At 64.0% G+C, this 60,532-nt stretch overlaps 3 protein-coding genes across 5 annotated transcripts; all 3 read right to left on the bottom strand.

Moving 5' to 3' along the window:
* Positions 1 to 2,274: 2,274 nt before the first annotated feature.
* Positions 2,275 to 23,396, bottom strand: AP1G2 (adaptor related protein complex 1 subunit gamma 2). Its single transcript, XM_039498300.1, is given in 15 exon segments — positions 2,275 to 2,397; positions 8,070 to 8,123; positions 8,199 to 8,339; positions 9,216 to 9,258; positions 9,261 to 9,328; positions 10,441 to 10,496; positions 10,978 to 11,076; positions 11,151 to 11,231; positions 11,305 to 11,400; positions 15,350 to 15,426; positions 15,935 to 16,031; positions 17,125 to 17,266; positions 19,040 to 19,164; positions 22,767 to 22,971; positions 23,285 to 23,396. Coding segments are annotated over 13 exon segments (1,278 nt in total). The 5' UTR covers position 22,971; positions 23,285 to 23,396; the 3' UTR covers positions 2,275 to 2,397; positions 8,070 to 8,074.
* Positions 23,397 to 26,354: 2,958 nt separating this feature from the next.
* Positions 26,355 to 39,862, bottom strand: JPH4 (junctophilin 4). Of its 3 annotated transcripts, none has more exons than XM_039498284.1 (7): positions 39,732 to 39,862; positions 39,108 to 39,244; positions 36,511 to 38,497; positions 34,022 to 34,814; positions 31,537 to 31,655; positions 30,667 to 31,214; positions 26,355 to 27,887 (listed from the first exon to the last, which is right to left on the bottom strand). In XM_039498284.1, exons 3-7 carry the CDS (start codon positions 36,887 to 36,889, stop codon positions 27,807 to 27,809), a joined length of 1,920 nt encoding a protein of 639 aa, XP_039354218.1. In that variant the 5' UTR covers positions 36,890 to 38,497; positions 39,108 to 39,244; positions 39,732 to 39,862; the 3' UTR covers positions 26,355 to 27,806. The 3 variants fall into 3 exon arrangements, with proteins under 3 accessions (XP_039354218.1, XP_039354220.1, XP_039354221.1); XM_039498286.1 differs by having other exon boundaries at positions 39,104 to 39,244; XM_039498287.1 differs by lacking the exon at positions 39,732 to 39,862 and having other exon boundaries at positions 39,108 to 39,256.
* Positions 39,863 to 47,240: 7,378 nt separating this feature from the next.
* LOC120380538 (dehydrogenase/reductase SDR family member 4-like) lies at positions 47,241 to 52,053 on the bottom strand. The gene is given in 8 exon segments (XM_039498315.1): positions 47,241 to 47,535; positions 47,892 to 47,947; positions 48,041 to 48,178; positions 48,490 to 48,541; positions 48,778 to 48,848; positions 49,100 to 49,201; positions 49,964 to 50,141; positions 51,879 to 52,053. Coding segments are annotated over 8 exon segments (783 nt in total). The 5' UTR covers positions 51,950 to 52,053; the 3' UTR covers positions 47,241 to 47,420.
* Positions 52,054 to 60,532: the final 8,479 nt, after the last annotated feature.

Genomic DNA, 60,532 nt, shown 5'->3' on the forward strand with positions numbered 1-60,532 from the left:
GAGCTTGCCCAGGGATGTGGGGATGCTGAGGGGGGTTTCAGGGTGCAGGGAGCATGCCCAGGGATTTGGGGGTGCTGAGGAGGTTTCAGGATGCAGGGGGCATGCCCAGGGATGTGGGGGTGCTGAGGGCGATGTGGGGTGCAGGGAGCATGCACAGAGATTTGGGGTCACTGAGGCTGATTTGGAGTGCAGGGGGCATGCCCAGGGATTTGGGGTGCTGAGGGGGTTTCAGGGTGCAGGGAGCATGCACAGGGATTTGGGGGTGCTGAGGGGGGTTTCAGGGTGCAGGGAGTATACACAGGGATTTGGGGGTGCTGAGGGTTTTTTTGGGTGCAGGGGGCATGCCCAGGGATGTGGGGGTGCTGAGGGGGATGTGGGGTGCAGGGAGCATGCACAGGGATTTGGGGGTGATGAGGGAGGTTTCAGGGTGCAGGGAGCATGCACAGAGATTTGGGGGCACTGAGGCTGATTTGGAATGCAGGGGGCATGCCCAGGGATGTGGGGTGCTGAGGAGGTTTCAGGGTGCAGGGAGCATGCCCGGGGATGTGGGATGCTGAGGGGGGTTTCAGGGTGCAGGGCGCATGCCCGGGGATGTGGGGTGCTGAGGGGGGGTTCAGGGTGCAGGAAGCATGCACAGGGATTTTGGGGTGCTGAGGCTGATTCGGGGTGCAGGGGGCATGCCCAGGGATTTGGGGTGCTGAGGCTGATTCGGAGTGCAGGGCGCATGCCCAGGGATGTGGGGTGCTGAGGGGGGTTTCAGGGTGCAGGGAGCATGCACAGGGATTTCGGGGTGCTGAGGCTGATTCGTGGTGCAGGGGGCATGCCCAGGGATTTGGGGTGCTGAGGCTGATTCGGGGTGCAGGGCGCATGCCCAGGGATGTGGGGTGCTGAGAAGGTTTCAGGGAGCATGCACAGGGATTTCGGGGTGCTGAGGCTGATTTGGAGTGCAGGGGGCATGCCCAGGGATGTGGGGTGCTGAGGGGGGTTTCAGGGTGCAGGGAGCATGCACAGGGATTTCGGGGTGCTGAGGCTGATTCGGGGTGCAGGGGCCATGCCCAGGGATTTGGGGTGCTGAGGAGGTTTCAGGGTGCAGGGAGCATGCACAGGGATTTCGGGGTGCTGAGGCTGATTTGGGGTGCAGGGAGCATGCACAGGGATTTGGGGGTGCTGAGGGGGGTTTCAGGGTGCAGGGAGCATGCACAGGGATTTTGGGGTGCTGAGGCTGATTCGGGGTGCTGGGGGCATGCCCTGGGCTTTGGGGTGCTGAGGAGGTTTCAGGGTGCAGGGAGCATGCACAGGGATTTCGGGGTGCTGAGGCTGATTTGGGGTGCAGGGAGCATGCACAGGGATTTGGGGGTGCTGAGGGGGGTTTCAGGGTGCAGGGAGCATGCACAGGGATTTTGGGGTGCTGAGGCTGATTCGGGGTGCAGGGGGCATGCCCAGGGATTTGGGGTGCTGAGGAGGTTTCAGGGTGCAGGGAGCATGCACAGGGATTTTGGGGTGCTGAGGCTGATTTGGGGTGCAGGGCGCATGCACAGGGATTTGGGGGTGCTGAGGTTTCTGGGTGCAGGGAGCATGCACAGGGATTTCGGGGTGCTGAGGCTGATTTGGGGTGCAGGGCGCATGCACAGGGATTTGGGGGTGCTGAGGGGGGTTTCAGGGTGCAGGGAGCATGCCCAGGGATTTCGGGGTGCTGAGGCTGATTCGGGGTGCAGGGCGCATGCCCAGGGATTTGGGGGTGCTGAGGCTGATTCGGGGTGCAGGGCGCATGCACAGGGATTTGGGGTGCTGAGGCTGATTCGGGGTGCAGGGCGCATGCCCGGGGATGTGGGGTGCCTCACTCAATGTCCCCCCGCAGGCGGGTGCTGAGTTTCATGAGGGCCGTCAGGGCGAGGGCACGCGTAGGGGGCAGCGAGAGGTGTGACTGCAGCACCCGCTCCAGCAGCGCCAGCACCTGCCCCTCCTCCACCTGTGGGGGCGACATGGGGCAGGGGTGAGCTGGGACCCAGCCCCCCGGGGTCCTGCCCCCTCTGCCCCCCAACCAGCCCCGCCCCCTGACCTGCACAGGCTCCGCCTCCTCGCAGCTCTCAACTAGGAGGTCACCATATTCGCCGATGCACCAGGTGGCCACCTGCACCAGGGGTTGCTGGGAAAAAAGCGGGGTGGGGGGCGACCCCCGAAATGAGAGAGTGTGGATTAGCCCCGCCCCAAAACTGCCTGGCCCCGCCCCCCGCTGGGACCACCCCTCCCCCTCCCGCACCGAGACCCCCTCACCGGGGAGATGTCGCAGGCCAGTGCCCCATAGAGACGTCTCACGATGTAGGGGTGCAGCTCCCCGGCCCCCCCAATCAGCTGGATCAGGCGGGAGACCCCATCGTCTGGCACCGAGGAGCCGGCCTGGGGGGGGGGGAGACCTGGTTACCTGCTGCCCCCCCGGACCCCCGTCTGCCCCTCCTCCCCGTCACTTACCCCGATCTGCACCTGCACCCCAGATCTCTCTGCATGCTCTCTGCACCCCCAATCTGCCAGCTGCACCCCCAGATCCCTCTGCGTTCTCCCCGTATCCAGATCTCCCCATACCCCCATCTCCCCCTGCACCCCCATCTTCCCCTGCACCCCCAGATCTCTCTGCATTCTCCCCGTACCCCCAACTCCCCTGCACCCCAGATCTCTCTGCGTTCTCCCGCACCCCCATCTCCCCTGCACCCCCAGATCTCTCTGCGTTCTCCCCACACCATCTCCCCTGCACCCCAGATCTCTCTGCATTCTCCCGCACCCCCATCTCCCCTGCACCCCAGATCTCTCGTTCTCCCGCACCCCATCTCCCCTGCACCCCAGATCTCTCTGCGTTCTCCCGCACCCCATCTCCCCTGCACCCCAGATCTCTCTGCGTTCTCCCGCACCGCCATCTCCCCTGCACCCCAGATCTCTCTGCGTTCTCCCGCACCCCCATCTCCCCTGCACCCCCAGATCTCTCTGCGTTCTCCCCGCACCCCATCTCCCCTGCACCCCCAGATCTCTCTGCGTTCTCCCGCACTCCCCATCTCCCCTGCACCCCAGATCTCTCTGCGTTCTCCCCGCACCCCATCTCCCCTGCACCCCCAGATCTCTCTGCGTTCTCCCGCACTCCCATCTCCCTGCACCCCCAGATCTCTCTGCGTTCTCCCGCACCCCATCTCCCCTGCACCCCCAGATCTCTCTGCGTTCTCCCGCACTCCCATCTCCCCTGCACCCCAGATCTCTCTGCGTTCTCCCGCACTCCCATCTCCCTGCACCCCCAGATCTCTCTGCATTCTCCCCGCACCCCCATCTCCCCCTGCACCCCCAGATCTCTGTGCGTTCTCCCGCACCCCCATCTCCCCTGCACCCCCAGATTTCTCTGCGTTCTCCCGCACTCCCATCTCCCCTGCACCCCAGATCTCTCTGCGTTCTCCCCGCACCCCCATCTCCCCTGCACCCCCAGATCTCTCTGCGTTCTCCCCACACCGCCATCTCCTCCTGCACCCCAGATCTCTCTGTGTTCTCCTGCACTCCCATCTCCCCAGATCTCTCTGCGTTCTCCCCGCACCGCCATCTCCCCCTGCACCCCCAGATCTCTCTCATGCTCTCCCGCACTCCCCATCTCCCCTGCACCCCAGATCTCTCTGCGTTCTCCCCACACCGCCATCTCCCCTGCACCCCAGATCTCTCTGTGTTCTCCCTGCACTCCCATCTCCCCTGCACCCCAGATCTCTCTGCGTTCTCCTGCACCCCCATCTCCCCTGCACCCCCAGATCTCTCTGCGTTCTCCCCGCACCCCCATCTCCCCTGCACCCCAGATTTCTCTGCATTCTCCCCATACCCCATCTTCCCCTGCACCCCAGATCTCTCTGCGTTCTCCCGCACTCCCCATCTCCCCTGCACCCCAGATCTCTCTGCGTTCTCCTGCACTCCCATCTCCCCTGCACCCCAGATCTCTGCGTTCTCCCGCACCCCCATCTCCCCTGCACCCCCAGATCTCTCTGCGTTCTCCCGCACCCCCATCTCCCCTGCACCCCAGATCTCTCTGCGTTCTCCCGCACCCCCATCTCCCCTGCACCCCCAGATCTCTCTGCGTTCTCCCGCACTCCCATCTCCCCTGCACCCCAGATCTCTCTGCGTTCTCCCGCACCCCATCTCCCCCATCTCCCCCAGATCTCGCTGCGTTCTCCCCGCACCCCCATCTCCCCTGCACCCCCAGATCTCTCTGCGTTCTCCCCGCACCCCCATCTCCCCCTGCACCCCCAGATCTCTCTGCGTTCTCCCCACACCGCCATCTCCCCCTGCACCCCCAGATCTCTCTGTGTTCTCCCGCACCCCCATCTCCCCCAGATCTCTCTGCGTTCTCCTGCACCCCATCTCCCCTGCACCCCCAGATCTCTCTGCGTTCTCCCTGCACTCCCATCTCCCCTGCACCCCCAGATTTCTCTGCATTCTCCCGCACCCCCATCTTCCCCTGCACCCCAGATCTCTCTGCGTTCTCCCGCACCCCCATCTCCCCTGCACCCCAGATCTCTGCGTTCTCCCGCACTCCCATCTCCCCTGCACCCCAGATCTCTCTCGTTCTCCCGCACCCCCATCTCCCCTGCACCCCCAGATCTCTGCGTTCTCCCCGCACCCCATCTCCCCTGCACCCCAGATCTCTCTGCGTTCTCCCCGCACTCCCCATCTCCCCTGCACCCCCAGATCTCTCTGCGTTCTCCCGCACCCCCATCTCCCCTGCACCCCAGATCTCTCTGCGTTCTCCCGCACTCCCATCTCCCCTGCACCCCCAGATCTCTCTGCTCTCCCGCACTCCCATCTCCCCTGCACCCCCAGATCTCTCTGCGTTCTCCCACACCCCCATCTCCCCTGCACCCCAGATCTCTCTGCGTTCTCCCGCACCCCATCTCCCCTGCACCCCCAGATCTCTCTGCGTTCTCCCTGCACTCCCATCTCCCCTGCACCCCAGATCTCTCTGCGTTCTCCCCACACCCCATCTCCCCTGCACCCCAGATCTCTCTGCATTCTCCCTGCACTCCCATCTCCCCTGCACCCCAGATCTCTCTGCGTTCTCCCGCACCCCCATCTCCCCTGCACCCCAGATCTCTCTGCGTTCTCCCGCACTCCCATCTCCCCTGCACCCCAGATCTCTCTGCGTTCTCCCGCACTCCCCATCTCCCCTGCACCCCAGATCTCTCTGCGTTCTCCCGCACCCCATCTCCCCTGCACCCCAGATCTTTCTGCGTTCTCCCCACACCGCCATCTCCCCTGCACCCCAGATCTCTCTGCGTTCTCCCGCACTCCCCATCTCCCTGCACCCCAGATCTCTCTGCGTTCTCCCCACACCGCCATCTCCCCTGCACCCCCAGATCTCTCTGCATTCTCCCCGCACTCCCCATCTCCCCTGCACCCCAGATCTCTCTGCGTTCTCCCACACCGCCATCTCCCCTGCACCCCCAGATCTCTCTGTGTTCTCCCCACACCGCCATCTCCCCCTGCACCCCCAGATCTCTCTGCGGTCTCCCCACCCCCATCTCCCCTGCACCCCAGATCTCTCTGCGTTCTCCCGCACCCCCATCTCCCTGCACCCCAGATCTCTCTGCGTTCTCCCACACCGCCATCTCCCCTGCACCCCAGATCTCTCTGCGTTCTCCCGCACCCCCATCTCCCCTGCACCCCAGATCTCTCTGCGTTCTCCCCACACCGCCATCTCCTCCTGCACCCCCTGATCTCTCTGAGTTCTCCCCGCACCCCCATCTCCCCCTGCACCCCAGATCTCTCTGCGTTCTCCCGCACCCCCATCTCCCCCTGCACCCCCAGATCTCTCTGCGTTGTCCCCGCACGCCCATCTCCCCCTGCACCCCCAGATCTCTCTGCGTTCTCCCCACACCGCCATCTCCCCCTGCACCCCCAGATCTCTCTGCGTTCTCCCGCACCCCCATCTCCCCTGCACCCCAGATCTCTCTGCGTTCTCCCGCACCCCCATCTCCCCTGCACCCCAGATCTCTCTGCGTTCTCCCCACACCGCCATCTCCCCTGCACCCCAGATCTCTCTGCGTTCTCCCGCACCCCCATCTCCCCTGCACCCCAGATCTCTCTGCGTTCTCCCCACACCGCCATCTCCCCTGCACCCCAGATCTCTCTGCATTCTCCTGCACTCCCCATCTCCCCCTGCACCCCCAGATCTCTCTGCGTTCTCCCCACACCGCCATCTCCCCTGCACCCCAGATCTCTGTGTTCTCCCCACACCGCCATCTCCCCTGCACCCCAGATCTCTCTGCGTTCTCCCCACACCCCCATCTCCCCTGCACCCCAGATCTCTCTGTGTTCTCCCGCACTCCCCATCTCCCCCTGCACCCCCAGATCTCTCTGCGTTCTCCCCACACCGCCATCTCCACCTGCACCCCCAGATCTCTCTGCGTTCTCCCGCACCCCCATCTCCCCCTGCACCCCCAGATCTCTCTGCGTTCTCCCCGCACCCCCATCTCCCCCTGCACCCCAGATCTCTCTCGTTCTCCTGCACTCCCCCATCTCCCCCTGCACCCCCAGATCTCTCGGCGTTCTCCCCATACCCCATCTCCCCTGCACCCCAGATCTCTCTGCGTTCTCCCCCTACCCCCATCTCCCCCTGCACCCCCAGATCTCTCTGCGTTCTCCCGCACTCCCCATCTCCCCTGCACCCCAGATCTCTCTGTGTTCTCCCCACACCATCTCCCCTGCACCCCAGATCTCTCTGCGTTCTCCCCACACCCCATCTCCCCTGCACCCCAGATCTCTCTGCGTTCTCCCTGCACCCCCATCTCCCCCTGCACCCCCAGATCTCTCTGCGTTCTCCCCGCACCCCAATCTCCCCTGCACCCCAGATCTCTCTCGTTCTCCCCGCACCCCCATCTCCCCTGCACCCCAGATCTCTCTGCGTTCTCCCGCACTCCCCATCTCCCCTGCACCCCAGATCTCTCTGCGTTCTCCCGCACTCCCATCTCCCCTGCACCCCCAGATCTCTCTGCGTTCTCCCCGCACTCCCCATCTCCCCTGCACCCCCAGATCTCTCTGCGTTCTCCCGCACCCCATCTCCCCTGCACCCCAGATCTCTCTGCGTTCTCCCCGCACTCCCATCTCCCCTGCACCCCCAGATCTCTCTGCGTTCTCCCGCACTCCCATCTCCCCTGCACCCCAGATCTCTCTGCGTTCTCCCGCACTCCCCATCTCCCCTGCACCCCAGATCTCTCTGCGTTCTCCCCACACCCCCATCTCCCCTGCACCCCCAGATCTCTCTGCGTTCTCCCGCACTCCCCATCTCCCCTGCACCCCAGATCTCTCTGCGTTCTCCCGCACCCCCATCTCCCCTGCACCCCAGATCTCTCTGCGTTCTCCCTGCACCCCCATCTCCCCTGCACCCCAGATCTCTCTGCGTTCTCCCCGCACCCCCATCTCCCCTGCACCCCCAGATCTCTCTGCGTTCTCCCTGCATCCCCATCTCCCCTGCACCCCCAGATCTCTCTGCGTTCTCCCCGCACCCCCATCTCCCCTGCACCCCAGATCTCTCTGCGTTCTCCCGCACCCCCATCTCCCCTGCACCCCAGATCTCTCTGCGTTCTCCCGCACTCCCCATCTCCCCTGCACCCCCAGATCTCTCTGCGTTCTCCCCGCACCCCATCTCCCCTGCACCCCAGATCTCTCTGCTCTCTCCTGCACCCCATCTCCCCTGCACCCCAGATCTCTCTGCGTTCTCCCCGCACCCCCATCTCCCCTGCACCCCAGATCTCTCTGCTTCTCCCGCACTCCCCATCTCCCCTGCACCCCAGATCTCTCTGCGTTCTCCCGCACCCCCATCTCCCCTGCACCCCCAGATCTCTGCGTTCTCCCGCACACCCCATCTCCCCTGCACCCCAGATCTCTCTGCGTTCTCCCTGCACCCCATCTCCCCTGCACCCCAGATCTCTCTGCGTTCTCCCCGCACCCCCATCTCCCCTGCACCCCAGATCTCTCTGCGTTCTCCCCGCACCCCCATCTCCCTGCACCCCAGATCTCTCTGCGTTCTCCCCTGCCCCCAGGGCCCCGCCTCTCACCAGGGTCAGCACTGCAGGACGGTGTCTATGTGCCAGCGTTTGTTCGGAGCGAATCTGGGGAGGAGCAGAGAGAAGGGGGTGGGGGGCTGCAGGCTGAGCCCCGCCCTCACACGCCCCCGCCGCACTCACCTCTCGGCCGCGAGGAGCAGCCCGGAGGCGCAGGGGCGCTGCATGGGCGGGGGGCAGGTCGCCAGGAAACCCAGCAGCTCCTGGGCCATGGGCCCGATGTTGGCGGCCGACAGCAGAGCCAGGCTGAGATCCAGGGCGCGGCTGGGGAGGGGTCAGGCGCCGGGCCCCAAGTCTCACCGCTGGAGGGCGGGGTGGGGTGGGGCGGGGTGTCTCACCGCCGCAGGGCCGGGTCGGGGGCAGGGGTCTCACTGCCGCAGGGCGGGGGCGGGGCGGGGGCAGGGGGTCTCACCGCCGCAGGGCGGGGCGGGCCGGGGTGGGGCGGGGGGCAGGGGTCTCACCGCCGCAGGGCGGGGCGGGGGCGGGTGGGGGCTGGGGCGGGGGCAGGGGTCTCACCGCCGCAGGGCCGGGGCGGGGTCGGGGTGGGGGCGGGGTCTCACCGCCGCAGGGCGGGGTCCGGGGTGGGGGCAGGGGTCTCACCGCCGCAGGGCGGGTCCGGGGCAGGGGGTCTCACCCGCAGGGCGGGGTCGGGGTGGGGCTGTGGGCGGTCGGGGTGGGGGCAGGGGCGGGGCAGGGGTCTCACCGCCGCAGGGCGGGGTCGGGGTGGGGGCTGTGGGCGGGTCGGGGTGGGGCAGGGGCGGGGCAGGGGTCTCACCGCCGCAGGGCGGGGCGGGGCCGGGTCGGGGTGGGGCGGGGTCTCACCGCCGCAGGGCGGGGTCGGGGTGGGGGCTGTGGGCGGGGTCGGGGTGGGGGCAGGGCGGGGGGGCAGGGGGTCTCACCGCCGCAGGGTGGGGCGGGGTCTCACCGCCGCAGGGCCGGGTCGGGGTGGGGCAGGGGCCAGGGGTCTCACCGCCGCAGGGCCGGGGCGGGGGCAGGGGTTTCACCGCCGCAGGGCCGGGTCGGGGTGGGGCTGGGGGGGTCTCACCGCCGCAGGGCCGGGTCGGGGGCAGGGGCAGGGTCGGGTGGGGCTGGGGCCGGGGCGAGGTGGGGCGGGGTTCGGGCTGGGGGCGGGGGTCTCACCGCCGCAGGGCCGGGTCGGGGTCCTGCAGGCAGCCCAGCACGGGGCCCGGTGCCTCTGGAGGGCGCTGGGCTCCGCCTGCACCAGCCGCAGCAGCGACGCCAGCGCCACGGACCTGGGGAACGGCCCCCCCGGTGAGCCCCACGCGGCCTCCCGGACGCCTGGGTCCCTCCCCGGCTCTCCACTGACCCCGGCACCACCCGCCCCGGGCCTCAAACTCAGACCCCCACCCGGCCCCTCCCGCCCCGGGCCCCAAACTCAGACCCCACCGGCCCCCTCCCGCCGGGCCCCAAACTCAGACCCCACCCGGCCCCTCCCGCCCGGGCCCCAAACTCAGAGCCCCCACCCGGCCCCTCCCGCCCTGGGCCCCAAACTCAGACCCCACCCGGCCCTCCCGCCCCGGGCCCCAGCTCAGACCCCACCCGGCCCCTCCCACCCCGGGCCCAAACTCAGATCCCCACCCGCCCCGTGCCCCAAACTCAGACCCCCTCCCGGCCCCTCCCGCCCCGGGCCCCAAGCGCAGAGCCCCCCCCCCGGCCCCTCCCGCCCCGGGCCCCAAACTCAGACCCCCTCCCGGCCCCTCCCGCCCGGGCCCCAGCTCAGACCCCCACCCGGCCCCTCCCGCCCGGGCCGCCAAACTCAGACCCCCTCCCGGCCCCTCCCGCCCCGTGCCCCCAAACTCAGAGCCCCCTCCCGGCCCCTCCGCCCCGTGCCCCAAACTCAGAGCCCCACCCGGCCCCTCCCGCCCGTGCCCCAAACTCAGACCCCCACCCGGCCCCTCCGCCCCGTGCCCCCAAACTCAGAGCTCCCCACCCGGCCCATCTCCGCCCGTGCCCCAAACTCACATCCCCACCCGGCCCTCCCTGCCCCGTGCCCCAAACTCACATCCCCACCCGGCCCCTCCCGCCCGGTGCCCTCAAACTCACACCCCTCCCGGCCCCTCCCGCCCCGTGCCCTCAAACTCACACCCCTCCCGGCCCCTCCCGCCCCGTGCCCTCAAACTCACACCCCCTCCCAAGCCCTCAAAACAGCTCCTCCCCATCCTCTCTGACCCCCAATCTAGCCCCACCCCTCTCCCTGTCTCACCCCAAACCCAGCCCCCTCCCCCTCCTCCTCTCTGACCCCTCCACCCCAAACCTACCCCCTCCCCGGGGCTAATGGCCAAGACACCTGGTCTCTTCCCGCCCCTTTCTTACGAGGAGAGTCCCGGACACCTGGGTCCTTTACCTGATGTTCCGATCCCTGCTGAGGAGGAATCGTCCCAGAATATTGACAGCCAGGACCTGGGGAGAGGCCGAAGCTGGAGATTTGCCCGCTGGTCCCAGCCCGGCCTGCGGGAGGCGGGAAGGAGGGGGATCGGGGGCATTGACCGGGGGAACTACCCGCCACTGGATTCTGGCCCGAGTGGGGGAGGGCGGGGGCTGGGAATGAGGGAAAGGGGCAGGGAGATTAGAGGATGAGCGGCGTGGGGGGGGGGCAATGGGGCAGGGCCGCCAGGGAATGAGGGGGGGATTGGGGGCACTGACCTGGGGAACTACCCGCCACTGGATTCTGGCCCGACTGGGGGGGGAACGAATGAGTGGGGAGGAAGGAGGGGATGGGGCAGAGCAGACGGGGGGGGGGGGAATCAGGCCCCAGAGTTAAATTATGCCTGGGAGGCGGCTGGGGGCGTTGACCTGGGGAACTACCCGCCACTGGATTCTGGCCCGACTGGGGGGGAGGAAGGGGGGAGCTGGCAGAGGCCCGGGCTGGGCCCCCCCGTACCCGCAGGCCGGGCGCCGAGCGCACCGCCGTGATGGTCAGCACCGCCTCGTACAGCACCGCGCTGCCCGCGTTGTGTGAGGTCTCCGTGTTCGTGGCCACCTGGTGGAGGGGGAGACGGGGGGGGTCAGCGCCGGCTCGGTGCTTCCCCCCCCCCCGCCCCAGGCCCCACCCACCTGGGCCAGGGTGTCGTTCATGGCCTCGCTGGCCTCCTCGCTGCCCTGTCCCAGGAGTCGCAGCAGCCGCAGGGCGCGCACCTGGAGGGGAGATTGGGGGGTCAGAGGGGGGTGAGGGGCCCCGAGGGGCAGGAGGGGCAGGGAAGGGGGGTACCTGCAGGAAGGGGTCGCTGACCCCCATGATGCTGTGCTCCTGTGAGTACCCCGACACCTCCAAGTTGCGCAGCATCTCCACCACGTGGGGCACGGCCTGGAGCGGGAACGGGGGTGAGTTCATCGCCCCCCAGAGCACCCCCATCACCCCCTCCCCCTCCCCGTCCACCTCTGGGAACACCTACCGCAGCTGTGTGGGGCACTGGGGGCCCGGACTCCTGGGTTCTCTCCCGGCTCGGGGAGGGGAGTGGGGTCTAGTGGTTAGAGGGGGGGCTGGGGGCCCGGACTCCTGGGTTCTCTCCCGGCTCTGGGAGGGGAGTGGGGTCTAGTGGTTAGAGGGGGGGGGCTGGGGGCCCGGACTCCTGGGTTCTCTCCCAGCTCTGGGAGGGGAGGGGGGGCTAGTGGTTAGAGGGGGCTGGGGGCCCGGACTCCTGGGTTTCTCTCCTGGCTCTGGGAGGAGGAGTCTAGTGGTTAGAGCAGGGGCACTGGGGCCCGGACTCCTGGTTCTCTCCTGGCTCTGGGAGGAGTGGGGTCTAGTGGTTAGAGGGGGCTGGGGCCCGGACTCCTGGGTTCTCTCCCAGCTCTGGGAGGAGTGGGGTCTAGTGGTTAGAGGGGGCTGGGGCCCGGACTCCTGGGTTCTCTCCTGGCTCTGGGAGGAGGGAGTCTAGTGGTTAGAGCAGGGGCACTGGGCCCGGACTCCTGGGTTCTCTCCTGGCTCTGGGAGGAGTGGGGTCCAGTGGTTAGAGGGGGCTGGGGGCCAGGACTCCTGGGTTCTCCTGGCTCTGGGAGGAGTGGGGTCTAGTGGTTAGAGGGGGCTGGGGCCAGGACACCTGGGTTCTCTCCTGGCTCTGGGAGGAGTGGGGTCCAGTGGTTAGAGGGGGCTGGGGGCCCAGACTCCTGGGTTCTCTCCCGGCTCTGGGAGGGGAGTGGGGTCTCGGGGTTAGAGGGGGCTGGGGCCCGGACTCCTGGGTTCTCTCCCAGCTCTGGGAGGAGTGGGGTCTAGTGGTTAGAGGGGGCTGGGGCCCGGACTCCTGGGTTCTCTCCTGGATCTGGGAGGGGAGGGGCGTCGAGTGGTTAGAGCAGGGGGCACTGGGGGCCCGGACTCCTGGGTTCTCTCCTGGCTCTGGGAGGGGAGTGGGGTCTAGTGGTTAGAGGGGGGGGGCAGGGGGCCAGGACTCCTGGGTTCTCTCCTGGCTCGGGGAGGGGAGTGGGGTCGAGTGGTTAGATGGGGCTGGGGCCAGGACACCTGGGTTCTCTCCTGGCTCTGGGAGGGGAGTGGGGTCTAGTGGTTAGAGGGGGGGGCTGGGGGCCCAGACTCCTGGGTTCTCTCCTGGCTCTGGGAGGGGAGTGGGGTCTAGTGGTTAGAACAGGGGGCACTGGGGCCAGGACTCCTGGGTTCTCTCCTGGCTCTGGGAGGAGTGGGGTCTAGTGGTTAGAGGGGGAGCTGGGGCCAGGACTCCTGGGTTCTCTCCTGGCTCTGGGAGGAGTGGGGTCTAGTGGTTAGAGGGGGCTGGGGCCAGGACACCTGGGTTCTCTCCTGGCTCTGGGAGGAGTGGGGTCTAGTGGTTAGAGGGGGCTGGGGCTCAGACTCCTGGGTTCTCTCCTGGCTCTGGGAGGAGTGGGGCCCAGTGGTTAGGGGCTGGGGCCCAGGACTCCTGGGTTCTCTCCTGGCTCTGGGAGGAGTGGGGTCCAGTGGTTAGAGGGGGCTGGGGCCAGGACACCTGGGTTCTCTCCTGGCTCTGGGAGGAGTGGGGTCTAGTGGTTAGAGGGGCACTGGGGCCAGGACTCCTGGGTTCTCTCCTGGCTCTGGGAGGGGAGTGGGGTCTAGTGGTTAGAGGGGGCTGGGGCCAGGACTCCTGGGTTCTCTCCTGGCTCTGGGAGGAGTGGGGTCCAGTGGTTAGAGGGGGCTGGGGCCAGGACACCTGGGTTCTCTCCTGGCTCTGGGAGTGGGGTCCAGTGGTTAGAGGGGGCTGGGGCCCAGACTCCTGGGTTCTCTCCCGGCTCTGGGAGGGGAGTGGGGTCTAGTGGTTAGAGGGGGGGCTGGGGGCCCGGACTCCTGGGTTCTCTCCTGGCTCTGGGAGGGGAGGGGAGTCTAGTGGTTAGAGCAGGGGGCACTGGGGGCCCGGACTCCTGGGTTCTCTCCTGGCTCTGGGAGGAGGCCCAGTGGTTAGAGGGGGCTGGGGCCAGGACTCCTGGGTTCTCTCCTGGCTCTGGGAGGAGTGGGGTCTAGTGGTTAGAGGGGGCTGGGGCCCAGGACACCTGGGTTCTCTCCTGGCTCTGGGAGGAGTGGGGTCTAGTGGTTAGAGGGGGGGCTGGGGCCCAGACTCCTGGGTTCTCTCCTGGCTCTGGGAGGAGTGGGGTCCAGTGGTTAGAACAGGGGCACTGGGGCCAGGACTCCTGGGTTCTCTCCTGGCTCTGGGAGGAGTGGGGTCCAGTGGTTAGAGGGGGAGCTGGGGCCAGGACTCCTGGGTTCTCTCCTGGCTCTGGGAGGAGTGGGGTCTAGTGGTTAGAGGGGGCTGGGGCCAGGACACCTGGGTTCTCTCCTGGCTCTGGGAGGAGTGGGGTCCAGTGGTTAGAGGGGGCTGGGGCCAGGACTCCTGGGTTCTCTCCTGGCTCTGGGAGGAGTGGGGTCTAGTGGTTAGAGGGGGCTGGGGCCAGGACACCTGGGTTCTCTCCTGGCTCTGGGAGGAGTGGGGTCTAGTGGTTAGAGGGGGCTGGGGCCCAGACTCCTGGGTTCTCTCCTGGCTCTGGGAGGAGTGGGGTCTAGTGGTTGGGGGCTGGGGCCAGGACTCCTGGGTTCTCTCCTGGCTCTGGGAGGAGTGGGGTCTAGTGGTTAGAGGGGGCTGGGGCCCAGACTCCTGGGTTCTCTCCTGGCTCTGGGAGGAGGTCTAGTGGTTAGGGGCTGGGGCCAGGACTCCTGGGTTCTCTCCTGGCTCTGGGAGGAGTGGGGTCTAGTGGTTAGAGGGGGCTGGGGCCAGGACACCTGGGTTCTCTCCTGGCTCTGGGAGGAGTGGGGTCTAGTGGTTAGAGGGGCACTGGGGCCCGGACTCCTGGGTTCTCTCCTGGCTCTGGGAGGAGTGGGGTCTAGTGGTTAGAGGGGGCTGGGGCCCGGACTCCTGGGTTCTCTCCTGGCTCTGGGAGGGGAGGGGAGTCTAGTGGTTAGAGCAGGGGGCACGGGGGGCCCGGACTCCTGGGTTCTCTCCTGGCTCTGGGAGGGGAGTGGGGTCTAGTGGTTAGAGGGGGGGGCGGGGGGCCAGGACTCCTGGGTTCTCTCCTGGCTCTGGGAGGGGAGTGGGGTCTAGTGGTTAGAGGGGGGGCTGGGGGCCAGGACACCTGGGTTCTCTCCTGGCTCTGGGAGGGGAGTGGGGTCTAGTGGTTAGAGGGGGCTGGGGCCCAGACTCCTGGGTTCTCTCCTGGCTCTGGGAGGAGTGGGGTCTAGTGGTTAGAACAGGGGCACTGGGGCCAGGACTCCTGGGTTCTCTCCTGGCTCTGGGAGGAGTGGGGTCTAGTGGTTAGAGGGGAGCTGGGGCCAGGACTCCTGGGTTCTCTCCTGGCTCTGGGAGGAGTGGGGTCCCAGTGGTTAGAGGGGGCTGGGGCCCGGACACCTGGGTTCTCTCCTGGCTCTGGGAGGGGAGTGGGGTCCAGTGGTTAGAGGGGGCTGGGGGCCCAGACTCCTGGGTTCTCTCCCGGCTCTGGGAGGAGTGGGGTCTAGTGGTTAGGGGGCTGGGGCCAGGACTCCTGGGTTCTCTCCTGGCTCTGGGTGGGGTGTGGGGTCTTGTGGTTAGTGGGGGGGAGCTGGGAGCCAGGACTCCTGGGTTCTCTCCTGGCTCTGGGAGGGGAGTGGGGTCTAGTGGTTAGAACAGGGGGCACTGGGGGCCAGGACACCTGGGTTCTCTCCTGGCTCTGGGAGGGGAGTGGGGTCTAGTGGTTAGAGGGGGGGAGCTGGGGGCCAGGACTCCTGGGTTCTCTCCTGGCTCTGGGAGGGGAGTGGGGTCTAGTGGTTAGAGCAGGGGGCACTGGGGGCCAGGACTCCTGGGTTCTCTCACCTTGCGGAAGTGACTCAAGACATCTGGGCTTCGCTCGCACATTTCCGTGATCAACAGCAGGGTGCCGTGAAGGAGGCCTGACAAGAGGCCGACGGGTGTCAGTCAACTCCCCGCCTCCCCCCGCCCCCCGCTCTCTGGGCTGCAGCCCCTCACCGTGGCATCCGGACAATCCTTGGCAGGGGCCAGCACCTCTGCGGTTGGGGGGTCTGGGCCAATGAGGGTATTTTGCTAAGAGGGGTGTGGCCCCTGGGCGTGCCTCAGTTTACCCACGGACTCTCTAGCCGCTGGGGGGGGTGGGGTGTAATGGATCAGCGAGGCCTGGGCAGACTCAGCGCAGGTGGGGAGACCCAACCGCTGGACCCCGGAGGGTCGACCCCTCGTGTCCAGCGTCCACAGCCAGAGGAGGGGCTGGAGCCAGAAGGGCCCCTCTACGGGTCCCCCTCCCCCCCCCCCCGAAAGGCCAGGGTGGAAGGACCTCGGGATCGGCCGTGTGGGATCACAGCGTGGGATGGGGCAGAGGTTCCCGGCGACCGGGGGGGCAGCACTGAGGATTGGGGGGGACGGGGCGTTTCGGGGGTCCCTCACCATGGCGGCGCCCCTGGAGGAGCCGGTCGCAGACGGGGACGAAGACGTCTGAGAGCTCCGGGACTTTGCGGACGATGTGGACGGCGCAGGCCATAGCCTGGGGGGGCAGAGGGGGTTAGGAGTTGGGGGCAGAGGGGGTTGGGAGTTGGGGGCAGAGGGGTTAGGAGTTGCGTGGGGCAGGTGGGGTTAGGAGTTGGGGCAGGCGGGTTGGGGGCCGGGTACAGGCAGGAGAAGGCCTTAGGGAAGGGGCTGGGGAACAGGAGAGGCTCTGGGGCAGAGGGGTTGGGAGTTGGGGGCAGGCAGGTTGGGAGTTGGGGGCAGGCAGGTTAGGAGTTGCAGGGGCAGAGGGGTTGGGAGTTGCGGGGGCAGGCGGGTTGGGAGTTGGGGGCAGAGGGGGTTGGGAGTTGGGAGCTGGGGCAGGCGGGTTGGGGGCCGGGTACAGACAAGAGAAGGCCTAGGGGGAAGGGGGCTGGGGAACAGGAGAGGCTCTGGGGCAGAGGGGGTTGGGAGTTGTGGGGGCAGGCAGGGGTCGGGAGTTGGGGGCAGAGGGGGTTGGGAGCTGGGGGCAGGCGGGTTGGGGGCCGGGTACCGGCAGGAGAAGGCCTTAGGGAAGGGGGCTGGGGAACAGGAGAGGCTCGGGGGCAGAGGGGTTGGGAGTTGGGGCAGGCGGGTTAGGAGTTGCAGGGGCAGAGGGGTTGGGAGTTGCGTGGGGCAGGTGGGGGTTGGGAGTTGGGGGCAGAGGGGAGTTGGGAGCTGGGGCAGGCGGGTTGGGGGGCCGGGTACAGGCAGGAGAAGGCCTTAGGGGAAGGGGGCTGGGGGAACAGGAGAGGCTCTGGGGGCAGAGGGGGGTTGGGAGTTGGGGGGCAGGCAGGTTGGGAGTTGTGGGGGCAGGCAGGGTCGGGAGTTGGGGCAGAGGGGTTGGGAGCTGGGGGCAGGCGGGTTGGGGGCCGGGTACAGGCAGGAGAAGGCCTTAGGGAAGGGGGCTGGGGAACAGGAGAGGCTCGGGGCAGAGGGGGTTGGGAGTTGGGGGCAGAGGGGTTGGGAGTTGGGGGCAGGCGGGTTGGGGGGCCGGGTACCGGCAGGAGAAGGCCTTAGGGGAAGGGGGCTGGGGGAACAGGAGAGGCTCGGGGGGCAGAGGGATCGTAGGGGGTGGGGTCACGGCGAGGAGGGGTCGGGGGGTCCCCACTCACCTTCCTGCGCACGGGGGCCGGGGCGTCCCCCGCCAGCCGCTGCACCTCCCCCGCCAGGTCGCGGCACATCCCCGCCGAGCCCAGGCAGCCGAGGCAGCCGAGCGCCAGGCCCTGCACGCAGGGGGAGGGGTGCGCCAGGTCGCTGCGGGGACAGGGGGGTGAACCGGATCCCAGCCCCCCAAACCCCAGCCTCATCCTCTGAACCCCAAATTCCTGTCTTCACCATCCAGGTTCAACCCTGGCCCCCCAAACCTCCGGTGCCCTGTAGCCAGAAGCTCCCTGAGTTCCTGAACCCCCATATCCCAGCCTGATCCCCCAGAACCATCAGCCTCCTTGGGGTCCCCCCGAACCCCCCACACCTCAGCCTGATCCCCCAGAACCATCAGCCTCCTTGGGGTCCCCCAAACCCCAATACCCCAGCCTGATCCCCCAGAACTATCAGCCTCCTTGGGGTCCCCCCAAACCCCCCACACCTCAGCCTGATCCCCCAGAACCTTCAGCCTCCTTGGGGTCCCCCTGAACCCCCCACACCTCAGCCTGATCCCCCAGAACCATCAGCCTCCTTGGGGTCCCCCCAAACCCCCACACCTCAGCCTGATCCCCCAGAACCATCAGCCTCCTTGGGGTCCCCCTGAACCCCCATACCCCAGCCTGATCCCCCAGAAACATCAGCCTCCTTGGGGTCCCCCCAAACCCCCATATCCCAGCCTGATCCCCCAGAACCATCAGCCTCCTTGGGGTCCCCCTGAACCCCCACACCTCAGCCTGATCCCCCAGAACCATCAGCCTCCTTGGGGTCCCCCCGAACCTCCCACACCTGAGCCTGATCCCCCCAGAACCATCAGCCTCCTTGGGGTCCCCCAAACCCCCATACCTCAGCCTGATCCCCCAGAACCATCAGCCTCCTTGGGGTCCCCCCAAACCCCCCACACCTCAGCCTGATCCCCCAGAACCATCAGCCTCCTTGGGGTCCCCCCAAACCCCCATACCCCAGCCTGATCCCCCAGAACCATCAGCCTCCTTGGGGTCCCCCCGAACCCCATACCCCAGCCTGATCCCCCAGAACCATCAGCCTCCTTGGGGTCTCCCAAACCCCATATCCTCAGCCTGATCCCCAGAACCATCAGCCTCCTTGGGGTCCCCAAACCCCCATACCCAGCCTGATCCCCAGAACCATCAGCCCCTTGGGGTCCCCCAAACCCCATACCCCAGCCTGATCCCCCAGAACCATCAGCCTCCTTGGGGTCCCTGAACCCCATATCCCAGCCTTATCCCCCAGAACCATCAGCCCCTTGGGGTCCCCCCAAACCCCCATATCCCAGCCTGATCCCCCAGAACCATCAGCCCCCTTGGGGTCCCCCCGAACCCCCATATCCCAGCCTGATCCCCCAGAACCATCAGCCCTTGGGGTCCCAAACCCCATATCCCAGCCTTATCCCCAGAACCATCAGCCTCTTGGGGTCCCGAACCCCCATATCCCAGCCTTATCCCCCAGAACCATCAGCCTTTGTCTCTCCCAAACCCCCATATCCCAGCCAGATCCCCCCGAACCATCAGCCTCCGTGGGGTCCCCAAACCCCCATATCCCAGCCTGATCCTCCAGAACCACCAGCCTCCTTGGGGTTCCCAAACCCCCACACTCAGCCTGAGCCCCCCAGAACCAGCAACCTCCTTGGGGTCCCCCAAACCCCCATACCCCAGCCTGAGCCCCCCCAGAACCATCAGCCCCCTTGGGGTCCCCCCGAACCCCCATACCCCAGCCTGAGCCCCCCCAGAACCATCAACCTCTTTGGGGTTCCCCCAAACCCCCATATCCCAGCCTGATCCCCCAGAACCATCAGCCCCCTTGGGGTCCCCCCAAATCGCCAATCCTCAGCCCCCCCAAACCCCAGCCCTCTTGGGGTCTCCCCCTCACTTCTTGATGCTATTGGTCAGGAGCAGGTGGGCGTCCTGCCTCTCGTCCAATAGGAGCGCAGCGCCCAGGTAGCCAATCCGCTTCTTGTGGAATTGGGGTGAGGCCAAGAGCTTCAGACACTCCATCTGGGGGGACAAGGGGGGGCAGGGGATCAGTGGGGGAGGGGCGATTGGAGGAAGGGGATGCAGGGGGTGCAGGGTGGGAGATGGGGGTGCAGGCAGTTCAGGGGCCCCGTGTTACCCTGCTGGGGTCCCCCTTGGGGGAGCAGACGGGGGTTAGGGGTGCAGTGGGGTGATACTGGGGTCCCACCAGGGCAGGGTTTGGCGGTCCCGGGGAAGGAGGGAAGATATTGAGATCTCAGGGGAACTAAAGGTGCAAGGGGGGTTCCTGTGGTGCGGGGGTGCAGGGCGGGGAATCAGGAGTGCGGAGGGAGGGGCAGTAGGAGGTCTGGAGTGCTGTGGGGATATTGGGGCATGGGGTGCAGCAGGGATATCGGGGTGCAGAGAAGAAGTGGGGTTCTGGGGGTACAGTGGGGCATATGGAGGTGCAGTGGGGATATCAGGTGTGGCGGTGCAGTGGGGTTCTGGGGTGCAGTGGGGATATAGGGTGTGGGGGTGCAGTGGGGTATATGGGGGCATGGGGGTGCAGTGGGGAATATCAGGGTGTGGCGGTGCAGTGGGGTTCTGAGGGTACAGTGGAGGATATGGGGGCGTGGGGGTGCAGTGGGGATATCAGGTGGCAGTGCAGTGGGGTTCTGGGATACAGTGGGGATATAGGGCATGGGGTGCAGTGGGGATCTGGGGGCATGGGGGTGCAGTGGGGGATATCAAGGTGTGGCGGTGCAGTGAGGTTCTGGGGGTACAGTGGAGGATATGGGGGCGTGGGGGTGCAGTGGAGTTATCGGGGTGCAGTAGGGAATGCGGGGGTGCAGTGGGGTTCTGGGGTACAGTGGGGATAGCAGGGCACGGGGGTGCAGTGGGGGATATCAGGGTGTGGCGGTGCAGTGGGGTTCTGAGGGTGCAGTGGGGGAGATGGGGGGGGGGTGGTGCAGTGGGGGAGATCAAGGTGTGGCGGTGCAGTGAGGTTCTGGGGTACAGTGGGGATATAGGGTGGCGGTACAGTGGGGATATCAAGGGTGTGGCAGTGCAGTGGGGATATGGGGGCATGGGGGTGCAGTGGGGTTCTGGGGTGCAGTGGGGATATCAGGTGTGATGGTGCAGTGGGGGATATCAGGGCATGGCGGTGCAGTGCGGGATATGGGGGCACGGGGGTGCAGTGGGGATATGGGGGCACGGGGTGCAGTGGAGATATGGGGCACAGTGGGGATATATGGTGTGGGTGCAGTGGGGGATATCAGGGTGTGGCGGTGCAGTGGGGTTCTGGGGGTACAGTGGAGGATATAGGATGTGGGGGTGCAGTGGGGATATAAGGGCATGGCGGTGCAGTGGGGATATGGGGCACGGGGTGCAGTGGGGGCTCTGGGGTTCAGTGGGGATAGCAGGGTGTGGTGGTGCAGTGAGGTTCTGGCGGTGTAGTGGGGATATGGGGGCACGGGGTGCAGTGGGGATATCAGGGTGTGGGGTGCAGTGGGGTTCTGGAGGTACAGTGGAGGATATAGGGTGTGGCAGTGCAGTGGGGATATGGGGCACGGGGTGCAGTGGGGGGTGGGGTGGGGCAGTGGTGCAGTGAGGGCCCGTGGGCAGTGGGAACGTGGGGTGCAGTGGGGCCCGGGGTGCAGTGGGAACGTGGGTGCAGTGGGGGCTCCGGGGTGCAGTGGGGAATGCGGGTGCAGTGGGGCTCTGGGGTGCAGTGGGAACACCGGGTGCAGTGGGGCTCTGGGGTGCAGTGGGGATAGCAGGGTGTGGTGGTGCAGTGAGGGTCTGGGGTACCGTGGGGATATGGGGGTGGGGTGCAGTGGGGATATCAGGGCATGGCGGTGCAGTGCGGGCCCGGGAGGTGCAGTGGGGCTCCAGGGGTGCAGTGGGGAACGTGGGGTGCAGTGGGGCCCGGGGTGCAGTGGGGAACACGGGGTGCAGTGAGGCCGGTGGGTGCAGTGGGGAACGCGGGAGTGCAGTGGGGCCTGGGGTGCAGTGGGGAACGCGGGTGCAGTGGGGCCCGGGGTGCAGTGGGAATGCGGGGTGCAGTGGGGCTCTGGGGTGCAGTGGGGCTCTGGGGTGCAGTGGGGATAGCAGGGTGTGGTGGTGCAGTGAGGTTCTGGGGTACCGTGGGGATATGGGGGCATGGGGTGCAGTGGGGATATCAGGGCATGGTGGTGCAGTGGGAGATATGGGGTGCAGTGGGTTTCTGGGGTGCAGTGGGGATATGGGGGCATGAGGTGCAGTGGGGTTCTGGGAGGTGCAGTGGGGATATGGGGCGAGGGGGTGCAGTGGGGCCCGGGGTGCAGTGGGAACACGGGGTGCAGTGGGGCCTGGGGTGCAGTGGGGCTCCGGGGTGCAGTACGGAATGCGGGGCAGTGGGGCTCTGGGGTGCAGTGGGAACGGGGGTGCAGTGGGGATATGGGGTGCAGTGGGGATAGCAGGGTGTGGTGGTGCAGTGAGGTTCTGGGGGTACCATGGGGATATGGGGGCATGGGGGTGCAGTGGGGATATCAGGCATGGTGGTGCAGTGGGGATATGGGGTGCAGTGGGTTTCTGGGGTGCAGTGGGGATATGGGGGCCCGGGGTGCAGTGGGGATATCAGGCATGGCGGTGCAGTGGGGAATGTGGGGTGCAGTGGGGCCTGGGGTGCAGTGGGGAACACGGGGGTGCAGTGGGGCTCTGGGGGTGCAGTGGGAACGCAGGGGTGCAGTGGGGCCCGGGTGCAGTGGGGATAGCAGGCGTCGTGGTGCAGTGGGGATACGGGGTGCAGTGGGGCCCGGGGTGCAGTGGGGATAGCAGGGCGTGGTGGTGCAGTGGGGATATGGGGTGCAGTGGGTTTCTGGGGGTGCAGTGGCGGATATGGGGGCCCGGGGGTGCAGTGGGGTTCTGGGAGGTGCAGTGGGGGATAGCAGGGTGTGGTGGTGCAGTGAGGTTCTGGGGTACAGTGGAGGATATGGGGCATAGGGGTGCAGTTCAGTAGGGAATGCGGGGTGCAGTGGGGTTCTGGGGTACAGTGGGGATAGGTGGGGGTGCAGTGGGGATATGGGGGCATGGGGTGCAGTGGGTTCTGGGAGGTGCAGTGGGGATAGCAGGGTGTGGTGGTGCAGTGGGGATATGGGGGTGTAGGGGTGCAGTGGGGCTGGGGTGCAGTGGGGCTCCAGGGGTGCAGTGGGGTTCCGGGGTGCAGTGGGGATATGGGGTCGGGGGTGCAGTGGGGATATCAGGGCATGGCGGTGCAGTGGGGAATGCGGGGTGCAGTGGGGCTCTGGGGTGCAGTGGGAACGCGGGGTGCAGTGGGGCCCGGGGTGCAGTGGGGATAGCAGGGTGTGGTGGTGCAGTGAGGTACTGGGGGTACCGTGGGGGATATGGGGGCATGGTGTTGCAGTGGGGGATATCAGGGCATGGTGGTGCAGAGGGGGATATTGGGGTGCAGTGGGTTTCTGGGGTGCAGTGGGGATATGGGGCCTGGGGTGCAGTGGGGTTCTGGGAGGTGCAGTGGGGGATAGCAGGGGGTGGTGGTGCAGTGGGGGATATGGGGGCGTAGGGGTGCAGTGGGGGCTCCGGGGGTGCAGTGGGGAACGCGGGGGCGCCGCGGGGCTCCGGGGGACATCGGGGTGCGGGTCCCTCACCTGGCCGAAGTGGGCAGGGTACCCCAGCAGGTGGATGTAGAGCAGTTTGGTGAGGTTGGCTGTGCCGGCCTGGGGGTCCCCGACCCGAATGGCCCCCCGGATCCGGGCACATTCCCGCTGCACCAGCTCGCGCTCCACGGCCTGCGTCCGCGCCCCCCGCACCCGCCGGATCAGCTCCGGGAGCGTCAGGACGGGGTCCCCCATCCTGCGAGGAGAGGGAGGGGTCACCCCAAGGCAGAGCCCCCCCTAAGCGAACCCCCGTATCCCTCCCCCCACACCTGGGCCCTGTCTCCTCCCATCGCCCTTCCCCACTCCCCCTCCCCCCCAGAGGTCCCCTGGGCCCCATCCTCCATGGCCCCATCCCCACTTCCCTCCCCGCCACGTGCACCTGCCCTTACCCCGGCCCCTCCTGGCACATCCCCCGCCTCCCCCTCACCTGGCTGCTCTCCCAAATCAGCCCCTCCCCCTCCATCGCTCCACGACGGGGGGGGGGGCTCCGCTCCCTGCCCCCCGCTTACCTGGCTCGCTCCACACTTCCGCAGACCTCACCTGTGCGCGGCGCTCACCTGGCGCCCGGCGCCCCCTGCTGGCCGCGGGCGGAACTGCACCCGTTGGGGCCGGGGGAGGGACTGGGGAAGGAGGGGGATGGGGCAATAACTGAGGGGCTGCGGGTTCGGGGGGGGGGAACCGGGGGAGCTACTGGGTTTTCGGGGGGGGTCTGAGGAAGTGGGAGGGGCTTTCGGAGGAGCTGGGAGGGGTCGGTCCTTGGGGGCGCAGTGGCCCTGGGCTGGGTGTGTGGGGCCCACCCAGGTGGAAGGAGCCTGGCCCATCCCCCAGCCCCGGGGTGGTAACAGCTGGGGCAGCTCGGGGACCAGCCTCTGGGGCGGGGACGTCCCCCCCTAGGCAGCCCCAGACCCAGCGGGGCCCTGAGCTCGCTGATGTCAAAGTGCGAGTGAGTGGCCGGACCTGGCGGCTCTGCAGCTCGCCCATCAGACACGGACCCCCACCCCCGGCCGTCGTACCCCACTGGCGAACCGCCTCTGCTAAGCTGCTCCCAGCCCTGCCCCTTCAGTTGCCAGCTTCGGGAGTCCTGCCGTTCCACCTTCCCTCTAGGCCATTCCCAGCCCTGGGGCAACGGGGGTCCCTGACCCACAGACGGGCTGCAGAGCCCTGGAAATGGGGCGGTTTTCACTTCGGTGCTTTGCTCGAGGTCCCGGTGGCTGATTTCTCTGCCCCTGGGGGCCGCGTGGTTGTAATTAGAGTGGGGGGGTTAGAGCAGGGAGTGGGGCTGGAAGCCAGGACCCCTGGGTTCTCTCCCCAGCTCTGGGAGGGGAGTGGGGTCTAGTGGTTGGAGGGTGGCGGGGGGGGCTGGGAGCCAGGACACCTGGGTTCTCTCCCGGCTCTGGGAGGAGGAGGGTCCGGTGGTTGGAGGGTGGAGGGGGCTGGGAGCCAGGACCCTGGGTTCTCTCCCCAGCTCTGGGAGGAGTGGGGTCCGTGGTTGGAGGGTGGAGGGGGCTGGGAGCCAGGACCCCTGGGTTCTCCCCCCCGCTCGGGGTGGGGCGTGGGGTCTAGTGGTTGGAGGGTGGGGGAGGGGCTGGGAGCCAGGACCCCTGGGTTCTCTCCCCAGCTCTGGGAGGGGAGTGGGGTCCGGTGGTTGGAGGGTGGAGGGGCTGGAAGCCAGGACCCCTGGGTTCTCTCCCGGCTCTGGGAGGAGTGGGGTCCGGTGGTTGGAGGGTGGGGAGGGGCTGGAAGCCAGGACCCCGGGGTCCTCTCCCCAGCCCGGGGAGGGGAGTGGGGTCTAGGGGTTGGAGGGTGGAGGGGGGGGCTGGGAGCCAGGACCCCTGGGTTCTCTCCCCGGCTCTGGGAGGGGAGTGGGGTCCGGTGGTTGGTGGGTGGGGGAGGGGCTGGGAGCCAGGACACCTGGGTTCTCTCCCCGTCTCTGAGAGGGGAGTGGAGTCCGGTGGTTGGAGGGTGGGGAGGGGCTGAAGCCAGGACTCCTGGGTTCTCTCCCGGCTCTGGGAGGAGTGGAGTCCGGTGGTTGGTGGGTGGGGGTGGGGCTGGAAGCCAGGACCCCTGGGTTCTCTCCCCGGCTCTGGGAGGGGAGTGGGGTCCGGGGGGTGGTGGGTGGGGGAGGGGCTGGGAGCCAGGACTCCTGGGTTCTCTCCCCAGCTCTGGGAGGGGAGTGGGGTCCGGTGGTTGGAGGGTGGGGGAGGGGCTGGAAGCCAGGACTCCTGGGTTCTCTCCCCAGCCTGGGCGGGAGGGGAGTGGGGTCCGGTGGTTGGAGGGTGGGGGAGGGGCTGGGAGCCAGGACCCCTGGGTTCTCTCCCCAGCCTGGGCGGGAGCGGTCTCTTTAAGACCATAGAGACACTCAGGAGTCCTCCAGCCTCCTCCCAGAGGGGCCTCTCACTCCCTCGCACCCGCTCTATCTTGTACTCGATGCTCGGAGCCTCTCTGGGAAGCTCCGTCTCTATGGTGAGCGGCGGCCGCTCTGGGCTGTGAAACCATAGAGCGCGCGCAGAGCCCCGCCCCGCCCGCGCGGCGGGAGGGACCCAGGCGTCCGGGGCAGCCCGTCACCCACGAGCGGGGAGCCCCGCCCCCAGCGGCAGTGCGGGCCGGTGCCGCGGGCCCGGACTCCTGGGTTCTCTGCCCGGCCCCGGGAGGGGAGCCGGGGGCCCGGACTCCTGGGTTCTCGGCCCGGGCCCGGGGGGGGGGCGGGGGCCCGGACTCCAGGGTTGTCTGGCCGGCCCCGGGAGGCCGGGGCCCGGACTCCTGGGTTCTCTGCCCGGCCCCGGGAGGGGAGCGGGGGCCCGGACTCCTGGGTTCTCTGCCCGGCCCCGGGAGGGGAGCCGGGGGCCCGGACTCCTGGGTTCTCTGCCCGGTCCCGGGAGGGGAGCGGGAGCCCGGACTCCTGGGTTCTCTGCCCAGCCCCGGGAGCGGGAGCCGGGGGCCCGGACTCCTGGGTTCTCTGCCTGGCCGCGGGAGGGGAGCGGGAGCCCGGACTCCTGGGTTCTCTGCCCGGCCCCGGGAGGGGAGCGGGAGCCCGGACTCCTGGGTTCTCTGCCCGGCCCCGGGAGGGGAGCCGGGGGCCCGGACTCCTGGGTTCTCTGCCTGGCCCCGGGAGGGGAGTGGGAGCCGGGGGCCCGGACTCCTGGGTTCTCTGCCCGGCCCCGGGAGGGGAGCGGGAGCCCGGACTCCTGGGTTCTCTGCCCGGCCCCGGGAGGGGAGCGGGAGCCGGGGGCCCGGACTCCTGGGTTCTCTGCCCGGCCGCGGGAGCCGGGGGCCCGGACTCCTGGGTTCTCTGTCCGGCCCCGGGAGGGGAGCGGGGGACCAGACTCCTGGGTTCTCTGCCCGGCCCTGGGAGGGGAGCGGGAGCCGGGGGCCCGGACTCCTGGGTTCTCTGCCTGGCCCTGGGAGGGGAGCGGGAGCCGGGGGCCCGGACTCCTGGGTTCTCTGGCCGGCCCCGGGAGCGGAGCCGGGGCTGGTGCCGGGAGCCCGGGGTGCCCGGACTCCTGGGTTCCCAACACGAAAGAAGACGATGTCAGTCCATTTTCCCTTTTTTTATTAATATATTTTTATTAAATTTCTGTTTTGTTTAAATCTGCAAGACTTTTGTTTTCAATCCCAAAGACACGATATAAGAAATATCCAGTGGAAAAGGCAATCGGGGGAGGGGGCGGCGGAGCAAGGCCGGAGCAAGGGAGGAGAAAGCCAGCCGGGAGGGAGGTAGAAAACCGCAGGGCCGCGGGGACTGGAGTCGATTATACACATTCCCAATACACTGAGCATCCTCATGCATTTTCCGGGGGACTGAGAGGGAGATTCCTGCCAGGGGGTGCCCCCAAAGGGCCCCCCAACTTGCTAACCCTGCCCTGGGTGATCGGAGGGGATGTATCCCCCATAACTTTACAGCCCCCCTCTAAGTCAACACGTATCTTGGGGTATCATTGCATTCCCCTCCCATGGTCAGGCAGGACTATCTAGCCTCCCTCATTGCCCTAAATCGTGTCTCCCTGCCTTCCAGAAGGTGGGACTTCTTGTTTTGCACCCGCCGATCTCTGCAAAAAGGCGGGACTTCCTGCTTTGCTCCCCTTAGGAGTCTTTTCCACCCTCCAGAAGGCAGAACTTCCTCTATTGCACATCATGTCCCTTTAAAAAGGTGGGACTTACTGTTCCACCACTCTGATGAGTATCCTCTACCCTGCCGAGGGTGGAACTTCCTGTATTGCACCGTCACATCCCTACAAAAGGCAGGACTCCCCGTTTCGCCCCTTAGGGGAGTGTTCCCTACCCACTTCTTGTATTGCACCATCACATCCCTGCAAAAGGCGGGACTTCCTGTGTTAAATGCTTGGGGTGGTTCTCCTGAAGGAGGCACTTCCCCACCCTCCAGTAGATGGTGTTCCACACCATGAGGTCCCTGCTAAGCCCTCTAGGAGGCAGGACTTCCTGTCTGACCCCTTTAGAACCATCCTTCCAAAGGCGGGACTTCCTCTTTTGCCCCACTAGGTGTAGCAGCTGCCCCTCAACAGCGTCGCACCAGGACTGAGCTCCCCAGTTACCCCCCCAATGACAGAATCGCCCCCTTCACCCCCTTTTTAATGTTTTAACTAGTTATTTCATTCAGACGCAGCGAGAAGAGTTAAAAAAGCAGAAATAAAAGTTTGCCATTTTTGTTTGGTTTTGGAGGGGTGGGGCGAGCACACCCCCTGCTGGGATTCCCCCCCACTCCCAGCCCTGGGGTCCCCCATCCCCGAACCCCAAAAGAAGGAGTGCATTAAGGGGAAAGGAACCTCAAATTTCAAATGGGGGGGGTTGTCGTGGTCTCAGACAAAGAGAAAGAGAAATCTGCTAGAAAGAGCCCTTCATATGTAAACAATCTAGAGAGAGAAGGAAGGGGGCAGAGCGGGACGGAGGAATGAACGACACAGACCGACAAAGAATGAGAGAGAGAAGAACGAGTGAGAGAGGGAATGAGTGACAGGTGGGGTGGGGGAAGGGGCAGAGGGAGAGGTCTGGTGGGGAGCCGCCCCCCACCCCGTCTCAGGTGAGAAGCAGAGAGAACAGGTGAGCCAGGCAGATGTCAATCAACACGACGGCCAGAACCACCAATGGGTGAGCTCCCTGCAAGGGAAAAGGGAGGGGTGAGACACGCCCCCCGACACCCCTCCTTACCCTCTCCCCAAACACCCCCTTCCCCCATAACCCTACCCCAGCCGACGCCACAGCCCCCCCATACACCTCCCAACTCCCCAGCCTCAACCCCCACCGCAAACACACCCACAACTTCCCACCCCACATCCCCACCCTCCATGTGACTCCCAGCCCCCGCCCCACTCCTCCCAGAGCCGGGGAGAGACCCCAGGAGTCCTGGCCCTCTGCCCCCCCCCACTCAAACCCCCTAGAGCCCCTTCCCTCCCAGAGCCGGGGAGAGAACCCAGGAGTCCTGGCCTCTGCCCCCCACTCAAACCCCCTAGAGCCCCTTCCCTCCCAGATCTCGGGAGAGACCCCAGGAGTCCTGGCCCTCTGCGCCCCTCAAACCCCCTAGAGCCCCTTCCTCCTAGAGCCGGGAGAGACCCCAGGAGTCCTGGCCTCTGCCCCCACTCAAACCCCGTGAGAGCCCCTTCCTCCCAGAGCCGGGAGAGACCCCGGGAGTCCTGGCCTCTGCCCCCACTCAAACCCCCTAGAGCCCCTTCCCTCCTAGAGCCGGGGAGAGACCCCAGGAGTCCTGGCCTCTGCGCCCCCCCTCAAACCCCCGAGAGCCCCATCCCTCCCAGAGCCGGGGAGAGAACCCAGGAGTCCTGGCCTCTGCCCCCCACTCAAACCCCCTAGAGCCCCTTCCCTCCCAGAGCCGGGGAGAGACCCCATGAGTCCTGGCCTCTGCCCCCACTCAAACCCCCTAGAGCCCCTTCCCTCCTAGAGCTGGGGAGAGAACCCAGGAGTCCTGGCCCTCTGCGCCCCCCCCCTCAAACCCCCTAGAGCCCCTTCCCTCCGCGAGCCGGGGCGAGACCCCCGGAGTCCTGGCCTCTGCCCCCACCCAAACCCCGTAGAGCCCCTTCCTCCCAGAGCCGGGAGAGAACCCAGGAGTCCTGGCCTCTGCACACACCCCCTCTCAAACCCCCTAGAGCCCCTTCCCTCCTAGAGCCGGGGAGAGAACCCAGGAGTCCTGGCCCTCTGCGCCCCCCCTCAAACCCCCTAGAGCCCCTTCCCTCCCAGAGCCGGGGAGAGACCCCAGGAGTCCTGGCCTCTGCCCCCCCCCTCAAACCTCCTAGAGCCCCTTCCCTCCCAGAGCTGGGGAGAGAACCCAGGAGTCCTGGCCTCTGCCCCCCCACTCAAACCCCCTAGAGCCCCTTCCCTCCTAGAGCCGGGGAGAGACCCCAGGAGTCCTGGCTCCCAGCCCCACACGCTCTAAGTCACCAGACCAGCAACCCCCTCCCCACCGCCAGTGCCTCCCAGCACCCCCCACTGCGGCTGTGCTGGGCGGGGCTGGGATGCTGCAGTGGGGCGGGAGGGATGCTGGATGGAGGATGCAGTTGCTATGAGACAGGAGCCAGGACACCAGCCAATCCCGAGGAGCGTCATCAGCTGGGCCCTGCCCACAACCCCCCTCCCAGCTCGGGAACGGGAGTGGGGGCTGGTGGTTTGGGGGGAGGGGCTAGGAGCCAGGACTCCTGGGTTCTCTCCCAGCTCGGGGACGGGAGTGGGGGCTGGTGGTTTGGGGGGAGGGGCTAGGAGCCAGGACTCCTGGGTTCTCTCCCAGCTCGGGGACGGGAGTGGGGGCTGGTGGTTTGGGGGGAGGGGCTAGGAGCCAGGACTCCTGGGTTCTCTCCCAGCTCCGGGACGGGAGTGGGGGCTGGTGGTTTGGGGGCAGGGACTAGGAGCCAGGACTCCTGGGTTCTCTCCCAGTTCCGGGACGGGAGTGGTTTGGGGGGAGGGGCCAGGGCCGCCCAGAGGATTCCGGGGGCCTGGGGTCTTCGGCGGCGGGGGGCCCTTCCGTTCCGGGACCGCCGCCGAAGTGCCCCGAAGACCCACGGCAGGGGCCCCCCCCCGCCGCCGAATTACCACTGAAGCGGGACCCACCGCCGAAGTGCAGCCCGGTCTTCGGCGGTAATTCAGCGGGGGGGCCCCACCGTGGGTCTTCGGGGCACTTCGGCGGCGGGTCCCGGAACAGAAGGGCCCCCCGCCGCCGAATTACCACCAAAGACCGAGCTGCACTTCAGCGGCGGGTCCCGCTTCGGGGGGTCCTTTTGCCCCGGAGCGGAAGGACCCCCCGCCGGCGAAGACCGGGAGCGTAAGAAGCTCCTGGGCCCGGCCCCGCGAGAGTTTTCTGGGCCCCCCGGAGCAAGTGAAGGACCCCGCTCCAGGGGACCCGAAAAACTCTCGTGGGGGCCCCTGCTGGGCCCAGGGCCTGGGGCAAATTGCCCCTCTTGCCCCCCCCCACTCTGTGCGTCCCTGGGAGGGGCTAGGAGCCAGACTCCTGGGTTCTCTCCCAGCTCAGGGACAGGAGTGGGGGCTGGTGGTTTGGGGGGAGGGGCTAGGAGCCAGGACTCCTGGGTTCTCTCCCAGCTCCGGGACGGGAGTGGTGGCTGGTGGTTTGGGGGGAGGGGCTAGGAGCCAGACTCCTGGGTTCTCTCCCAGCTCAGGGACAGGAGTGGGGGCTGGTGGTTTGGGGGGAGGGGCTAGGAGCCAGGACTCCTGGGTTCTCTCCCAGCTCCGGGACGGGAGTGGGGGCTGGTGGTTTGGGGGGAGGGGCTAGGAGCCAGGACTCCTGGGTTCTCTCCCAGCTCAGGGACAGGAGTGGGGGCTGGTGGTTTGGGGGGAGGGGCTAGGAGCCAGGACTCCTGGGTTCTCTCCCAGTTCTGGGAAGCGGGGGAAGAAGGGGGTGCCCCTTTGCCCCTCTTACCTGTCTCACGGCTGCTCCTGTCTCCTTCTCACCCTGAGCCGCAGCCCCCACCCCCAAAGGCAGCTTGTCAGCCCCCAGTCCAGAGTGCCCCAGGGGTCCTGCCACCTCTGGCCCCGCCTGGGGCTCCCCAATATCCAGCTGGGGGAGCTCTTCCTCGTAGTCCTCCTCTTCCTCCTCTTCCTCCTGGAGGCTTCCAGAGCTGCCGCTGCGGGGGGTGCCCACCAGGGGGCGCCCTGCCTCCCCCTCCTCCTCATCCCCCTTCCACAGTCCCTCGGGTGGGAACCCCGGTGTCCGGGCAGGGAACCTCCGGCACCCCCACTCATCCTCAGGGTCTGATGCATCAGCAGGGGGCACTCGAGGGGGTCCCCCGTTCTCCAGAGGGTGCCAAGTCCGGCGGGAGTCCCCCCTCCAGGGCTGCAGCGGAGTGGGGGGGTAGCTGGGGTCTGGGGTCACATCGGATGGGGTGACCCCATTTTCGTAGACCCCTGGGCTGTCATATTCTAACAGGTCCGTGTCGGTGCCTTCGGAGTCCAGGCGGGGCCGTGGCTCTGGGTTTTGGGGGGCAGAGAGAAAAGGGGGGTGATAGCATCCCACAGGGTTCAATGCCCCCCACAAATTCAGCCCCCCCACACTGTCAGGAGAATCCAGGTTTGGGGGTGCAGGGAGAAAAGGGATGTGGGGGGGTCAGGAATTGGGAGGCAGAGACAAAATGGGTGCTGTGGGGTGAGAAAAGGGATTCCAAATCACCCCCATCCAAGCGTGGGGAGCGGTGGATGCCCCTTCCTCAACCCGGCACCCCTGTACAGAGGGAGAGCTGGGCCGGGGGGGCTCCCCAGACCCCTTCTTCCCTGCCCCACCCCCCAAACTCACCAGGGTCGTCCAGGATGGGCTGAAGATCCTGGGCCAGGATCTTGGCCACTCGAGCCGCCTCCACGGCCTTCTCAGCGGAGGCCAGCGCGGCCGTGGCCTTCAGCCGGGCATCGGCCGCCCTGGGGAGAGGGCAGGGTGGGTCTCTGTGGGGTGGGGCCTCCCCCACCCAAGCCTGCCCACCTATCCTGCACCCATCCCCAGTGCAACCAACCAAGCCCCCAGCCTAACCCCCAGCACCTACCACCCATCCCCATCCATCCTACCCCACAGCCCCCATCCCCTGCCATCGCCCCACTCGCAGCCACCCACCCAGCCCCCACCCTGCGCCCCGGCACCTGTTCCCACCCACAGTTACTGATCACACCCCCTGGCCCCCAGGAATCACCCCGACCCCGCGCCCAGCCCCCACCTTGCCCCTGCACTTCACCCACCCCCCAACGCCCTCCCCCCTCCATGCCAGGGGAAGTGCCCTTCCCCCCCCACCAGCCTCTCCCCCCACCCCATGCCCAGTGGATGCTGCTGCTCCGCTGTTTCCACAGCAACTGCCAGCCAATTGCTGTTGCCATCACCCAGTTGCCTAGGAGACCAGGCAGCCTCTGCTAGGCCCTTGCACACACTCCATGTAACGTCTTCCCCACCCCCAGCCCCCAACCATGCCCTGGCTGGGGACGGCAACATGGGGGGGAGGGCAGGGAATGGTGGGGGAAAGAAAGAAAAAAAGAAAGAGACAAAACGAGACACAAAACGAGACACAAAACGAGACAGCCAGCGAAAGAAATAATTAACGAAAAGCAGCAGAGAAGGCGCGTGCCAGAGGAAAGGAGAGAAAAGCAAACTCCAGCCAGACAGAGAGGAGCCAGCATCGCTGTTTGTTGGCTGAGCCAACGTCTCAATTCCAGTGCTGGGCAAGGACACACGTTCTGGCAGCCAAGTCCATCCACCCACCTGTTTTCCCTATGCCAGCTAGAAACCCAATAGTCCCCAAGAAAGCACCTCAGTATGGTCAAGTTTGGGCGGTAGGGCCTTCCCCTCCACCACCCCAGTCTCAGCAAGGCCTCCACACCATTCACCCAGCCTCTCCTCCGTCCAGGCCAACTGGACAACTTTCAAGATGACTGCCCCAACTGGGGTAGCTTGAACCAACGTTCAAATGGCCGTCCCAACTGGGGTCATTAGAACCAACTTTCAAGGTGACCGTCCCAACTGGGGTCATTAGAACCAACTTTCAAGGTGACCGTCCCAACTGGGGTCATTAGAACCAACTTTCAAGGTGACCGTCCCAACTGGGGTCATTAGAACCAACTTTCAAGGTGACCGTCCCAACTGGGGTCATTAGAACCAACTTTCAAGGTGGCTACTCTTGACTCACCCTAATGCAGGGTGAACTCCCGCTTCCTAGTAGGGGTGGGACTTCTTCTGCAGCCCCTCAGCTGGCCACTGGGACCTCCCAGTTCATTTGCCTACTGGGACTCCATCGTTAATTAGTTCCCATCCAGCCCCTGTTGCACCCATGCATGCCCGCAGGGAGGGTGGTTGACAAAATAATGTGCCTCTGGGAGAATGGACAAGTTGGTGTTCCATGGTCATTTCAACCAGCTTTCAAGATGGCTGCTTAGTTGGGGAGGTCACTTGAGTCAACTTTAAAATAGCTGCCCAGCTGAGGGTGGTCTGAACCTGATTTCAAGATGGCTACCCCAGTTGAGGGTCACTTGATTCAACTTTCAAGATGGCTACCCAGTTGGGTTGGCTTGGGGGTGTCACTTAACCCAAGTTTCAAGATGTCTACCCACTCGGGGGGGTCACTTGAGCCAACTTTCAAGATGACTGCCAGTGACTCCCTCATGACCTCTCCCCATCGTGGTTTGAGGTCCCCCTTCCCAGGCAGGAAGTGAAGGTTCAGGAAGGAGGGGAAATGGCACCTGGGGAAGGGGTTGTGGGACAAGAGGCCCCTCCATGTGGATGGAGGAGTTATGGCTTTGGGCCTACTGAGGCCTACAAGGCCTATCTGAAGCCTGGGCCTTGCCTAGATTTGTGGCCAGGAGAAAAGGCAGTGTTCTGGGGTGTTTTTCAGAGGTGAATCCCAGGACCCAGAGGGGGCTCCCTGCCCAAGCCCCTGAAGCCCAACTCAAACCCCAGTGCCACTGCAGGCCCCAGAGAGTGTAACAGGGTGTGTTATTTAGATACACATCCACTGCCCCCCAACCACACAAAATACACACCCACCCACCCACACACCCATTCCTCTACATCTCCCCTCCCCTCTGCACCCACTCCCCTCCTACATCCCCAATCCCCTGTCCCCCTTTCCCCCCAAAACCCACCCCATGCTCTGCCTCCACATCCCCCACTCCTCCATGTACCCCATTCTCCTCAGCCCCGTATGTCCCCACCCCACATTCCCCTCCACAGTCCCTCTCCCCCCACACTCCCTGCACTCCCCCACCCCACCCCACAGCCCGCCAGCGGCCACCGTCTGCCAGCTGACCTGGTGGCCGCCATCTCCTGCTTCTGCCTGGCCAGGCTGACGGCCCTGCGGGCCATCTCCACCGCCCGGTCCACCTTCTCCTTCACCTTGCTGCGCCGGAGCGGGATGAGGTTCTTCACCTTGCCGCTCACCAGGCGGTTGAGCTTGTACTTGCCCTCTTCCTTGGTGCCGTCGGGGTAGGTGCTGCGCCCGTAGCCGTGCCGCCGGTTCCCCAGCCACTCGCCTTCGTAGCGCAGCCCGTTGGAGCGCCGGCTGACCCCGTAGCCGCTGCGCCGGTCGGCACGCCACTCCCCGGCGTACACCTCGGTGGAGGAGCCCTCGATGGCCAACCGCGACGGCATCTCGGGGGGTTCGGTCTCGGCGTAGCTCAGGGTGGTGGCTTCGCTCCCGGTCGAGCTCACCCCGGCTTCACTCTTCAGCGAGCCCCGCTTGCTGCCCAGAGAGGCTTTGGACTCGGCCCGGCGCACCCGCAGGCCGCTCAGCAGCAGGGAGCGCCGGAAGAAGAAGCCTCCCGTCTTCTTCTTGGCCCCCTTGCGGAAGTCCGGGTCACCGGGGAAGGCCAGCACGAAGCCGCCCCGGGAGCCCGAGGCCGGGCTGTCCCCCGGGAGCAGCGGAGGGGGCAGGGGAGGGGGAGGGAGCGGAGCAGGGGGCACACCGGGGTCGGGGTCGCTGCGGAGTGATTCCAGCGAGGTGCGGCGCAGGGAGCACACCAAGGCAGCCTGGCGGTAGGGGACGCTCTGGCGAACACCATAACCGTGCCGCTTCCCGGATTGCCACTGACCCTGGTAGGTGCCTGCAAAGGAGGGCATGGGGGTTAGAGGGGTGGGGGATGGAAATTGGGCAGACAAAGGGAGGAAGTGAATGTGGAAGTAGAGGGAGGGAGGGTGGAACTGCAGGGATAGAGGGGTGAGTGATGGACCTGGGTGGATGGAGGGAGGGAGGATGGAACCGCAGGGATAGAGGGGTGGGTGATGGACCTGGGTGGATGGATGGAGGAAGGGTGGGCGGGAGGGTGGAACCGCAGGGATAGAGGGATGGATGGCTGGTGGATGGATGGAGGGAAGGAGGGTGGAACCACAGGGATAAAGAGGTGGGTGATGGACCTGGGTGGATGGATGGATGGAAGGAAGGAGGGCGGGTGGAACCACAGGGATAGAGGGATGGGTGGCACGTGGATGGATGGAGGGTGGAACCGCAGGGATAGAGGGATGGGTGGCAGGTGGATGGATGGATGGAGGGAGGGAGGGTGGAACCGCAGGGATAGAGGGGTGGGTGATGGACCTGGGTGGATGGATGGAGGGAGGGTGGGCGGGAGGGTGGAACCGCAGGGATAGAGGGATGGGTGGCTGGTGGATGGATGGAGGGAAGGAGGGTGGAACCACAGGGATAAAGAGGTTGGTGATGGACCTGGGTGGATGGATGGATGGAAGGAAGGAGGGAGGGTGGAACCACAGGGATAGAGGGATGGGTGGCAGGTGGATGGAGGGAGGGACGGTGGAACCACAGGTATAGAGGGGTGGGTGATGGACCGGGTGGATGGATGGAGGGAGGGAGGGTGGAACCGCAGGGATAGAGGGGTGGATGGCAGGTGGATGGATGGAGGGACGGTGGAAACACAGGGATAGAGGAGTGGATGGCAGGTGGATGGATTGAGGGAGGGTGGAACCACGGGGATAAAGAGGTGGTTGATGGACCTGGGTGGATGGATGGATGGAAGGAAGGAGGGAGGGTGGAACCGCCGGGATAGGGGGGTGGGTGATGGACCTGGGTGGATGGATGGAAGGAGGGAGGGTGGAACCGCAGGGATAGAGGGGTGGGTGATGGACTTGGGTGGAGGGAGGAGGGAGGGAGGGAAGAAGGAGGGTGGAACCGCAGGGATAGAGGGTGGGTGATGGACCTGGGTGGATGGATGGAGGAGGTGGAAGAGGGGTGCAGGTGGATGGATGGGAGGAGGGTGGAACCAATGGACCTGGGTGGATGGAGGGAGGGAGGGAGGGAAGAAGGGAGGGTGGAACCGCAGGGATAGAGGGGTGGGTGATGGACCTGGGTGGATGGATGGAGGGAGGGTGGAACCGCAGGGATAGAGGGGTGGGTGATGGACCTGGGTGGATGGAGGGAGGGAGGGAGGGAGGGAGGGAAGAAGGGAGGGTGGAACCGCAGGGATAGAGGGGTGGAACCACGGGGATAAAGAGGTGGGTGATGGACCTGGGTGGATGGAGGGAGGGAGGGAGGGAAGGAGGGAGGGTGGAACCGCAGGGATAGAGGGGTGGCTGGCTGGCGGATGGATGGAGGGATGAATGCGGATGCAGCGATGGCCTGCAGAACAGGGCAGGAGAGTGGATGGCGCGTGGGCCTGTGTACAGACGTGGTTGGATGGAGGGAGCGTGAAGCTGGGCAGATGGAGGGCTCGCGCGTCTGGCCAGACAGACAGATCCCCCCTTCCCCTCTCTCCCGCCCCCACCCCGGAGCTGGCACCCGGCCGCCCTCACCTCCGTCGGCGTAGGTTTCGGTGCCGTAGCCATCCTGCAGCCCGTCCCTCCACATGCCCTCGTAGGTGACTCCGGAGTGGCTCTCCCAGACGCCGGCCCGGCCCTTCAGCCCGTGGCTCCACTCCCCCTTGTAACACCACTTGCTCTTGCGCTCCACGCCCAGCCCTTCCCGCTTGCCCTGGCTCCAATGGCCCTGATAGGTGTTGCCGCTGGGCCAGGTGTAGACGCCCAGAGACTCGAACCCGCGCCGCCACTGCCCACTGTACTCGCCCTGGGCTCCAGGGCCGGTGCAGACCCCGTACCCGTGCGCCCGGCCCTCCTGCCAGTCACCCACGTAGCAGCCGCCATCGTCAAAGTCGAACCTGCCCCCGTGGGACATGCATGTAATGAGGCCCCGCCTCTCCCGGCGCCGGCTACCCACAGGACCCTGCGCTCATCGCCGGGGCCGGCCCCACCGCGCGGGGCTGGCGGTAGGTGGCAGGATCAGGGTGCCATCTGGAGCAGCAACTTCCACTCCTCCGACAGGTGGACAATGGGACCAACAGTCGTATGTCAGTCCTGGAGTTCTTCCCCTACAGCTGGAGTGAGGTCCCAGACTTCGCCACCTACAGGCAGGGCAACAGTCGCACGCCACGCCTGGAGTCCTGGCCCTTACAGTCGTAGGGAGATCCCCGGCTTCGCTGTCTACGGTCAAGTGTAGCTACAGGTGTACGAAGAACCAGTTCTCCTCCTACAGGTGGACAGTGGAGCTACAGCAGTGTGACACTCCTGCAGTTCTCCACCTACAGGCACATGGTGGTCGGGGAGAGGGGAGTGTTTACAGTCAGAGCAACCTCTGAGTTCTCTGGCTACAGATGTGTACTTCAGCTCCAGTCATACACAAATCCCAGACATCTCCACCTACAACCATTCAATGGAGATACAGTTATACAGACATCCTGGAGTTGTCCCCTACAGGCGCACGGCAGTGGTACAAAAGTCCAGACTTCTCCACCTACAGGTGTAAAGTGGGGGTCAGTCATACAGCAGTCCCAGACATCTTTGGCTACAGGCGTATGGTTGCTTCCACACCTACAGGAATCTGGCTATGGCTGTATGGTGCCCTACAGTAAGACTACAGCCTGTAATTCTGTAGCTACTGGGGTATGGAGGCTGTCTGATTACACCCGTGTGTGGCTCCTGGAGTTCCCTGGTCACAGATGTAGTATAGTCCTGGACTCCATGTGTTACAGGCAGACAGTGGCCCCCAAATCTGCAATGACTTGGTTTTGGCTCTGCACTGCCATGCTGTGACCTGGGAGTCTCTGTATTTTACGGACAGATGGGGGCTGGGAGTTCTCTGGCTACAAGTGTGCAACAGTCCTTGATTTCTCCAGCTACAGGCATACAGTAAGTCCAGGGGTCTTTTGTGATAGGTGAGTCCTATGTTCTGTAACTACAGGTGTAGAGTGGTCCTGGAGTTCTTGGCTACAGGTGTACAGCCATCCCAGGGTTCTCCGGCTACAGGCATACAGCGGTCCTGGAGTTCTCCAGCTACAGGCGTACAGCGGTCCTGGAGTTCTCCAGCTACAGTCATACAATGGTTCTGGAGTTCTCCAGCTACAGGCGTGCAGTGGTCCTGGAGTTCTCTGGTGACAGGTATATAGCAGGGACTGTATTTCTCCAGCTACAGGCAGAGAGTGGTCGGTTCTCTGGCTACAGGCAGATAGAGCCCTCTAGACTTACAGCCACCTGGTTATGACTGTGCTGCCAGGCTTGGAATTCTTGGTGTTCTACAGCCCAGGAGTTCCCCAGCTACAGGTATAGTGTCCAACAGGCGTAGAGCAGGCCTTGGGAATCTCTCGCTACAGGTGTCGGGATGTGCTCCCGGTCCCCTGACTCAGAGAGGCTCCAGGTGTTCCCAGGAAGCAAACGAGCTGCTGGGGGTGTGGAGCGGAGCCGGGGGGCCAGGGAGGGCTCCCAATAGTGGCCTCATGATGTGGGGTACCTACAACGAAAGAGGGTGAGAGAGTGGCTGGCCGAGAGAGGGAGGGACAACCAGACGCCCAACTTAGAGAAACAGACAGCCTGAAAAATATCCCCAACACACACACAGACAAGGGGCAGGTCCCATCCCCTCCAGCAGGGGGCAGCAGGGACATGATAGATAGATAGATAGATAGATAGATAGATAGATAGATAGATAGATAGATAGATAGATAGATGATGGGTGGATGGATGATGGGTGGATGGGGATAGATAGATAGATAGATAGATAGATAGATAGATAGATAGGTGGATGGGGATGGATAGACGGATAGACGGATGGATGATGGGTGGATGGGGATGGATAGACGGATAGACGGATGGATGATGGGTGGATGGGGATGGATAGACGGATGGATGATGGGTGGATGGGGATGGATAGACGGATAGACGGATGGATGATGGGTGGATGGGGATAGATAGACGGATGGATGATGGGTGGATGTGGATGGCTAGACGGATAGACGGATGGATGATGGGTGGATGTGGATGGATAGACAGATAGACGGATGGATGGGGATAGATAGACGGATGGATGATGGGTGGATGGGGATGGCTAGATACTCACTCACTCTGTATTTATTCCGAGAGGCAGAGAAGAAGCAGGAAGCGGCTCCATGCGGCCAGGAAAGAGGGAGGTAGAACAGCCCAGCTAGAGAGCCGGACACACCCAAGGCGGCGCTGCGCGGGGAGGAATCTCGTCCATGCTCTGGAGGCGAAAGAAGGGAGCGTGAAAGGAGGGTTGAGTGGGGCTGAGAGGAGGAATGGGGGGGGTCAGGGCCGGAGGAATGGGGGGGCTGAGAGGAGGAATGGGGGGTCAGGGCCGGAGGAATGGGGGGGCTGAGAGGAGGAATGGGGTCAGGGCCGGAGGAATGGGGGTCAGGGCCGGAGGAATGGGGGGGCTGAGAGGAGGAATGGGGGGTCAGGGCCGGAGGAATGAGGGGGGGCTGAGAGGAGGAATTGGGGGGTCAGGGCCGGAGGAATGGGGGGGGTCAGGGCCGGAGGAATGATGGGGGCTGAGAGGAGGAATGGGGGGTCAGGGAGGGAGGAATGGGGGTCAGGGCCGGAGGAATGGGGGGCTGAGAGGAGGAATGGGGGAGGGAGCTGAACCAGCTCAGAGGGGGAGTGAATCGGAGGGAATTTCCAGCTGGAGAGGGAAGATCTCGGGGTGCGGGGAGGGGGCAGGGAAAGCGAACCTGAGCCGGAGCCCGGAGCCCGGAGCCCGGAGCCGGGAGCGCAGGGATCCCCCGGCGGGCGGAGAACCGGCCGCTGCCGGAGGGGGAGAGACGCTCTCCCGGGAGCGGAGCCGGGCGAGGGATGGAGGGAAGGTGGAAGGCGGCGGCGGAGGAGTGTGTGAGCGGGGGGGGGGCTCCCGACAACACCCCCCCCTTGCGGGAACGGGGGAAACGTAACGGGGGGCGGGAGGCCAGTTACGTCCCGCCCCTTTTCCACCCGTAATAGACCCCCCTGCCCCGCCCCCCTAACAGACCCCCCTGCTCTGTCCCCTCCCCGCCCCCTTAACAGACCCCCTGCTCTGTCCTCCCCGCCCCTTAACAGACCCCTGCTCTGTCCTCCTCCACCCCTTAACAGACCCCCTGCTCTGTCCCCTCACCCGCCCCCTTAACAGACCCCCCGCTCTGTCCCCGCCCCCCACCCTCTTTACAGACCCCCCTGCTCTGTCCCCTGCCCCCACCCTCTTTACAGACCCCCCTGCTCTGTCCCCTCCCCCGCCCCCTTAACAGACCCCTGCTCTGTCCCCTCCCCGCCCCCTTAACAGACCCCCGCTCTGTCCCCTCCCCCACCCCTTAACAGACCCCCTGCTCTGTCCCTCCCCGCCCCCTTAACAGACCCCGCTCTGTCCTCCCCCACCCTCTTTACAGACCCCCGCTCTGTACCCCCGACCCCGCTACAGACCCTCCACTCTGTCCCCTCCCCACCCCTTAACAGACCCCTGCTCTGTCCCTCCCCGCCCCCTTAACAGACCCCCTGCTCTGTCCCCTCCCTCCCTTTACAGACCCCCGCTCTGTCCTCCCCGCCCCCTTAACAGACCCCGCTCTGTTCCCCCGACCCCGCTACAGACCCCCCGTTCTGTCCCCTCCTGCGCTTTACAGACCCCGCTCTGTCCTCCCCGCCCCCTTAACAGACCCCTGCTCCGTCCTCCCCGCCCCCTTAACAGACCCCGCTCTGTCCCTCCCCGCCCCCTTTACAGACCCCGCTCTGTCCCCTCCTCCCTTTACAGACCCCGCTCTGTCCCCTCCCCGCCCCTTTACAGACCCCGCTCTGTCCCCTCCCTGCCCCTTAACAGACCCCCGCTCCGTCCTCCCCGACCCCTTAACAGACCCCCGCTCTGTCCCCTGACCCGCTACAGACCCCGCTCTGTCCTCCTGCGCTTTACAGACCCCTCCCGCTCTGTCCCCTCCCCACCCCTTACAGCCCCCGCTCTGTCCTCCTCCTGCCCCCTTTTTCAAACCCCCAAAGGAGGCAGACAGAGGATGCAGAAACAATCTCTCAGGCCCGTGGCGGGTGGCTAGTACCCGGAGAGATGGAGATGGGGAAGGGGGGAAGGGCGGGGGTCCCCAAGCCCCAACCCTCATCCCCCCTCCCCAAATGGCCCCCTGTTCCCAAATCCACCTTCCCAAACCCCCAAAATCTCCCCTTCTCCTTGCCCCACCCCTCCTCCCTGATGTGTACCCCAATACTTCCCTCATGCCCACTCCCTGCCCCCATCTACTCCGTGCCCCCTTCCTGCCCCCATCCCCAGAACTACCCTGCTTTTCTCTCATAAGAACATAAGAACATAAGAAAGGCCGTACCAGGTCAGACCAAAGGTCCATCTAGCCCAGTATCTGTCTACCGACAGTGGCCAATGCCAGGTGCCCCTGAGGGAGTGAACCTAACAGGCAAGGATCAAGTGATCTCTCTCCTGCCATCCATCTCCATCCTCTGACGAACAGAGGCTAGGGACACCATTCTTACCCATCCTGGCTAATAGCCATTTATGGACTTAGCCACCATGAATTTATCCAGTCCCCTTTTAAACATTGTTATAGTCCTAGCCTTCACAACCTCCTCAGGCAAGGAGTTCCACAAGTTGACTGTGCGCTGCGTGAAGAAGAACTTCCTTTTATTTGTTTTAAACCTGCTGCCTATTAATTTCATTTGGTGACCCCTAGTTCTTGTATTATGGGAATAAGTAAATAACTTTTCCTTATCCACTTTCTCAACGTCACTCATGATTTTATATACCTCTATCATGTCCCCCCTTAGTCTCCTCTTTTCCAAACTGAAGAGTCCTAGCCTCTTTAATCTTTCCTCATATGGGACCCTCTCTAAACCCCTAATCATTTTAGTTGCTCTTTTCTGAACCTTTTCTAGTGCTAGAATATCTTTTTTTAGGTGAGGAGACCACATCTGTACACAGTATTCGAGATGTGGGCGTACAATGGATTTATATAAGGGCAATAATATATTCTCAGTCTTATTCTCTATCCCCTTTTTAATGATTCCTAACATCCTGTTTGCTTTTTTGACCGCCTCTGCACACTGCGTGGACATCTTCAGAGAACTATCCACGATGACTCCAAGATCTTTTTCCTGACTCGTTGTAGCTAAATTAGCCCCCATCATGTTGTATGGGGTTATTTTTTCCAATGTGCATTACTTTACATTTGTCCACATTAAATTTCATTTGTCATTTTGTTGCCCAATCACTTAGTTTTGTGAGATCTTTTTGAAGTTCTTCACAATCTGCTTTGGTCTTAACTATCTTGAGTAGTTTAGTGTCATCTGCAAACTTTGCCACCTCACTGTTTACCCCTTTCTCCAGATCATTTATGAATAAATTGAATAGGATTGGTCCTAGGACCAATTACCCCAAAGGAGACCCCCCATACAGGTCACCCCAGCTCCCTACCCCCCAAAAGCTGATCCACTGGCTCTCTCCAGCCCCCCCATGGGCCTCAAACTCAACCCCCACAAAATCTTGCTCCCCCACTTCCCTCTAGTCCTTCCCCACAATTCCTGCCATCCAAACCTGCTTGTGTCCCAGACCCCCAAGAGGGGACCCAAAGACCCCCCTCCCCAGAGGAGTGTAACCCAATAGCCATCAGGGCTCCCAGATCCCAGTTTGGGGTCGGGCCAATCAGGGCCCGCCCATCCATCCCTCCTTCAGGCCATCCGTGTTCTGGGGCTCAGAGATGGGAGGGGCCCCCCCGCCCACCACCACGGTCTCCCCGGTGATGTAGCTGGCGTCGGGGGAGCACAGGAAGGAGACGATCCCGGCACAGTCGGACGGGACCCCCAGCCTGGGGAGAAGAGACAAGGTGAGCCCCGGGGGAGGGGACTGGGCAGGGGGTGGATGGATAGAGGCTGGGGGGAGGATCCCAGAGAATGTGGGTCAGGAGTGAGGGGCACCGGCAGGGCTGGCGGGGGCAGGGCTGGGCTAGCAGGGGCTGCAGGTCAGGAGTGAGGGGCACTAGTGGGGCTGGGGGGAGGATCCCAGAGACTGTGGGTCAGGAGTGAGGAGCACCGGCAGGGCTGGCGGGGGCAGGGCAGGGCTAGCAGGGGGCTGCGGGGCGGGAGTGGGGGGCACCGATCAGTGGGGTGGGGGGGCTCACTCACCCCTCCGTAGAAGCTGTCACAAGAGCCACCTTGTTGGCCAGGTGCCCTGGTTCGCCCCGGCGGTGCCCATCGCCCGCAGCGACCCCCCCCCACGGGACAGCGGATCCCGGTGCCCAGCCCCCCCCACATGCCACCTACGGACTCTGCCCACAATACACGGACCTCAGTAGTTGTGTCCTCCCCCCTCCTCTTTTTAGGTTAGGTCCCACCCCCCGTCTCATTTTGGACCTATCCACTTGGGGCGCGGTTGGCCATTGAGAACAACGAGGTATTTTCAATGTGTCTGGGGAACGTGCGGGCTGTTTGTGTGTATCTGGGACGGTGCAGGCCGTGGGGAGGGTTGACCTGGGGGTGCTGCGGGGGGGTTTTACTGGGACTGTCTGCGTTGGTGCTGGATGGTGCTGGGATATCGGGGGTGTCTTCACTTGAGGGATGATCCCTGAGCCAGGAGGGGGATGAGGCCAGGTGACACCTTCTGCCGGGAAACTGCACAAAGTGGCGGGGGGGGGAGGCTGGGTGAGACGGCTGGAGGGGGTCTCAGTTTGGAGCTGGCTGGGGAAAACGGTGGGAGGCCCAGAGCCGGGGTCCAAGCTCCCTGCCCCCCCAACAGGGGCCTGACTGAGGGGGGTCCTGTTGTCTGTACCTACAAGCTCTGTTCTACCGTCGAATAAACCTTCTGTGTTACTGGCTGGCTGGGAGTCCCGGTGAATCGCAGGAAGTGGGGGGTGCAGGCAGGGCCGGCTTTAGGCCGATTCCCTGGAATCGGGGCCACGCCTAAGAGGGCCCCGCGCCTTAGACACCTTTTTAATTTTTTTTACCTACCCGGCAGCGGTCCAGGTCTTTGGTGGCACTTTGGCGTCAGAGGGTCCTTCACTTGCTCTGGGTCTGTGGTGGCATTTTGGCGGTGGGGGGTCTGGAGCGAGTGAAGGACCCCGGCCGCCAACGTGCCACCGAAGACCTGGACCGCCACCAGGTATTCAAGTCGGGCCCCACAGTTCCTAAAGCCGGCCCTGGGCGCAGGCCCTGTCTCCCCCACACTCCATGACAGCTGGTGGCAGCGGTGGGATCGGCTGCACCCCGTGGACGGCGCTTCCTGCAGTAAGTGCCTGGGGAGCAGTAAAACGAAGGGGGATTAACGAGAAGGAGGCGTGCTGAGGGCTCCCAGAGGAGCTACGCTGAACCCCTGGGAGGGTGTGACCAGCGAGGACTGTTGCAGTAACGGGGTCCCCCTGGGGACTGTGGTGAGCGGTTTCAGGGGCACAGGAGTCTGCGGCTTGACCCCGGGAAAGAGGTGGTGACCTGGAGAAAGGCTGGCGACCTCGGGGTTCCTGCCAGTCCACGGCAACTCGGGAGCAGCGGGAAGATGTATCACCATCTCCAGAGGGCCCTGGTGGAGCTGAGCAGGCAGAGGGGGCTGCGCATTGGGACGCTCACCAACGCCTGGTAAAAACCCCACAACCGGGGCTGATTTTACAGGGACAAGGTACAAACGTGGCTTTGCGACCGTGTGAAGTTCAGCTGCGGACGCGTTATCCTCCGAAACAGCCCCAAGCACACGCCGACTTTTGGTGACTGTTAAACCCGGCGTCTTCTCCGCGTTGGTTTTGCTAAAGGCGCCGCTCTGACTCGTAGCAAATCCAGCGGGTTTTTCATTGTTTCAGGGTTTAACACGCAGAGCAGCCAGAGGGAAAAGGGAGCTGGCCCGGAGATATTCTCACCCAGGTTACGAGACATTGTCTCCCGCAGACAAGACAATCCGAAATCGTCAATAAACCAGATTAACCAAAGCATCGGGGGGAGATTTTCTAGCAGTAACGGCTTTGGTGTGTTGGTTTATTACATTGTCTGGACACACTAGAGAAACGTTTGCTGTTGTTTTTCTACAACCCTTGACGTGGTACTTTTATCCAACAGGGTTTTGAAGCGTTGGCCCTAAACTCTTCGCTCTGAAATATCGCGCAACCGTCGAATACAAGAGGACGAACGGTTGGAACGTGCCTGTTGACCAAAGACGGACGCGCCGAATGTCACCCCGCACTGAAACCAAGAGGCCGTCAGTCTGCGAGCGCTACGTTATAACTACCCAAGAAAACGTATTCTAAGAGAAATGGCGGCTGGTCGCACCGACTTCACCAACGTGGCATTTTGACCCTACATTGGCGTAGGACCTGGCGAGCTCGGGGGCTATGGATGACCCTCTGGAAAACAATCACAAATCTCACAACAGTATGTACATTTTTTAATTGGCAACCTCACTTGACGCTCGGTCAACTGGAAGAGTCTCTAAAGTCAACATTTGTACGTCTGGAAAGAAAACGTTGAGCTGGTCCGATACCATCTGGTTTATGAGGGATGGTGACATGTTTGCTGCCGTATGAGCTTCCACTTTTAGTTGGTTGGCCAAAGCCATGGAGAAGTAGTTGACTATGATTAAAAGGAGGTCTCTGGATACAGATACAACGTACAGGGTCGTCCTTCCTATCGGTAAACACTGGCTTTATTTTGATTTTCCCAGTCCTCAGCTGCAGCTGTAGGAAGAACTTTGCTACACAGGCACAACCGAGGAGAAAGGAAACCCGCCGCGTTTCCCGTTTGGCCGTAGCGTTGGTGCTGAAATTCAGCGCCGAATGAGTAACAACAAAGGCAATGAACCAGCCTGTCTTGTGCCTCAGCCACGCCCGGGAGCCTTTCGGCGATTCCGCACGAACGGGACCAACGGTCACCAGAAGGGGCACGAAGACGCTCGTGGAAACGCCAGCGCCGTCCCTGGGCTCCGGAGGCGAAATGGTTGAGCTGTCGGGTTGAGTTGGTAACACGACAGCTCGACAGCTCTGTGCAGGCAGAGCCGGGCGAGGGACGGAGAGAAGGTGGAAGGAGGCGGAGGAGGAGTGTCTGAGATGGGGGGCAGCGCTCTGCAAAACACCCCCTTTGCGGGAACGGGGTGGGGACATAACCTGGGAGGGCAGGATTCCAGTAAGCCCCCCCCTTCGACACACCTACTATAGCCCCCGTCCCCTCCACCCCACTAAAGACCCCCTTTCCCTGCCCCCATGAGAGACCCCTGCCCTTCCCCCTTCCGTCCCCTCCCCTGCAGCCATGATAGAGACCCCCTGACCCCTCCTTCGCCTCCCCCATGAGACCCCTGCCCCTCCCCCTTCCATCCCCTCCCCCTGCAGCCCTGAGACCCCCTGCCCCTCCTTCCCTCCCCCATGAGACCCCTGCCTCCCCTTCCATCCCCTCCCCTGCAGCCCTGAGACCCCTGCCCCCTCCTTCCTCCCCATGAGACCCCTCCTTCCCCTTCCAGCCCCTCCCCTGCAGCCCTGATAGAGACCCCTGCCCCTCCTTCCCCTCCTTCCATCCCCTCCCCTGCAGCCCTGAGACCCCTGCCCCCTCCTTCCCCTCCCCATGAGACCCCTCCTTCCCCTTCCAGCCCCTCCCTGCAGCCCTGACAGAGACCCCTGCCCCTCCTTCCCCTCCCCATGAGACCCCTGCCCCTCCCCTTCCGTCCCCTCCCCTGCAGCCCTGATAGAGACCCCTGACCCCTCCTTCCCCTCCCCATGAGACCCCTGCCCCTCCCCTTCCATCCCCTCCCCTGCAGCCCTGAGACCCCTGACCCTCCTTCCTCCCCATGAGACCCCTGCCCCTCCCCTTCCATCCCCTCTCCTGCAGCCCTGAGACCCCTGACCCCTCCTTCCTCCCCATGAGACACCCCTGCCCCTCCCCCAAACGAAGGATGCAGACAAAGGATGCAGCAACAATTTATCAAGTCTAGAACACAGAAAGATGGGGGAAGGTGGAAATGGCAGGGGTCCCAATACTCAGCCCCCTCCCCACATGGGGGCCATCCCCCCAAATCCATCACCACAGCCTGCCTAAATCTCCCCTTCTCCTCCCTGCCCCACGGTTGCCCCCCCAAATTGCCCGCCTCCTCCCAGATGTGTACCCCAACTTCCCTCATGCTCACTCCCTGCCCCCCATCTACCCCTTGGGCCCCCCCTTCCTGCCCCATCCCCAAAACTCTCCTGCTTCTCTCTTCCCACAGAAATCCCCCCATACAGGTCACCCCAGCACCCTGCCCCACAAAAGCTGATCCACTGGCTTTCTCCAGCCCCCCCAAATCTTGCTCCCCCACTTCCCTTTAGTGCCACCAACAATTCCAGCCACCCAAACCTGCTTCTCTCCCAGAACACCCCCCCCCACCCAAGGAGTGCACCCCAAAGGCCAATCAGGGCCCGTCCGTCCGTCAGGCCATCCGTGTTCTGGGGTCAGAGGCGGGAGGGGGCGCCCCCACCCACCACCACGGTCTCCCCGGTGATGTAGCTGGCGTCGGGGGAGCACAGGAAGGAGACGATCCCGGCACAGTCAGACGGGACCCCCAGCCTGAGGAGAAGAGACACAGTGAGCCCCGTGGGAGGGGACTGGGGGGGCGTGTGGGGATGGACAGAGGGGTGTGTATGGGGAGGAGGGAGGGGAGGGTGTGTGTATGGGGAGGGATGGACGGGGGATGAGGAGGGGTGTGTATGGGGATGGGGGATGGGGATGGAGGAGGGGTGTGTATGGGGATGGGGGGATGAGGAGGGGATGGATGGATGGGGATGGAGGAGGGGTGTGTATGGGAGGATGGGATGGAGGATGGGGGGAGGATGGACGGGGGTGAGGAGGGATGGACGGGGATGGGGAGGAGTGCGTAGGGGTGGATGGGGAGGGGCACGTGGGGGTCTGGAGGACGTTGGTACCTTTGCACTCTCAGGTTTTCCATCATTTTCTCCTTTACGGCCTCCTCCTTCCACAGCTGGAAGAAAAACAGAGTTGGGGGTCACTGCCCCGCCCCCAGGTGAGGCCCCGCCCCCAGGTGAGGCCCCGCCCCAGCCCCTCGCCCCCGCACTCACGGCTGCGCTGAAGTGGGTCTGGATGATCCCGGGGCCAGGCAGTTGATGCGGATGCTGCGGGCGCCGAGCTCGGGTGCCAGGGCCTTGGTGAGCCCCAGCAGGGCCGTTTTACTGACGCTGTAGGGGCCCAGTGCCTGGGGGGGTGGGGGGGAGATGGGGGTCAGCACGGCCAGTCCCTGCCCCGCCCCGCCAGCCCCTGCCCCTCTGCCCCAATAGCCAGCCCCGCTCCTCCCCACCCCTGCAGCCCCCTGCTCCCGCCAGCCCCGCCAGCCCCTGCCCCTCTGTCCCAATAGCCAGCCCCGCTCCTCCCCACCCCCTGCAGCCCCTGCTCCCCGCCAGCCCCTGCCCCTCTGCCCCAATAGCCAGCCCCGCTCCTCCCCCCACCCCCCTGCAGCCCCCCTGCTCCCCGCCAGCCCCCTCCCGCGCCGGGGCCGGGGCGTCTCACCGGGAAGGGGGAGAACCCGGCGATGGAGGAGACCAGGACGATGGAGCCGCCCCTGCACGGAGAGAGGGAATGAGCCAGAGACAGAGACCTGCTGCCCCCGGGCTCCCCATTCCTCGTCCCCCCTCCCCGTGTATCCCCTCGCCCCTCATCGCCCCTCCCGCAGGTCCTCCCCGTGTGTCCCCGTCCCCTCTCATCCCCTCCCGGTTCCCCCTCCCCGCAGGTCCCTCCCCTGTGTGTCCCGTCCCCTCTCATCCCCTCCCGGTTCCCCCTCCCCAAGTCCCCACTCACCCCCGTTTCTCCATGTGGGGCACGACCAGGCCGACCAGCAATGCTGATGCTGTCACATTGATCTGCAGGATCTGAAGGGGGGGATCAGGGGGAGTCCAGGTTCTGCCCCCCATTGCCCCAGATGCCCTCCTGCCCCACACTCTGCCCCCCAGCTGCACCCAGGGCCCTTTCCCCTCCCCACCCCATCTGTGCCCCCAGCTGCCCCTCTCATCCAATGCCCCCTTCCACTCCTCTGACCCCAGCTGCCCCCAGCTCCACTACATCCCCTAGTCTCCCAACCCCTCTGAGCCCAGCCCCCTCCCAGCTCTGCCCCCACCCCCACCTTGTTCCACACGTCCTCGCTGGCGTCCAGCGTGCTGCCGAAGAACGGGTTCACGGCCGCGTTGGAGACCAGGATGTCGATACCCCCGTGACGCTCTAGGGCCTGGAGAGATGAGACGTAGTGGGGCCGGTTACGGACCGCGATCGGCGCCCCCTGGGCCAGGTGCTGCCCTCCCAGGGCCAGGGAGAGAACCCAGGAGTCCTGGCTCCCAGCCCCCCTCCTCTAACCACTAGATCCCACTCCCGTCCCAGAGCCAGGAGAGAACCCAGGCATCCGGGCTCCCAGCCCCCTGCTGTAACCACTAGACCCCACTCCCCTCCCAGAGCTGGGCAGAGAACCCAGGCATCCGGGCTCCCAGCCCCCTGCTATAACCACTAGACCCCACTCCCCTCCCAGAGCCAGGAGAGAACCCAGGCATCCGGGCTCCCAGCCCCCTGCTGTAACCACTAGACCCCACTCCCCTCCCAGAGCTGGGCAGAGAACCCAGGCATCTGGGCTCCCAGCCCCCTGCTGTAACCACTAGACCCCACTCCCCTCCCAGAGCCAGGAGAGAACCCAGGCATCCGGGCTCCCAGCCCCCTGCTGTAACCACTAGACCCCACTCCCCTCCCAGAGCCAGAAGAGAACCCAGGAGTCCTGGCTCCCAGCCCCCCTGCTGTAACCACTAGACCCCACTCCCCTCCCAGGGCCGGGCAGAGAATCCAGGCGTCCGGGCTCCCAGCCCCCTGCTGTAACCACTAGACCCCACTCCCCTCCCAGAGCCAGAAGAGAACCCAGGTATCCGGGCTCCCAGCCCCCTGCTGTAACCACTAGACCCCACTCCCCTCCCAGGGCCGGGCAGAGAACCCAGGCGTCCGGGCTCACCGTGGCTACCAGGCGCTCCCGATCCTCAGCTCTGCCCACGTGACACACGGTCCCGGACACGGGGAGGTTCTGGGCTCGGAGCTCTGCCACGGCTCGATCCACGTTACTCTGCTTCCTGCTGCTCAGCACCACATGGGCCCCATCCTGCGCCAGGCGCTGGGCGACAGCGAACCCGATCCTGGGGGGAGAGCAGGGTCGGGAGTGAGGGGCACCGGGGGGGGATCCCGGGGGCTGCAGGTCAGGAGTGAGGGGCACCGGGGGGGATCCCGGGGGCTGCAGGTCAGGAGTGAGGGGCACCGGGGGGGGATCCCCGGGGCTTCGGGTCGGGAGTGAGGGGCACCGGGGGGTATCCCAGGGGCTGCGGGTCAGGAGTGAGGGGCACCGGTGGGGTTGAGGGGGGGGATCCAAGAGGCTGCGGGTCGGGAGTGAGGGGCACCAGTGGGGCTGGTGGGGGGAGGATCCCAGGGGGCTGCAGGTCGGGAGTGAGGGGCACCAGTGGGACGGGAGGATCCAGGGGCTGTGGGTCAGGAGTGAGGGGCACCGGTAGGGCAGGGGGTTGCAGGTCAGGAGTGAGGGCACCAGTGGGGCTGGGGGCATCCAGGGGCTGCGTGGCGGGAGTTGGGGGCACTGGGGTTGGGGATCCCAGGGGCTGCGTGGCGGGAGTTGGGGGCAGTGGGGTTAGGGGATCCCGGGGCTGCGCGGCAGGAGTTGGGGGCACTGGGGGTTAGGGGATCCCGGGCTGCGGCGGGAGTTGGGGGCACTGGGGGTTGGGGATCCCGGGGCTGCACGGCGGGAGTGGGGGCACTGGGGTTGGGGAGATCCCGGGGCTGCGGGTCTGGAGTTGGGGGCACTGGGGGTTGGGGATCCCGGGGCTGCGGGTCGGGAGTTGGGGGCACTGGGGTTAGGGGATCCCGGGGGCTGCGGGTCGGGAGTTGGGGGCACTGGGGGTTGGGGATCCCGGGGCTGCAGCGGGAGTGGGGGCACTGGGGTTGGGGGATCCCGGGGGCTGCGGGTCGGGAGTTGGGGGCACTGGGGTTGGGGATCCCGGGGCTGCGCGGGAGTTGGGGGCACTGGGGTTGGGGATCCCGGGGCTGCAGATCGGGAGTGAGGAGCACCAGTGGGGCTGGGGGCATCCAGGGGCTGCGTGGCGGGAGTTGGGGGCAGTGGGGTTGGGGATCCCGGGGCTGCGCGGCAGGAGTTGGGGCACTGGGGTTAGGGGATCCCGGGGGCTGCGCGGCGGGAGTGGGGGCACTGGGGGTTGGGGATCCCGGGGCTGCGGGTCGGGAGTTGGGGGCACTGGGGTTGGGGATCCCGGGGGCTGCGCGGTGGGACTTGGGGGCACTGGGGGTTGGGGATCCAGGGGCTGCGTGGCGGGAGTGGGGGCACTGGGGGCTGGGGATCCCGGGGGCTGTGTGGCGGGAGTGGGGGCACTGGGGTTGGGGATCCAGGGGCTGCTCGGCGGGAGTGGGGGCACTGGGGGTTGGGGATCCCGGGGCTGTGTGGCGGGAGTTGGGGCACTGGGGGTTGGGGATCCCGGGGGCTGCTTGGCGGAGTTGGGGGCACTGGGGTTGGGGATCCCGGGGGCTGCGGCGGAGTTGGGGGCACTGGGGTTGGGGATCCCGGGGGCTGCGTGGCGGGAGTTGGGGCACTGGGGTTGGGGATCCCGGGGCTGCGCGGCGGGAGTTGGGGGCACTGGGGGTTGGGGATCCCGGGGGCTGCAGATCGGGAGTGAGGAGCACCAGTGGGGCTGGGGGGGATCCAGGGGGCTGCGCGGCGGGAGTGGGGGGCACTGGGGGGGGGGTGGGGGGATCCAGGGGGCTGCGGGGCGGGCGTGGGGGGCACTGGGGTTGGGGATCCAGGGGCTGCGCGGCGGGCGGGGGGGGCACCGGGCGGTGGGGCGGGGGGGGGCACTCACCCCTCGGTAGAAGCCGTCACAAGAGCCACCTTGTCGGCCAGGCGCCCCCGGCTCGGCCCGGCGGTGCCCATCGCCCGCAGCGACCCCCCCGCGGGACGGGACCCCGCCAGCCTCAGCCGCCCCACATGCCGCCTGCGGGCTCGGCCGGACACGCCGCCCCTGGCAAGGAGAGAGCGTCAGGGGCCGCCAGTGCTCCCCCCCCGCGGGCCCCCCCGCCGTGTGGGGACTCTGACCCCCCCCGCCCCATGGAGCTGCCCCCGCGGGAACCCTCCTCCGCCCCATGGAGCTCTCCCCCGCCGTGTGGGGACTCTGACCCTCCCCTGCCCCATGGAGCTCCCCGCGGGACCCTCCCCTCCGCCCCATGGAGCTGCCCCCCGGAACCTCCCCCGCCCTGTGGGGACTCTGACCCTCCCCTGCCCCATGGAGCTGCCCCCGCCCTGTGGGGACTCTGACCCCTCCACGCCCCTCCCCGCCCCATGGGCTCCCCGCGGGGACCCCCGCCCTGTGGGGACTCTGACCCCTCCACGCCCCTCCCCCTCGCCCCATGGAGCTGCCCCCCCGCGGGGACCCCTCCCCCAGCCTCGCCCCGCCCCCACAAAATGTCGCTCCCACAAAACTTTTCCCTTTCGCTGGCAGGCGGGGCTGAGCCCCTGGGCCGCTTCCTGCAGCGCCCCCCCCCCCGGGCTCCCCCCCCCCGCCCCCCCGACAAACCACCCCCCCCCGCGTCTGCCGCCCCCCCAGTTCCGCGGGCAGCGGCGGGCGGCGCGGCCGGGGGGTGCGGGCGGCGGGCGGGCGCCGAAACCGAAGCTGATCGAGCAGAGTCCGGGACGCGACCGGGGCGCCCCCTGGCGGGGAAACGGGGCCCGGGCGGGGCGACACGGGGCGGCCTTGAACTGGGCGGGGGCGCGGGCTGAGCCCAGGAAGGGAGCGGAGTCAGACAGACAGATACAGGGGGGTGGGGATAGATGGAGGGTGGGTGGGGATGGATAGATAGACAGATAGATGGAGGGTGGGTGGGGATGGGGATAGATGGAGGGTGGGTGGGGATGGGGATGGATGGATGGAGGTGGGTGGGGATGGGGATGGGGATAGATAGATAGATGGAGGATGGGTGGGGATGGATGGAGGGGTGGGGATGGGGATAGATGGAGGGGTGGGTGGGGATAGATAGATAGATGGAGGTGGGTGGGTGGGGATGGGGATAGATAGATGGAGGGTGGGTGGGGATGGATGGAGGGTGGGTGGGGATGGGGATAGATAGATAGATGGAGGGGATGGGTGGGGATGGATGGAGGGGGTGGGGATGGGGATAGATGGAGGGGTGGGTGGGGATAGATAGATAGATGGAGGGGGTGGGTGGGTGGGGATGGGGATAGATAGATGGAGGGTGGGTGGGGATGGATGGAGGTGGGTGGGGATGGGGATAGATAGATAGATGGAGGGGGTGGGTGGGGATGGGGATAGATGGAGGGGGTGGGTGGGGATGGATGGAGGGGGGGTGGGGATGGGGATAGATAGATAGATGGATGGAGGGGGTGGGGATGGGGATAGATGGGGGGGGTGGGGATGGATAGATAGAGACGGTGTGGGGGGTAGGTGGGTAGATAGGCTGCGGCAGGTAGATGCGTAGATAGACGGGTGGGGTTGAAATGAGTCATTTTCAATGGTTGGACGCTGAGGAACTGGATTCTTGGCCTCATGGCCAGAGGGGTGAACACATTATCTAAGTTGTATCTAAATGACGAACAATCTTTCGTTTAGAGGAAGCCAACATGATTTTCCAGCGGTGACTGTTTGTTTCACTGCCTGACAAGTGCAGGCGTCTTTTCCTTCTCTTTGGGGCCCCCAGCCCCGTCAAATCCCCCCAGTTAGAAACCACGGCGCTTTCATTATTAAAGGAGGAACAATAAAACACAGACGAGTGGCCGGACCCAAAGGGAGGTGTGGGGTGAGCTCAGTCACGGTCTCTTCTGGTTGACGTTCGGTGGGTCCCATCGAGCAGAGATTGTGCCTGGGCAGGTGACGCCTTTTTCTCTTGGGACGCTGAGACCAAAGTCTGTTATTTCCCCAAACCCTTGAGACTCCATTCGGAGCCTCTTGCCTGCCGGCCGGGAGGGATCAGATTTTATCGGTCAATGTTGGCAAAGGTCCATTTTGCCACACCCAGACCAACCCACGGACAAAGATCTGTGACAATCGGCACTTCCCGGTGGGCAATGTGTGAACCAGCTGCTTGAGGGCTGAGCAGCGTCTGATTTCACGCTACGGGCCTGTGACCTGCGATGGTGAGGCCATTTGTGCTTGAGTGGCTCCACAGCTTCCACGGTTTCAATCTCGGCGTCAATAATTATCGTCTGGTCGCCCATTATTTTGCACAACTGTGAACGTTAAAATTGATAAACATCGAAAAAAAGGCTTCGAGCCCCGGCATTTCGTGGAACTGTGAAAACGTAACGCGATAAAACGCGAAGAAAAGGCTGAAAACTAAACAGTGATATTATCTGTCACCAGGAATTGAGTTCTGCCAAGGCTGCTGCTTAGATACCTAACAACTGTTTCCGACTGAGCAAAAGAATTTTGTTTACCGAATTCTGGAGCCTGCAGGTTATTACTAAATAACCCAGAGAGGTTATAATTGGGCAGAGTGAGAAGCCGTTGAAGGAGGTGTTTTGAGACAGGCCAATTACAAATATAAAGAATCATAAATCCAATTAAACCCACTATTTCTTTGTGAACCAATCTGGAGCCCCTGCCTTCTTTCCAGGTTCTAACCAGCTGGTGATTAACAGGACAACGGCTCAGTAATTTCAGATACGACAGTGTTTTCATCTCCCAATAGGCAGAAACAGAAAATAACACAATACAAATTTTTCACTGTTCACAAAAAGCTAAACACACAGAAAATAACACAATATAGGCACAAACACACAACGTGCGCACACAACCACTAAACAAAACGACATCAAACATCTACAATACGTACAAAACATCCACAGCACACCAAACATGTAAACACACAAACAGAAATAACGCAATACACGCACAAGGCACACACGGGACGTGCGCACACACAGAACAACAGGCATGTGTTGAGCAGGCTAACGGAGCATGGCACAAAATCGGATGCAATGGCAATGGTTGTCCTCTCCCAGTGTTAACGTCTTGGCGGGGAAGGGTTGTTCCTTGTGTTGGCTTCTTCTTGATTCTTTTGGGTTCTTTCCTGTCGGTTGTAGTTTGCCTGTAAACAGGACCCACCGCTGAGCGGCCGATGGGCCTGTGTGGGTCACACACTTCAGAGTTTTTAGATGCTCTTTATTACCATGAAATTAGGAGCACAGACTTGTACATTCACGTTCCCATCTCGGGACAAAGCGTGTCGGCCGCACTTACAGGATGGGGGACTCTATCCTGGGGGGCAGCGACTCTGAAAAAGATTTGGGGGTCACGGTGGAAAATCAGCTGAACCTGAGCTCCCAGCGCGATGCTGTGGCCCAAAGGCCCAAGGCGATCCTGGGCTGTATAAACGGGAATCTGGAGTAGGGGCAGAGAGGCGATTTTACCTCTATATTGGGCACTGGTGCAACCGACCAGTGCGGGAATCCTGGGTCCAGTTCTGGTGCCCACCCTTCAGGAAGGATGGCGATAAATTGGGGAGGGGTCAGAGCAGAGCGACGAGAACGATGCAAGGATTAGAAAACCTGCCTCGGCGTGAGATACTCAAGGAGCTCGATCTATTCAGCTTAACAAAGAGACGGTTCGGGGAGACCTGACCACAGTCTGTCAGTACCTACGTGGGGAACAAAGATTTAATAATGGGCTCTTCAGTGTAGCTGAGAACGGTGGAACCCCATCCAATGGCTGGACAAATTCAGTTTGGAAATATGGTGTCAATTTTTAACGCTGAGGGTAACTAACCATTGAACCACGGCCCAAGGGTCACGGTGGATTCTCCAACACTGATAATGTTTAACTCAAGATTGGATGTTTTTCTCAGAGATCCGCTGTAGGAATTATTGCAGGGCAGGTCTCAGGCCTGACCTCTGCAGGAGGTCAGACTACGTGAGCGCAGGGTTTTCTTCTGGCCTTGGAGTCTAGGGAGCTGGGAATTTCAGGCTTGTTGAGATTCAAAGTTGTCGCTCACAGTGAGGTTGACACCTTCAGCTCCTGAATAATGCAGATTGTTCACTGAGTGTGCAACACACATTCGTTGCTCTTTGTGCGGCAGGAAGATCCCAGATAACCTTCTCAAGTTGGAGTTCACCTTCTTCTTTTTCTTTGGTTCCTTGCCTGAGTGGTTCCTTCCGTCTCAACGGGAAATGAAATCCTGCTTTCAGAGAGCCCAAGTGCCTCTGTCCTTTTCAGGTCTCAGTCTTTTCACATTCAATCCCTCTCCTGAAGCTATGAGCTTAAACAACTAACAAGTTCTTGATTCTTGTACCAGGTTTTGGAGACAAGCTCGTCTTCCGGGGTTGGCTGAGGGTTTGCTTGTGCTCTGCCAGTAGTTAGTTAATTCCCTGTTAATATAAATATTCTGTATTTAAATGGCTTCTTATGAGGGAGATTTGGGTAACATAATAGCAACAACTATCAGGGTAGTTGAGCTCCAGAATCGGCTTCCGAGGGAGGTTTTTAGGAACAGGTCGGACAAACACCCATCTGGGATGGTCTCAGTTTACTTGGGTTGACTAGGTGACCTCTTGAGGGTTCCTTCTAGCCCCAAATTTCTACGATTCTGTGGTTAATAATTTGTTTATAGCATTGAAAAAAACCTTCCTATATTTGTGTACAAAACATTTTCCTTTTCATATAACAGTAACGGGCAGTTATGATACAAAGGCTCGTGTTTGGATACAACACATACAACTATACAATATAAACAAATCTACATCTTACAAGGCATTTGGTGCCACCTTAAAGCAGTTGGGGAAGACGACCGAAGCGTGAGCTGAAAGTAACCCGTGTGCTCTGCGCGGCTTTTCTCGCCATAAACGTTCGCTGCGTTTAACGAATGAAGACTTGAGTGCGGTCGCAGAGGAAGCAGTTTCAGTCGGGAGATTTCTAGAATTGAACTGGGTTTGAAGGAAGATTTTTCTTTGCAAAGAGGTGGGGGTAAGAGGCCCACTTGCTGTGCAGCTCTGAGAACTCACCCGTTCGGGTTTGAAATGTTCTGAATCAAACATCCTCACAATCTTTTACAGGACCAGGACCCTTTGGCAAACATCAGTATCTCAGAACAGAAGAACGGCCCGACTGGGTCAGAGCCTGTCACGGACTCGCAGATGGTGCCCACTCTCGGCCCCATGGGGTCCATGGGCGGGTGCCCCTTCAGTGCAACAGCCCCTCTCGGGGGTCCACCCTCTCCCGGGGTCAGGCCCCTCCACCCCTGGAGCCGCAACTCTCTGAGCCTCAGCACGTCTGTCTCTGCCGTGGGCCCCCCCAGGGAGCCCCCTCGCTCTGGACCCTCGGGGCCTCCACCCCCCGAAGGGGTCGATGCCCCCTGGTCTCTAGCCCAGAGTGACTCTCCCCAGCGTAACACAGGAGGTTTATTGAGGGTTGAACCCAGCACAGGAAACTCTCCGGCCCCCGGCCTGGCCTCCCTCAGCCCGGCCCAGCCCAGTCCCCCTGCAGCCAGGGGGGCTCTGCCTGCTCCCCCCTCCAGCCCCGAGCCCCCTGCTCCCAGCTGGGTCTCCGATACCCCCGGCCCCCAGCCCCCCCCATCCATTGGCTTCTCTCCAGGGAAACTGGGTCGTAAACCAGGCCTGGGTCTCCTCTCCCCCGTTCTGTCCTCTGGCCCCCTCTGGCTGGAACCGGCTGGTCAGGTCACCGGATCCTCTGTCCCCGCAGCCCATTGCACAGTTGGACAACCTCATTTTTGTGGCTGGCATCGTGTTGCTTAGTTCAACACAGCGACCGCCTAATGGAAGGAAAGAGCCAACTCTTGGCAGACCCAGCAAAGCAAGTTGGTTTGTTTATCGAGAAGTGGAAGACAAAATATACGACCATCAATCTCCCACAAACAACCAGCAGAGTAGAGGGAGACACACTCACAGAAGAAAGTCCTTTTAATGATGGTGAAGCCGTGCTAGACGTTGAAAATCGAAGATCTAAAGTGGCAAGGAACTTTCATTCACTTGAAAAGATCTGGAAAAGTAGCATGATTGGCCCTGGCACTGCAATATGATTCTTTTAACACCAGTATCACGTCTGTCCTTCTTTATGGAGCAGAGTCATGGAAATCTACAACAAATTAATGAGAAGATCAACTCATCCCAGCGCAAAGGTCTGTGGGAGACCTTCAGAGTCCATGGGAAAGAGTTTCTTGCAACACCCAAAAGTCTGAGTACAACAAGCCAACCTGAAGCCTGGTCAGAAGACGATGGACATGTGTTAAGGACGCCACCAAAACGACTTCTCTATCATGTGGAGATAATGTGACAATGTGGAGACCACTTGGGAAAAGGGAAACACAACCGATAAACAAGCCAAATCCATCAACATGACACTGAGAAGCCTGAACAGTCAGCCCAAGGGTGCAGGAGGAGACAGAAAAGCATCAGCGGTAGATTAGCACAATAATTGGACCCGTCCAGACAGTTTTCAGAGCCCCGCGTGCCGGAAACCAGTGCAGAAAGTTCCTGTGGAATAGAAGTTGTAACGCTGCATTGCAGTCTGTAAACGTGCCAGAGTGCAATAAACGTCTTCTCCAGCAGCCAGAGATTCAAAGGTCAACAGAAGCACTGAGATCATCTAGGCCGGGGGGGTTCAACCTTTCTTCATTTGCAGAGCCCTACACAATTTTCTATGGAGGTGAGGCACCTTTGGGAGGCTCAGACATAGTCCATGGACCCCCCAGGGGTCTGCGGAGCACAGGGCGAAAACCACCAATCTAGTCTGACCTCCTGGAGATTCCTCAAGCAGATCTTGTAGGGCTGGTGGACCCTAGACAAGGAGCGTGGCACAGCTGGATCCCATGGGGGCGTGAACAATCCACACCTTTGAGTGGCGTAGTTCAGCCGACCTGAGCCCCCGTGTAGGCAGCTACCACCTCTCGGGATAGATAGATAGATAGATAGATAGATAGATAGATGATGGGTTGGTCAGGGATGGATGGAGGGAGGGAGGAATGGATGGAGTGAGGGAGAGGTGTGTATAGGGATAAATGGATGGATGGAGGGAGGGAGGGAGGGAGAGGTGAGTATGGGGATGCAGGGAGGGAGGGAGGGAGAAGTGGATGGATGGAGGTAGGGAGATAGAGGTGTGTATGAGGATGGATGGATGGATGGATGGATAGCTGTGTTTGGGGATGGATGGAGGGAGGGAGAGGTGGATGGAGGGAGGGAGGGAGGAAGGGAGAGGTGGATGGAGGGATAGATGGATAGCTGTGCTAGGGGATGGATGGATGGATGGAGGGAGCGATGGATGGATGGATGGATGGAGAGGTGATGGAGGAGGGAGGGAGAGGTGAGGGAGGGAAGGAGGGAGGGAGGGAGAGGTGGATGGATGGAGGGAGGGAGGGAGAGGTGGATGGATGGATGGATAGCTGTGTTTGGGGATGAATGGAGGGAGGGAGAGGTGTGTATGGGGATGGACGGACGGACGGATGGACGGACAGATGGATGGACGGATGGATGGATGGAGGGAGAGGTGTGTATGAGGATGGTTGGATGGATGGACGGACAGACGGATGGATGGGGGAATAGGGGGACAGATCAGCCAGGCCTACACAGAAGCTGTTGGTGGCTCTGGAGCTCTGTCTGGTGTGGGTGGCTTTGCTCTGGATCCCGGCTCCTTTGCGCCCCCCCTGCCCTGGAGGGGGGCATGACCCCGACGCCTGCCCTGCGGAGTGACCCCAGGAGGGGGAACAGGCAGCCACGATCCCGGGCTGGAGGGAGGAGCCCTGGGATCCCACCCCAGGAAATGGGAAGGGTGGGAGCCCAAAACCTGTGTGTGCCCCCCCCACACCGCCCCGGACTGGGGAGGGGACCCCAAGATTACCGTAGAGGGGCTCAGATTTCCCCAGCTCTGGGACATGCCTCGGGGGCTGCCTGCTGGAGGGCTCCCCCATTCTGAGGGAGACCCCCACCCCCCAGCCCGGGACAGGGAGGGGCAGGGCAGGCTCCGTGGGTGAAACTCCCCAGCTCCGGGAGACATGGACGCTTTGCTGCCAACAGCCACTAGAGGGCACCAAACCACAGCAAACACGAGCTACTCCCACATACCCCACCTACCCCATAGACACCCCCTGTCTGCCCCATAGACACCCCCTGTCTGCCCCATAGACACCCCCACCTACCCCATAGACACCCCCTGTCTGCCCCATAGACACCCCCCACCTACCCCTATAGACACCCCCTGTCTGCTCCATAGACACCCCCCATCTACCCCTATAGACACCCCCTGTCTGCCCCATAGACACCCCCATGTACCCCTAATATACACCCCCTGTCTACCCCATAGACACCCCACCTACCCCATAGACACCCCCTGTCTACCCCTAATAGACACCCCCTGTCTGCCCCATAGACACCCCCCATCTACCCCTATAGACACCCCTGTCTACCCCTATAGACACCCTGTCTACCCCATAGACACCCCATGTACCTGTAGACACCCCATCTACCCCATAGACACCCCCATGTACCCATAGACACCCC

This window comes from Mauremys reevesii, linkage group 13 (assembly GCF_016161935.1).
Source record: "Mauremys reevesii isolate NIE-2019 linkage group 13, ASM1616193v1, whole genome shotgun sequence".
NCBI classification, from domain to species: domain Eukaryota; kingdom Metazoa; phylum Chordata; order Testudines; family Geoemydidae; genus Mauremys; species Mauremys reevesii.

What these genes read in the sequence shown, in the direction of transcription:
- JPH4 (XM_039498284.1), bottom strand. Translation starts at nt 36,889, where the DNA reads ATGTCCCACGGGGGCAGGTTCGACTTTGACGATGGCGGCTGCTACGTG. An exon ending in CGAAACCTACGCCGACGGAG is followed by an intron (nt 34,815 to 36,510) that starts GTGAGGGCGGCC and finishes CCTCCTTTGCAG; the next exon opens with GCACCTACCAGGGTCAGTGG. An exon ending in CAGGAGATGGCGGCCACCAG is followed by an intron (nt 31,656 to 34,021) that starts GTCAGCTGGCAG and finishes CCCTCTCCCCAG; the next exon opens with GGCGGCCGATGCCCGGCTGA.